General features: G+C 34.5%; 7 protein-coding genes and 1 non-coding gene across 13 annotated transcripts; 6 read left to right on the top strand and 2 right to left on the bottom strand.

The window, feature by feature from the left end:
• Positions 1-4,671: 4,671 nt before the first annotated feature.
• On the bottom strand, positions 4,672-7,588 carry LOC113706390 (sugar carrier protein C-like). Its single transcript, XM_027228295.2, has 4 exons — positions 7,339-7,588; positions 6,579-6,904; positions 5,473-6,096; positions 4,672-5,355 (listed from the first exon to the last, which is right to left on the bottom strand). Exons 1-4 carry the CDS (start codon positions 7,466-7,468, stop codon positions 4,858-4,860), a joined length of 1,578 nt encoding a protein of 525 aa, XP_027084096.1. The 5' UTR covers positions 7,469-7,588; the 3' UTR covers positions 4,672-4,857.
• Positions 7,589-18,414: 10,826 nt separating this feature from the next.
• Positions 18,415-19,776, top strand: LOC113705435 (ethylene-responsive transcription factor ERF027-like). The gene has a single exon (XM_027227289.2). It carries the CDS (start codon positions 18,722-18,724, stop codon positions 19,577-19,579), a length of 858 nt encoding a protein of 285 aa, XP_027083090.2. The 5' UTR covers positions 18,415-18,721; the 3' UTR covers positions 19,580-19,776.
• A 10,295-nt stretch (positions 19,777-30,071) lies between these two features.
• Positions 30,072-31,040, top strand: LOC113705597 (dehydration-responsive element-binding protein 1A-like). Its single transcript, XM_072062533.1, has one exon. It carries the CDS (start codon positions 30,182-30,184, stop codon positions 30,959-30,961), a length of 780 nt encoding a protein of 259 aa, XP_071918634.1. The 5' UTR covers positions 30,072-30,181; the 3' UTR covers positions 30,962-31,040.
• Positions 31,041-41,114: 10,074 nt separating this feature from the next.
• Positions 41,115-47,413, top strand: LOC113706536 (uncharacterized). The gene is made up of 3 exons (XM_027228459.2): positions 41,115-42,490; positions 45,603-45,720; positions 46,277-47,413. The coding sequence occupies exons 1-3, from the start codon at positions 41,720-41,722 to the stop codon at positions 46,849-46,851; spliced, it is 1,464 nt and encodes a 487-aa protein (XP_027084260.1). The 5' UTR covers positions 41,115-41,719; the 3' UTR covers positions 46,852-47,413.
• A 4,109-nt stretch (positions 47,414-51,522) lies between these two features.
• LOC113706532 (UDP-galactose/UDP-glucose transporter 2-like) lies at positions 51,523-55,417 on the top strand. 3 transcript variants are annotated; one of them, XM_027228455.2, is made up of 8 exons: positions 51,523-52,123; positions 52,796-52,824; positions 52,918-53,119; positions 53,410-53,652; positions 53,774-53,875; positions 54,233-54,340; positions 54,469-54,730; positions 55,101-55,417. In XM_027228455.2, the coding sequence occupies exons 1-7, from the start codon at positions 51,998-52,000 to the stop codon at positions 54,727-54,729; spliced, it is 1,071 nt and encodes a 356-aa protein (XP_027084256.1). In that variant the 5' UTR covers positions 51,523-51,997; the 3' UTR covers position 54,730; positions 55,101-55,417. The 3 variants fall into 3 exon arrangements, with proteins under 3 accessions (XP_027084256.1, XP_027084254.1, XP_071918382.1); XM_027228453.2 differs by lacking the exon at positions 55,101-55,417 and having other exon boundaries at positions 51,523-51,758; positions 51,944-52,123; positions 54,469-55,017; XM_072062281.1 differs by lacking the exon at positions 55,101-55,417 and having other exon boundaries at positions 54,469-55,017.
• Positions 55,418-59,099: 3,682 nt separating this feature from the next.
• On the top strand, positions 59,100-65,861 carry LOC113707306 (uncharacterized). 3 transcript variants are annotated; one of them, XR_011820541.1, is made up of 10 exons: positions 59,100-59,443; positions 59,948-60,102; positions 60,579-60,666; positions 61,185-61,416; positions 62,860-62,964; positions 63,776-63,873; positions 64,450-64,575; positions 64,866-64,955; positions 65,034-65,184; positions 65,483-65,703. XR_011820541.1 is itself a non-coding variant. In XM_072063535.1 (9 exons), exons 1-9 carry the CDS (start codon positions 59,387-59,389, stop codon positions 65,597-65,599), a joined length of 1,068 nt encoding a protein of 355 aa, XP_071919636.1. In that variant the 5' UTR covers positions 59,107-59,386; the 3' UTR covers positions 65,600-65,861. The 3 variants fall into 3 exon arrangements, 2 of the variants coding, with proteins under 2 accessions (XP_071919636.1, XP_027085375.1); XM_072063535.1 differs by lacking the exon at positions 65,034-65,184 and having other exon boundaries at positions 59,107-59,443; positions 65,483-65,861; XM_027229574.2 differs by lacking the exon at positions 65,034-65,184 and having other exon boundaries at positions 59,113-59,443; positions 62,860-62,931; positions 65,483-65,861.
• A 463-nt stretch (positions 65,862-66,324) lies between these two features.
• Positions 66,325-66,396, top strand: TRNAG-UCC (transfer RNA glycine (anticodon UCC)). Its single transcript has one exon. It is a non-coding gene; the product is annotated as a tRNA-Gly (tRNA).
• Positions 66,397-66,682: 286 nt separating this feature from the next.
• LOC113705241 (calcium-dependent protein kinase 26) lies at positions 66,683-70,323 on the bottom strand. 2 transcript variants are annotated; one of them, XM_027227026.2, is made up of 5 exons: positions 70,188-70,323; positions 68,816-69,655; positions 68,362-68,673; positions 67,504-67,884; positions 66,683-67,176 (listed from the first exon to the last, which is right to left on the bottom strand). In XM_027227026.2, the coding sequence occupies exons 2-5, from the start codon at positions 69,405-69,407 to the stop codon at positions 66,917-66,919; spliced, it is 1,545 nt and encodes a 514-aa protein (XP_027082827.1). In that variant the 5' UTR covers positions 69,408-69,655; positions 70,188-70,323; the 3' UTR covers positions 66,683-66,916. The 2 variants fall into 2 exon arrangements, with proteins under 2 accessions (XP_027082827.1, XP_027082828.1); XM_027227027.2 differs by having other exon boundaries at positions 68,362-68,658.
• Positions 70,324-70,735: the final 412 nt, after the last annotated feature.

Genomic DNA, 70,735 nt, shown 5'->3' with positions numbered 1-70,735 from the left:
AATACAACGACAAGGGTTGGTAGCAGGGGCGGAGCCAGAAAAAATTCTTAATGAGGGCAAAAGCAACACTAAAATTTTTTACCTACTCTTTTTTTAGTTTTTTAAGCCAAAAAAAATTCACCAACAAGTACAAATGATGCATATATTTCATGAAAAACATAAAAATATAAATTCAAAATTATTAATGTAATAATAATTTTATTTCAAAAATAAACTAAATTATTTACAATTGCTCATTGCAAGTTTTTATATTTTGATAACTAATTTGGTTGTGGAAGTAGGAATGGCTCTCGGTTGTGGAGGGAAAATGGGGGACCGGTGGAGGGAAGGGAAATTGGGAAGTGGGGACAAAGAAAGTGAATAATATAATTGGATGAATTGATCAAGAGAAAGAGTAGCTAGCTGCTTGGTTGTGGAAGGTAGTGACTCTCGGTTGTAAGGGAAAAATGAGGGCCCAGAGAGAAGGAAAATTGGGGAGTAGAGCCCAAAGAAAATGAATGATACGATTGATACTTACTTGTTGAAATGAAAAGGTTTTTTTAAGCTTATTTCAAATGGAATTTGTGTCCCACGTTTCTTTTTAGAATTTTAGTTTATGAACTAACTTAAAAAATCACGTAATTCTTTCACATCCTTTTTAAGAAAACTCTGGGAGCACACTTAAAATTATATTAAAATTATAGAAGTATTATAGGAATTTAAGAGGAGTAGCGGGGGCCCGTGCCCCCAGTGCCCCCACCCTAAATCCGCCCCTGGTTGGTAGTAGTACCATATATTGTCGTTGTTATTGTTTGTCTTTGCATATTTAGCTCTGTTCTTTGGTTCTAATTCTATGCGTTGCCTCTTGAGGCATATAGATCTCACGTGGCCACGACAAATCTCTTGCTGTATCGCCTGCTTAATCAGCTGAAAGTCTCGTACAGAACCACTGAATTCGTCAACAAAATCCCTTTTTCTTTTCTTTGTTAGTTTTGGTGATTTTGTCAAATGGTCTTTAAAAGTAACTGCCGGCATTATTTTCTTATGCCTGTAGTTTCAACCTTTTGCTCCGTGAGCATCTTTGGCTTGAAGCAGGCGGAACGAGGGATCTGTCTTTTAGGGTGGATAAGCCTAGTATTTACATGCCCATTGGCACAAAACCGAGGAAAATCTCAGGATTTGGTCCAAGATTGCTCTTTTAACAATCGGCAGATCAGTTGGAAATGACCAATTGGGTATAGTATTCATCAGTAATTTTCCATGATTTTTTTTTTTTGTCGACACAGGGATGTCCGGGTCAATCCTGACGGGGCCCGACTAATTCCCTGCGGCCCGGGTCCGGCGTTCCAACCCGGCCCGAACACGTTAAGTGCGCGGAGGAATCCAGCGGAGCGGAAACTCGAACTTGTGACCTCAAGATTCACTGGTGAGTGGCGCTGCCGCTGGACCATTCACGCGGGGGCACTACGGGAGGTTGAAACCTAGAAAGAGTGTACTAACCGGACAGGGCGTCACCACCTCATATCTTCCAATATTTCAGAATCAAGAAGCTTCAAATGATTTTCTGATGAAACGGCATTTGAGCCCCTAAAAATGTTTGAATTTTCCCATCTAAGTGTAGGCTTCATTTTAGTAAAGATTTCTTTCTATTAGGTGGATTAAGCCAAAAACTTATCCGGCTCCAATTCAATGATTAGCCAACCCTACTTATTCTTTGAACAGGAAATCCCCTAATTTCGCCACGGATAAGTTGATTTTCCACCCACTCCCCTCCGCAAAAAGAAAGCCATCATTCCGGCCCACAAGGATGTACTAAAACCGCCCAAGAACGTCTGACAATCAAACATCGGGCTGTGATTTTTCAATTAAAATTCAATTATCCAATAGTCCAAGAGTCTGTACTCACTGATAGCGCCCGCCCAAGTTTCTTGAATACACGTGTAGTAGAACCCACTTATGTCGTTGTCGAAGAAAGGTTAGCAGAATTAGGTTGTGTTTAGATTGGATTTAAATTTCAAATCCTCATTCCAAATCCTCTAATAAAGGGATAATTAATGGATGATTTGGATTTCAAATCCATCATTTAAGTAATTTTTTAAGTGTTAAAAACTTCAAATTTATTCAAAATACTATGTTACATGAAAGGGTACCAAACCGGCAGCCGTATATACCCAACTTATTCCTGGTGCAATCCTTTTCTTCGGATCTTTCTCCTCTAATCTATCCAATTTGTTTTTTTTTTTTTCTGGGTTAGAAATCAAAGAGGACACAATGATTGGCCATATTGTCCGCACCTCCTCTTCGACTCTGCTACTGTAACCGCCATGGGAACACCGCCAACTACCGCGATGATGTCGGCATGGCTGCTAGTTTACTAATGTCAGATCTTTCTTCTTTCTTTTTCAATAAAAACTAGTAATAGTTGACGCATGATTATAATATCTAAAAATATATTATACTTTAGCTACTAAAATTTTTTTATGAAATTTTGATCGTCAATATCACAATATAGTATTTTTATGTTATTTATTTTTTTAAACTAGTTATTTTTAAAAATTTTATTAAATGAAAAAAGACAGAAAACATTCTAATATAGTTGACATGTTCTTTAGGATTGAATTTGGAATCATGAACCAAACACTTTTTGATTTATAACTTGAACTCTAACATATCAAATATTGATAATATCATATTTTTTCAAAATTATTGTATATTCATGATTCTATACTGCATATAAAATTATAAACCTTAATCATCACAATTTTTATAAACGAAGAATATAATTAAGTTAGAAAAATAAACATAAATGTAATTTGAATTCTTTGTATTATGTTAATTCTATTTTTGTCAATAATGGAGTATAAATGATCCACTATATAAATTTTTTTGGCTTGTACATTCTGATAATTGAAATTTTATAGATAAAGATAGTTAAAGTTTTCTATTTTTCTTTTCTTTTATTCATGTTTTTAGCACAATCCAATGCAAAACAAAAGCAACAAGTCTACTTTTTCATATGAGCACAATATTTTTGGTTTTAGTATTAGTTTTCTTGATGATCATGGAATTGGAATGAGAATTGTGGCTAATGAACAATTTTAATATTAATTTTTTGTATATTGCAGTGTTTTATTTTTTAATTGCCAACTTTTAATCTATAACCAGTATCATTATTATCAATTATTGGAATGCACTAAATCTATCTAATTACAATTGTTACCATAAATGAAATTTACTTAATTTTAAATCTTTTCATTTCATAACTGCTTCCATTATTCACTAATACTACAATGCAATAAATATATGTAATCATTAGAAAAATAAGGGCATTGTGGACATCACAAAAAATAGTTTGGATATGATTTTCATGTTATCATTCTTCATTTTAAATTACTCTTATTATAATTCTTATTTTATTATTGGAGATGACCTCTGATTTGATGGATGGATTTGGTTTGTTCAAACCAATACAAATGGAGCATTACTATATTATTATCAATAACAATGTTCGTCTTCCCGAGAATATCAATAATTTGGATGTTATCTTTGGTATTTTTTGAATTGTATTCTAGTTTTTTAAGTCATTTGCTATTTACTTTATGTCATTTTATAAATAGTTTTCAATTTTTTTTTTCAGTTTTTTGTTTTGATTGGTTGCTATTAATAACAATAATGGTTTGTAAGGTGCTATTCCTGAATAATAATAATGGTTTGTATGGTGCTATTCTTGATTTTTTTTTTCAATTTAATACTGCTATATCAGTTATAAAAGTGTTATCATTTTTTGTATATTGAAATTCTATTGGGTGCAACATGAAAATTCTTCATATTGGTAAGAAAGTGCATAATTGTAAAGTTTACTCGTATAAAGATATACGGATCAATAAGGGTTCTCTTCTCCTTGCATGTTTCTCCATTTTCTAGAGAATATTTATTTTTTGAAATTGATTTTTTTTTTTTTTTGCAATTTTCATGCTTCAATTAAGAAATTTTGATACATATAATAATTGGAAATGGAGTCCAAGGGTAGGTAAATAGTTTTTAATGAGCAATTTTTAATTACAATTACCAATACTATTAAGATGTAATCAATTGGAGTGTTTTATTTCTTTTAATTAGTGCCACATTAAAATGCAATAATTCTAATTAAAAGACTTGAGGGTAATTTAGAGATAACAAAAACTAAGATAAAAAAGTGCTTACACTTACACTTCCAAATATCAAGATTGATACTTTTTATATAGTAATAATAATAATAATAATAATAATAATAATAATAATAATAATAATAATAATAATAATAATAATAATAATGATAATGATAATGATTAGTGAACAGACAAAGATAAATTACAAAGACAGAAATAACTACAAAATAAGAGACATTAAACTTTTCAACAGAGATCTATTTTTTTTTTTTTTTTATAGATTTTAGAGACTTTAAACTTTTCAACGGAAAAAGAGAAAGGGAAAGGCTTAAAAGTTGCAAGGATCTCACACTCATCTGGTTAAATTAGTGTACCAGCTATGCTTGGTTTTGGGGACATAACACAATAAAAGACATAGAAATAGCTGCTCCCATGGCTGCTAATCCTCGATCTTTGTTTTAGGGCTTCAAGTGTCAAAAGTATTACAAGGGAAAAAAAGTTGTCCCGTGCTAGATATTACCCAAAAAAAAAATAACCCAAAGCAAAGACCAACCTAACAAAAATTTCATTTCATCTATCAAAAAAATCACAGAAAATCGGAGAAGCTAGAACAAAACAAGATTCTAAAGTCCATCAAATTATTGGAAACAAAACCAAAGGAGAAACCCAATAATGAATAATGTACCACAATCAAACAATTAACCAAAGCAATATTGAACTCTCGCCTTCGTCAGCAATCTTGTTCCTTCTTAACAATCTCAATTCCAATTCGTCCAGAGCCAGGCTTTCTATCATCATCAATATTGTCAGGTGCAGGGACGAACTTCCTCCAGTATGGATGCCGACTCCAAACAATTGCCATCTCTTCAATGGGAACTCCTTTGGTTTCTGGGAAAAACTTATAGATGAAAATGGTCATTATCACCACAAAGAATGAGAAGAACAGGAACAATCCGAACTTGAGTTTGCACAGCATCACAGGGAAAATCTGAGCAACCACAAACGTGAAGATCATATTTACTGATACGTTGATACTTTGCCCTGCAGACCTTACTTCGAGAGGGAAAATCTCACTAGGCACCAACCAACCAAGAGGCCCCCAAGACCATGCAAAGCCAGCTACATAAACACAAATCATTGCTACCACCGCTAAAGCGTAACCCTTTGGCAAACTGCCCGGGTTTCCACTAACCCCAAATTTAGCTCCAATTGCAGCAGCAATCGCCAGCTGAAATATATAACCAGGAAAAAAAAGTCAAATTAAGTTTTTCTGACAAAAAAAAAAAAAAAACTTTTACGCTGACAGTACATTAAAGAAACGTTTTCTTTTTTTTTTTTTGGGTACCTGCATTATGAGCATTTGTGATCCACCCTCAAGGAAGAGTCCTCTCCTTCCAAATCTATCGACAATGGCTATTGAAACCAAGGTTGATAAACAATTTACTAAACCAGTTATAACGGCAGACATGAGCGAAGCAGTACTCCCAAAGCCAATAGTCTTAAACAGAACTGGTGCATAGAACATAATCACATTAATGCCAGTGAATTGCTGAAAAAATGGGATAAGCATCGCAAATGTTAACTGGGGTCTGTTCTTTTCCTTCATAATATTTGCCCACGGATGCTGCACTTTCTTGGATTCTTCACTGGCAATAACCAAGTCATCGAACTCCTCATCTACATCCCGAATTCCACGGATTTTCTGAAGCATGATTTTGGCTTCTTCGCGCTTGCCACGCTCGATCAATGAGTTGGGAGTATCAGGAAGGAGTAAGGATCCGACGATGAAAATAATGCCTGGTACAGCTGCACACCCCAAGCTTATACGCCATCCATACTTCAAATTTGCCATAAAATAGTTCAATAGATTGGCCCCAAGGATACCTATTGTGATTGACAATTGAAACACCATGTTCAGAGCTCCACGATATCTGTATGGAGCCATCTCAGAGAGGTACACTGGCACAGACTGTGGAAAAAGAGAAAAAAAGAATTTTATTCCAAAAAATCCTATGAAATGTTCATTTCCTTCCTTCAGGAGAACACCAGCATTACAACTGCAACTAGCGTGCTAGCGTGCTAGAGAGCCATTCTATCTTTTGTTATGAAAGGAAAAGAAGAAGGTAGTGCATTTAGCAACTAAAATGATGAGGATACACGCAAAGATTTCTTGTTTCTGGTTTCTGTACAATTTATCTAGTTGCACTATTTGGTAGAACGCTGAATTTCTAATCTGATCCAATTTCGTGAAAAGGTGCATGTTTGGTTTATGATCTGGTAGTATCAAAACTTGTAAGAATTAAGGTAAGAGTTTAAGTCAATTGTATACACATTTCCACTTTAGTACTCCGTAATTATCTGCCTTTTCAGCTGTGCTACTTCAACAGTCGTATCACATTGAAATGAATTAGTACGTGTGCGTGATTAGAAGAGATTATAAGAACATTATACCTGATTAGCAAATCCAATACCAAAACCAAGAAGGACCCTGCCAATAATGAGCATCAAGACATTTTGAGCAAGTCCATTGACAGCAGAACCAGCTAGGAAAAGCGTTCCACCAATCACCATGGAGACTCTTCGTCCACATGCACGAGTAACACTGGAAGCTACAAAAGATGCTAAGAGAGCAGCAAAATACAGCGAAGATGTAAACAATGTCAACGTTTCGCTGTTGTATGTACAGTACTGATTTGTTGAGGGACTCAGGCCTTGCTCCTTCCTCCAGACGTCCGGGAAGAATTTCTTTAAGAAAAGAGGCATCGATATAACCCCACCTGCCAAATCCAACCATCCCATATTCATGACCAAATTCTTGATGGTATAGATTAACGCAATGAAGGCATACATCATGAGAAATAATACACAGCTTATGGCACCATTAATTTAGTGTACCATTAATTAGTCATTAATTATGTTCATATGCTAGCTCATAATCTGCTCAAAAAGAAGTACTACCAATCGATTTCTGACAAGGTTTAATTCATCATGGCCGAAATACATGTGTTTACAACCGCATCCTATATGTATCATTACCAAATTTTGGCCACGTAAAGGAAAGGAAAGCATAGTATTTAGTAACAGATTTTAGGCCTGCAAGATCAAGACTGCATCCTATATGTGTCATTACCAAATTATGGGCACGAAAAGGAAAAACGTAGTATGTTGTAACAAAATTTAGGCATGTAAGATCAAGAATAGTATCCAACACCTGAAATGCCGATATCATAACCGAAGATTAAGCCTCCCATTGCTGCAACAATGCAAGTCACGAAGACTTTACATGTCATATTTCCAGGATAAGCCTTCCCCTTGGATGGGGCAATTCCTCCACCTGCCATTTTTGATTACTTTCTCTACAGTCCCGAGGAGAACAATAGGGTTTAGGAGGTGTTTTAGATGGAAAATGTGGAGCAGTAGTTAGTTATATAGTATCTCCTGCTTCCGGTCTTCCAAGATTTGCGCAGATAATTTGCCATTATCCTTAGAGTTATCCTTATCTGATCCTTATATTATCTTGGAACGTTAGAATTAAGGGTTAATTTCACATACCTCCCCTGAGGTTTTTAATAATTGCAGAAAACTCCCCTCAATTTTTAAAAATTACACTTATCTCCCCTATTTTCACTATTAAGTAACATTCTAAACCTAAAAGGCTATACTTTTTTCCAAAATTTCTCTAATGCCCTTGAGTTATAATTCATAACAAAATGTAAAGGAAAAAAAAGTTTACAGTCTCTATTTCATTTATATTTATTTTCTGCTACTATTACCTACTTATCAACATCCAACCACTAAATAAACACTTATCTTTGTTCTAATATTTCTCTTTTACCTAAAAATATCTGATGCAGACCATTGTATCAACTATAAATGTTACATCATATACCCAAAAAATTATCTACAATTTCATAACAATATCAGATTTTACTTAATATACTACAATATTCATCAATATCCCTAAATTTCAATTCCATGGCTGCCATCTTTTTAATACAAAATAATCCAAACCATCACTACTAATATCAATATCTAATATATTCGATTGGCACAGATTCAAAATCAATCAAATTAACTCTATAGGAATAATATCAATAATTGTAAATAAAAAATAGAAACACAATGCAGTTATAAATATATACCAAGAACACTTTTTTTCATGATAACCAAAACAGTATAATCTACATTTAGTTCCTATTCCATTTCTTATCTTTAATTTTTATTTTTTATCACTGTCACTATCTTCATCTCTATCTAATTTGATAATGAAATTAACACTCAATTTGTCATTTGACAATTTCAATTTGCTAATACCTATCAAAAATTGAAAACAAAAATGGGCACAAGGAAACTATTTACTAATAATGAAAAATCGAGGATTGGGAATAGATACCAAGATATATAAGTATTAGTAGTTTAATGTATATGGCGATTTCATTAGTAGCGAGAGTACACATGTGGTTGAAAATAATAAATAAATAAATTTAAAAAAAATAGATATATAAAAAAGAGAATAGATAGTTAAATAGAAAAGACTGTGGTTTGAATTATTGGTTAATAATAGATGAGAGAGTTTTAATATTTGATAGAGTTTTTCAATGAGTTGACAATTAATAAAGGGCATTGTTGTCTTTTTATCACAACAAGGGAAGCCTCTGTAATTATGTAAATCTCAAGGAAGCTGAGTGAATTGTCGAAAACCTCAGAGAGGTTTCTGAAATTATCCCTAGAATTAAAAGGATATTTGGAGTTACAGAAAGTGATCTGAACCAACTAAAAAATCTGTCTATTACTATTCTCATGGTTTTCTTATCTGCTGATGAGGTCAAACTTCAAGAATGGTAGTAGTTAGTTATATACCAAAGGGTATCTCCTACATCCACTCTTCCAAGATCTTCGCAGAAAATTTGTCATTATCCTTAGAGTTATCCTTTTTTGATCTTCAAGTTTGTGGTTTGAATACCAGATATTATTTTGGCAGGAACATTAGAATTAAGGGTTAATTTCACATATCTCCCCTGAGGTTTTTAACAATTGCAGAAAACTCCCCTCAATTTCTAAAAATTATACTTACCCCCTATTTTCAGTATTAAGTAACATTCTAGGTCCAAAAGGCTATACTTTTTTCCAAAATTCCTACAATGCCCTTGAATTATAATTCACAACAAAAATGTAAAGGAAAAAAAATGGTTTACAATCTCTATTTCATTTATATTTATTTTCTACCACTATTACCTACTTATCAACATCTAACCACTAAATAAACACTTATCTTTGTTTTAATATTTCTCTTTTACCTAAAAATTTCTGATGTAAACCATTGTATCAATTATAAATGCTATATCATATACCCAAAAACCTATTTACAATTTTATAACAATATCAGATTTTACTTAATATACTACAATATTCATCAATATCCCTAAATTTCAATTCCATGGCTGTCACCTTTTTAATACTCTCTCTGTCCCACTTTGATAGTCCTGTTTTTCTTTCCAATTATAGTCCCAAATTGTAGTCCACTTTTCAATTGAAAAAATATAGTTATTTTTTAATTTATCTAAAATACCCTTACTCAATGTAGGTTGTTATTAATATGAACTACCTTATTTAATATAGATTGTTAACCTACCCTATTTAATACATTTAGATTTAATGTAAAATAATATAAAATGGGGATTGATTCTTTCTTGACCATCAATTCGAGTTTCCATAAACCATCAATTCAAATTTTCATAAATAATTAATATAAAGTTGTACTCTATTTAATGTAAGCGTATTTTAGAAAAATAACAACCTAAATTTATTTTTCCAATAAAGTTAACTACCTTTTCTTAAACTGTATGAAAAAAACTAGAACTATCAAAATGGGACAAAGGGAGTACAAAATAATTCAAACCATCACTACTAATATCAATATCCAATATATTGCATTGGCACAGAAAACAAAATCAATCAAATTCTCTCTATAGGAATAATATTAATAATTGTAAATAAAAAATAGAAACACAATGCAGTTATAAATATATACCAAGAATACTTTTTTTCATGATAACCAAAACAGTATAACCTATATTTAGTTCCTATTCTATTTCTTATCTTTAATTTTTATTTTTTTATCACTATCACTATCTTCATCTCCATCTAATTTGATAATGAAATTAACACTCAATTTTTCATTTGACAATTTTAATTTGCTAATACCTATTAAAAATTGAAAACAAAAATGGACGCAAGGAAACTATTTACTAATAATGAAAAATCGATGATTGAGAATAGATACCAAGATATAAAGTATTGGTGGTTTAATGTGTATGGCAATTTTATTAGTAGCGAGAGTACACATTTGGTAGATAATAATAAATAAATAAGTTTAAAAGAAAAATAGATATATAAGGAAGATAATAGATAGTTAAATAGAAAGATTGTGATTTGAATTATTGGTTAATAATAGATGAGAGAGTTTTAATATTTGATAGAGTTTTTCAGTGAGTTATCAGTTAATAAATGGCATTATTATCTTTTTATCACAATAAGGGAGTCTCTATAATTATGTAAACCTCAAGGAAGCCGAGTGACATTATCGAATATCTCAAGGGAGGTTTCTGAAATTATCCCTATAATCAAAAGGATAGGATATTTGGGGTTACAGAAAGTGATCTGATCCAACTGAAAATCTATCTGTTAATATTCTCATGGTTTTCTGATCTGCTGATGAGGTCAAACTTCAAGCTTATGCACCGCAGTCAACGCTTTATCCGTAACAAAGAAAATCAACCCGTGATGTCTCAACATGTGATGAGTTGCAGAAATATATCAACTAGCAGGAATATAGTCTAGTTAGTGATGTGATAGACCCATGAATATTGACCTTTTACGGACGAATGGACCAATATTTTTTTGGCCCGCCGTTGATACCCCAAGGACAGAAATCTACATTCTTATTTCTTTTTTCTTACGCTTAATGATCACAATAATGATTTTCTACGTGTGTGTACATAATACAAAAACTATAATTGTTTATAAAATTGGTTACATTGTTTGACATTTTATTTGTTAGAGAGAAGTTCATGAAAATAAGTATGCACAGATGGGCAGTGCTATGGTGGTTATCTATTAATTATTGTGGTTACTAACGCAATTCAAAATTTCTAACAAAAATTCAAAATAAAAGATAATTTTTTCAAATAAGTTTGAGCCATTTTCTAAATTACATCATTGGGCATGGCTATATTAAGAGAAATTTGTAAATGAAAAAAAAATATATATATATATATATATATATATATATATATATATATATATATATATATATATACACGATCATAAGTTTCAATGTATAGAAAGATTTTAATGGAAGTAGACTATGCTTTCACTGAAGAGAAAAAATAGACCATTACCATACTCTCGCACCATACAAAATGTGTTTAACTCAGATGTTAAGACATGAAAACAGTCGAATTTTATTTATTTTCTTATGTAAAATTAATCTTCCAGATATGGAATTTATTTAGAATTTGCTATTACTTGACATTATTCAGATTATAAAAATTGTGCATGATGATGTCTCTCTCCTCAAATGCGTTAAGCGTATGGACGGCTATAATTACAACAGAAATATTTCCATTATGACTAGGTGGATCTAATTACCTTGACGTTCATGATATGTTAGGCTTGTGATTAGTGTCTAAAAAGACTATGTCTATAAACTATATCTATAATCTAATCTATCCTATTTTATTTCTATAACCTAATCCGTCTTATTCTACAAGGATGGGTATATCTATAACTTAATCTATCCATTTTTTTTACAGTAACGATAACATTTTTATAATTTAATCTGTCCTATTTTACAGGGAAATAATAACATTCCTATAACATAATCTATCATATTCTAGGGGGAGCCTAAAGAAACTATATCTATAACCTAATTTATCATATTCTACAGGGAGGGGGAGTTTAAACTAACTGTATTTATAACCTAATCTGTTCTTTTTTTATAGTAACGATAATATTTTTATAATCTAATCTGGCAGATAGGGGAGACTAAAGAGATTTTGTAAGGAGTTAACAAGTATACAGATCTAACTAGATCAAAGAAGTGTTACGACACTTCCTTTGGATTTTTTCACTGTAGGTGGGATTTGAACCCCCCACTTACAGATCAAAGAGGGATTTAGTCCCTTTTGGATGGCCACTGAGGTTTGGTTCATCGGTTAAACTTTGATTAGTTGGTTTATAATTTTACATAATGTGTAACTGAAAATGGGAATTCAAAAGATTAAGATTGGTAAAGAAACCGATTTATCAATGATTGATTCACGAAATCGGGGCCATGACTGGTGAGTTTGATCAAACATGTAATGCACATAAAAGGAAGTGGTAATGTGCCTGTCCATTTAAAGGCCAAAGTAGCATTATCGGCAAAAACATGTAGTGTATGGTGGAATGCTTTTCTCCCCTAATGTTCTTTCTGCTGCGGCAGAAGTCTTATCTTAAAAAGTAATTTTATATTTCATTGAAAAAATGACTAAGAAAGGTTAATGTTATTGAAAGACAAGGAAACCATTGGAGAGATGTGAAAACACCCGAAAATAATGAAAATAATCTCAGTAGCAAGTTGAAATTTCTAAAATGGCAAGCTAGAAACGCAAACGACCAAGAGTAATTTGAGTATGTCAATTTGACTGTGTCGTAGACAAAACTGAGAAATACCAAGTTGAAGATGGTAGATAAGTTCCTCGTCAACACAAATTCAGAAAATTTATTAGACTCTATTGATCGACTTGTGAATCAAGTGTACACAAATTAATATAATGAAGATAATTGGAGAAGTTTGAACTAGCTACAATGATTCTTGTATATCGCAACCTGAATAATTTTATTTAAGAATCAAAATTTTGACAAGAAGCACCAAGATTTAAAGGGTTTTTTGGATTCAAATCTCCCCATCTCCTAACCCCACTTCTTAAATTCCTCACCTTCTCTGCTAATTTTTTTTTTTTTTTTAAATCTTGACAAGAAGCTATAAGATATTAGGGCTATTCAAACTGAATTGGAAAACCGAAAATTTTGACCCAACTCGAAAATATTGGGTATCCAGTCCGCTTTCGAGAGAGGGACAAGTTATGGTTGGGATACTGATTTAGAAGGTTGGGTCATGGTTCACATAAAAAAAAAAAAAAGACTACCTTCACATATAAGGGCGAATTTGTAAATTTGTTTATTAAAACTAAAATTAATAGGAAAAACTCTAATCATCTTTCATCAAATTTTTTATATTTGAGATAATGTACTTTATTATTTTAGCTGATAAAATTTTGGTTTAGTGGCTAAGTTTGAAATCTCAGCACTTACACGTCCTAAGTTCAAATCCCACTTCTCTTCCTTCACAAAATTAAAATAAAGTGTACTGAAAAAAATTCTTTCTCTCCACTTTTTAAATCCCATACTCTCCTAAGTTAAAAAATTAAAATAAGGTGTATTGAAAAAAATTTCAACACTAAGGTTGTTAAGTTGTTAAATTTGTCAATTATATATTTTTTATTTTTTGTTGTAAATAAATATTATTTTAAAAACTTTTTTACTCTGAATATGTGAGGATTGATGATTAAGTGGTCATTATTGATGAATGATGTATTAATAATGAAGTTTTTATGTATTAATAATGAAGTTTTTTAGACTTTTAGTTAGTTTTTAATTATTTATTATTAATTTTTTAACTAGATGTTCGATCGTGCACCTGCAAGTTTTCTGAACTAGTAGTGTGTCAGGTACTCGACCATTGGAATAGTTACCCTATAGTTTCAAGGCAGCTATAGTTCGATTTTTGGTCGAACCGCTAGGACCGAATCGGGTCACACATTTGTTACGCCCAACCCGTGAACACCCGCGTGAGATATTGAGAGAATTTTCCGCAAAAGGAAAAAACACAGATTGAGAAAAAGAGCCATCGATAGAACTAAAGCCTTATTGTCAATCAAGGACGCTTTGGCCTTGCACTTGAATTCCTTGTCTGTCTTCTGACAATTCTATTTAATAGCCACTTTCTTCGAAAAATTAAAAGGGATAATTTCAGAAAACCTCCCTTTGAGGTTTTTAACAATTTCATTTAGCTCCACTTAGGTTTTAAAAATTACATATACCTCCCCTATCATTTAAAATGACAATACTACCCTTAAATATGTTAATGAAATTCTCTTATTTGATATGTTTATACTTAGAATGACTATTAAAATTATTTTTTATTCTTTTTCCTTCTTATTCCTTTTTTAAATTTTTGGCCAATAAAACTGTAGGACTACTACTATTATTTCTAGTTTCTATTGTAACCAAATGTTAAATTAGTGGTTTTTTTGATGAATTAACTTTATATGCAATCCAATGTTTTTTGCTGATCTTTGTTTTCTTTTTTTTTGTTTTGGTATTAAAATTAATAATAAGTCAAAAACAATGGCTCAAAACCACTACTAAATATTGATAATCCCACTACTCGAAAAATTCATAAACTCTAAATGAATTATTTTAATATTTTCTTTTCTATCTTATAAATTTAAATCCATAATAAAATGCCATCAAAAGTATTCTATCATAGTGATAAAATTATTATTATATAGTTGTTTATCAAATAGTAGGTATGGACATGAAAATTTTGGCAACGTTTCTTATAATTATACTAGATAATCTTATAATTGTATAGGAAAGTAAATTAAAAATCATTAGACAAGGGTATTTTTGGATATTCATTTAACAATTTTACCAAGTCAATATTATTTTAAAGTCTTGTTACTAAAACTATCAAATCAAGGGAGGTAGGTGTAATTTTTCAAATCTCAAAGAATCTTAGTGAAATTGTCAGAAATCTCAGGGGAGCTCATTAAAATTATCCCAAATTAAAAGCCAAAACAAAGCACGTTGTGTACAAACAAATACAATAAGACAACTGCATAAAATCAAACCTTTTCTAAATAGATATCTGTATATTAGCATGGTAAGTTGGTCCAACTCCAACTCTAACAAGTACTCATATTAGGGGTGGGCACGGGTCGGGTACCCGCCCCTAACATGATTTGGCTAACCCGACCCTAATATATCGGATCAGCCATTTTGCGACCCTAACCCGCTCCTAATATTTTCGGGTATCCGAATAGCGGGTACCCGAAAAAAAGGGGCGGGTCATAGGGTACCCGCCCCTAAAAAAAACTATTTTTCAATAAAAAAAATTATTTTCTACTTAATATCAACATGTTTTTCAATAAAAAAAAACATGCTTTTCCAATTAATATTGGTAGAGATATTGTAATTAAAGTCCATACATCACCATTTTCACACATTTCATCCAATAATCAAATCGATCTCATAAATTTAGTACATATTGGAATATCTAATGGACAAAACGAAGTTTCATAATAATTTTGAGTACATCACCATTTTCACATATTTTATACTTCTACAACACAACAAACATAAGGATAATAAGTATTTGGTAACTTCCCCAAGGATATTATGGTACAAGACCGCATCTCAAATAAGTCAATTGTGAAATCAAGTTCGGAAAAGAATTGAATAGAACTAATTATTTTTGAAAAAAATATAACCAAAATAATGTTAAAAATCTTCCCCAACTTCTTTACATCTTTGGAATAGACCTTATGGTATTAAGGTGATGAAAAAGAAAAATAAATTTCTTACACTAAATAAAAGAGACAAATTTAAGAGATATAATTGCAAATGAATGACACAAATATTTTAATTATCTAGCTAACAGAAAATTGAGACTCCAAACAAAAATCTTTGATTGAATTGATGCAAGATTTGCAGGAAAGATCGATGGAGGTAGAATAAAAATAAAAAAGATGAAAGGGATGAACAATTTTTATAACAGAGTTTCACAAATTTTTTTTTTCATTTTGTTCATGTTTCACCGAGAATATTCACTTTTTTCAAAAAAAATGAGAAGAGTAGATCATATAGGATTAGAATATGAGGCTGCGAGCCACTTCACTTGCACTTAGGATTAAAAATTACAAAATTATAAAATGATCCCTACTTTTTTAATATTTATAAAATATACCCTGCGGGTCGGGTACCCACGGGTTTTTATTTTTCTGATCCGTATCCGTACCCGATTTTTCGGGTACCCGACCCTCATCTGCCCCGCTAAGAAAAATCGGATCGGGTATCCTATTTTTCGGATCGGATCGGATCGGGTTCATCGGGTTTTCGGATCGGCGGATTTTTTTGCCCACCCCTAACTCATATGATGTTTCTCCCCATTCCTCAAAAAAAAAAAAAAAAAAAAAAAGAAGAAGAAGAGAGAGAGAGACATATATATATATACTTGTATCTCTATTCCTTAGTAGCCAGCCCATCATAATTCATATGACACTCAAGCCCTATGGCCTATTCCATTTTGGTGTAGTGAATGAAAAGATGAATATTTCGGCCGCAGCCGGGGAGTAGGTTTCACTTGGCCACGTCTGTTGATCTCTTTATTTCCTGTGTTTGGTGGGGTTGAGGAGCTATTGGTGCAGACATGGTGGCTGCCACTACTGTCTAGGGAAATCTTGATGATTTTATGAGCCCCCGGTTCTTGAAGGCAAGAAAACATGGAATCTTAGCAAAACAACAAATCACAAAATTATGCAATGCCCTCCTCTCGTTCCCATGTCGCGTCGTCTATCTATGATAACTTGGGAGAACGTACAAAGGAAACATGAAAAGTAGATCAAGATTTTAGCTAAGTTAACATGTTTACGGAGCTTGACCCGAGAGACAAACCAATGCGATTGAAATTCGGTACGATTCGATTCGATTATTGTATTTTTTATATTACTTGACGTAGAATTATGTTACATTATTGTATTTGAAATAAAAGTGATGCACGTGCATAAAATATTTAACATTTATTCAATACAATATTATGATCAAAATTTTGAACATGTACAATGATGAAATGAAATCGCCCAAAATACAATGGAGTCCTTGTCCGAGCTCACCGCAATGATCTTTTCCTCTTTTTTTTTTTCCCCCCTTTTCTTTTTGGGTTTCTGTCATGGTTTTGAATAGTAGAGAGGGACCCAATAAAGAAACATTTTTATTCAAAAACAGCTTTTGGCAGCCACAAGATCTAATATGAAGTCGTGACCTTTAATATACAAGGAAGGCTGGGTGTTTGCACGCCATCCATTCGTCTGCATATATCGGATATCTTACTCTTCCCACAATACCAAGAAATAGTACCGTACGTATTCGATCTTCTTGCAAACTATGTTTGATCAGGCAAGAAAATGGGTGACACGACACGATTTCCTAAATAAATATACATGTGTGTGTACAGTGTATTAGGGGAAGATAATTGTCTCTAATACGTATTCCTTTTGGCGTTCACTGTTGAGACTCATCTTAATACTGGAGTTAATAGTGTTCTATTGGACCAGAATCTCTTTTTTTTTTTTTTTTTTTTGAAGTAAGTGGATCGTAACCTAATTAATCCTTTGTTAATCAAAGGCTCCCAATTTAGGTAAGTTAACAATCAATATGGATGAAGCAAATATAGGTACCAACAACTTCGAAAACTGTTGTATTTATTAGTTGGTTATATCAAAGACAACAGCTTGAAATTTCCTTCTACACAATAAAGGAAAAAAATTCAACGTTTTAAAATATATTATTTGGTCCTGGTTTTTATCATCATTATTTGGAAACTAATTAATAGTACTTACTTTCAATTTTTAATGGATGAACAATTTTTAATGAATTGAATAAACTTAGGCTAGAAGTTTACACTAATTAAGTCAGGTGACGCAAGTGATGGAAAAGTTTTTTTTACTTAAAAAAAAAAGCAATTGGAAATTAAATCAAGAATGGATGAACAATTCAATCTGTTGAACTTGTTGTGGTCCAGGAAGTGGTACGCAACACAATTGGGAGGTCGATGAGTGGAGAGCTGACTTCTTTTAAGGTTTCTGAATCTGACTGGGGTATTTTGTTCGTGGATGTTGCTAGCTAGCTGCAATTGTCAACTTTTAATTGCCCATGATATGGATTATTGCAGCACAGCAGCAATAATTACTTTTACTGCCCTAAACACCAGAATATATTATGTAACACAAAAAACCCACATCATCTACAGTTCCAACTCCCACAGAGTCGATCACTAACAAGAGAAAAAAATCTACTACAACTCGTTATTGAGGAGTTGAAAAGCACTGATGAATGTATGGAAATACAATAGACTACAGCTAAATGCTAGCTTGTACCGCTAGTGCCCAGTTCCTGTGAGCGTGTGCCGTTTTTATTGGAAAGCTATTGCTACCTCAAACCTCCGAAGAAAAGCCTCAGAACCCTAAACAAAATGTACCAATCCAACCGCGCCTTCCCCACGCTTTCATTTCACCTTTTTGAAGTTTTTTTGTCACACATCCGATCATGTCTTTTGCCCTTATATATCAAACTTGATCATCCCACCCCTAACCCAAATAGTCCTTCTCCATGCCCCCCGATCCCACAAGTATACACGCACTCACACACTAATAGACTACATCTACACCTACACACACACACATATATATATATATATATATATTCTAATTATGGCTGACCATCCACATCTTCCCAACGTGCCCCCATTAGCCCAAGACAAACTTATCCAGCCTACCCAAGAAAAACCCTTCAACCCCATTTACTCCTCCTCCTCTACTCTTCCTCCCCCTCCTCCACCACCTCCAGCTCCACCACCAAGCGCTACTCCTATAATTCTACAACACGGCCCAAAATCGCCACATTTCTTATCGACCAAGAAAAATGAAGCTACGCGATCTTTAGCAAATGTTAGGCTTCAAGCACCGAGTACAAAGACAACAATGAGTTCTACATCTTCCAGCGGCTCGCCGAGCCGTCCCTCAGGTGGAAAGCACCCAATGTACCGTGGAATAAGGAGCCGGAGCGGCAAATGGGTATCGGAGATTCGCGAACCACGTAAAACTACACGTATTTGGCTAGGGACTTACCCTACACCGGAGATGGCGGCCGCGGCCTATGACGTGGCTGCAATTGCCTTAAAAGGTAGTGATATTGCACTAAACTTTCCTGATCGTGTTAGTTCCTACCCAGCCCCAGCCTCACCTTCTCCGTCTGATATACGCAGCGCGGCTGCTGGTGCTGCTGAGATGATGAAGGAGAAAACTGCAGGTGGTGGAGATGATGATGGAAAGTTTCCTCATGATCAAAACCAGCCTGGATCAAGTGATCATCAAGAATTAGCATTTGATCAAGATAGAGGCTTGGCTGGAGAAGATGAATTCATTGACGTAGAGGCACTGATTGATATGCCTAATTTGCTTGTGGACATGGCCGAAGGAATGCTAGTGAGCCCACCAAGAATACACTCTCCGCCATCTAGCGATTCGCCTGAACATTCTGATGTTGATAGCCTATGGAGCTATTTTTGAATAATCTGATCAAGCTTTCCAAAAACTTTTCTATTTGGTAGTGATAATCTAGGATTGAAGAAAACTACACCACGGGTGATTGTGAAAATGAACGTGATATATAGCTTCTAGTAATGCGTATAACAATCCGGGTAGTAAAAGACTCTTGCTTTTCCGTTATTCACATCATCAGGATGCATGATGTTTTTTAGTGGAAATTAATAAGGTTTGATCAAACAGCAGCAAACGTTTGATCCTAAACCCGAAAAACAAAAGGTGCAGAATGGGTTTTGAGAGTGAAAATGAAGTTATTAGTCATTTTTATACATTTGTGTTTAATAGTACAGTTGAATTCAATTGAATCAGCTGGCTCTTTTCCTTTTTTTTTTTTTTTTTTGTTGGGGCCCTCTTTTTCTTCTCTGAATCTCTGATACAGTTTCAGACACATTAACGTGTTGTGCAGCTTGGTTTCTTAATTGAAAGATAATACATATGTCCTGTAACACACGCCTGCAGTACAAGCAGTGTATGTGCAGGAACTCTCTCAGTCTGATCGTGTCCTGACTTCTCTGCATCAACCAACCAGACTGTAGTATAGTAAATTCTGTGGTCTAAGGGCCAGGATTCACTTTTTCCCTTTCCTTTCTCTTTACCCTTTTAGTTCCTTTTATGTAAGATCATGGTACCACGAATTTTAAGCAAGCTGAGAAACTGGCCAGGACCACCTTGTTTTGATCCTTTTCTTTTGCACTCCTTCTCAGATGTATACTAATTAGAAAATGATGATGTCATGTTGTGATCGAGCATCAGTCTTCAGTAGATCAGCAGCATATTTTCTTGCCAAACCGTTGGTTAAAGCATTATAAAATTTGAGATGTGCAAGTAAAGAAATATGACCATTTTTATGTAAGATATTGGAGTGAAGGAAAATGTCACCACCATGAAAGGGATATAATACTATTCACCTACTGTGGCAGCAGACATATTGGCCAAACCGCTTGATATGATCTAGTGATCTTTTAGCAGAAGTATGGGATATAGACGTTAGAACCAAGCGTCATGTTTTTGTAGAACATTTTTTGATGGGGATAGAATGCTTACATCCGACTCAGGTGGTGGGTTGGTCCGTACTTCAACTGTTGAAGGGGGTCGTGAGAGACAATAAGGAGCACAAAATCCCCACTAATGGTCGCTTTGCCTACCTAGAGTTGTTTTCGCCTTTTTGGTTATTGTGCATGTTTCACACAATTTTATCCAAAAGTACTTGCAAAATCTTACCTCCCACACCTTCGATTCGATTGGCCTTTCCCCCTTTTTTTTGGTTCATCGATGCAGACTCTACTTTGACAAATTCAATGGATTCTGAAACTGATTATTTCACTTTTGATCGAAACCCAATTCGGAAAGGAAACAAAAATGATTGGTAAATTTCTAGACAGTTAATGCTCCAACCTTTTAGATGATCGATATGGAGTCATCTTGTGGTATGCAGAAGAACACTTGCAGTGCATTAGGAACGTTTTGAGATTTTATCACGCGGAGGTAACCAAATTTTGATTTTTGATAGGCCAAACCAAATTTTGGCATCAATGCAATGAATTGATGGAGACAACAGAAACTACGACATTGCAAAAAAGCAGCCAAAACAGTGAAAAATGTATAGGGAGTGCAAAATACAAATGCTTGCGCAGCCAACGTGTTTGGAAGTTTCAAGCCTCCAATTCATCTGGTCATCAGTTTGTTTTGGAGGCAAATAAGAAGATGCTTAAGGCCATAACTGGTCTGGGTTCTTTCCTGGTTGTATTTTGAGCATTTGTAAAATCAGACAGCAGTATTTTGAAACTGATTAAACTATGATTTGTAGGCACCTTTCTATCTCTCTTGCATATACATAACGCATCACAAAAAGTGATACAATAATAATATTAGCTCAAATAATTTTGTCTAAATAATCTAGCTCCTGTTCAAACACACTCGATCGATAATATCTCGTTTTTTTCCCCAGGGACGAATAGGCATTATTGTTCTTGCTAACAGAGAAGACTTTTTGATGTACTAAATTCAAGTGTCTTTGACTCTGTTGCGAACACCGCATATGTTTAGTGTCCTAACGCCAATTATTTTAAGAACATATTCCTAAATTCGGTATAGAATTAAATTCAACTACCGTTGAACAAATTTCCCCCCTCCCTAGCTGGTCTATATGAAGAACAGAAGCTAGGGATCGAATAAAATCGTTGACAGTTAGTTAGGTATTCGGTGGTTCCTAATTTTTAATAGCTGAAATAATGGTCAATAAAGCAAGTCATCAAAAACATACTGCTCGTTACAAATTGAATTTTTAATAGACAAAAGGAATCTTTACAGAACTCCATTATTAACTTTAGGGTTTTTTTTTTTTCCATCTTCTTAATCACTGGATGGTAATAAACATGTTCTTCTGCAATATACTAATAACTTTACAGAACAATATAACAACATGTTATAAATGTTAATGCCTTCTGCATTTTGTGCTTGCCTCAATATGGATTTCAAAAAATTAAAGAAGTTAACAAGCAACATAAGCCGCAGCTCCCTTTCTTCAGTTTTTTTCCCTTCATGTTATAGAACCATTTACATGCAGCAATGAACTTTTAGATGGGTACGCAAGAGATTTTGAGAAAAGTTCGTAACTGGAAGAACTTAAATGTCTTCCATTAAAAAAAAAAAAGAAAAAAAAAGTAGATCATTGGTGTGTCCAGTAATTTATCAATATTTACATCTATTTAGTTTGCTACTTAATTATGCCTTTGGAAGGACATTTTTCCTTTCTCTTTTTTTTTTTTCTTTTCTCAGCTGATATATCATTGAAATTGGAAATTAGTTGAGCTATATATGTTTCGCCATCATCTTCAACTATATATGTGAACCATATAAAAATGCATGCCTAGGCTGAAACAAGAACGCTCGTTAAATAAAGCAAACATCCTTTTTATTTCAGTGGAAAAGAAGATCTGATTTGAAGAAATGGCACATGAAAAAGTAGCCGTAAATCGATCGACGGTCGACCCTAAAAAGTCATTTTCATTTTTTTAACACTTGTTTCCAGTCAAACGGGACATCAATGTTAAAAATCAAGCTCTTTTAGTCAAGATGGAAACGTTTTGATTCGTGAAATCGAAAAAACAAAGGGTGTCTGCCGTCTGGTGGGGCTTTGTCTGATACAGAATCTCATAGTAGCAATCGAAGCCGAAATCTTCTTCTCTTTGAATGATTAAAGCTAGTTTGACCATCAAAATCCACATCATTGGCCGACATAACCCTCCTTAATTTGCACTCCTCTTCTCCCTTAACAACATAGATTATAGGTTTCTCCTTCACATTACTGCTGGGGTGATTTCTTCCTTTGTGTCCAAAATACTGTAAATTACGTGTATTTATTGTGTGGGGCATCTTGTTTTAGTGTAAACGTAGTACATATGCTTTTACGCACTGGTCATAGACATCGTGCTGCTTTTGGCCTCCAAGCCCAGCCATGATAGCAACCGGTTTCTAAGATTAAAGAGTACTTCCTTGGCGCATCCAATTGCTTTTAATGTACATTTCTTTCTTTTTTTCTCTGAGAAAAAGATCATCATGGTCGTGAAGAGATTTTTCCAGAGCTTCAAAAGAAAGAAAGTACTGTATTGAATTTTTAGTGAGGCTATTCAATGAAAACTATGATGCATGAAGGAAAGAATCTTAAATAATGCTCGCACATGAAAACCCATGTAAGATTCCCACTCCTAAAAACGCATACAAGCACAGAAAGCTAGTTTTTGGGAACAAGAATATTATTGTATTATACGCTCTAAAACTTGTGCACTTAAAACATATACTAGCTACTAATATAATATGCCACTCTTGGATCTGGTATTTATATAAGGATTATTTTTCTCTACACTGACAGTGTATACACGTTCACCATTAGATATGCATGACACATAATCCGAATTTGAATGTTAAACTCAAATTTTGCACATGTGTCGTATATTCAACCGCGATAGTATATATACACCGTCAGTGTACATAAAATTTACTCTTTACATAAACCGTATCCAAATCAGAATCTTAGCCTTAAGATTAAAAAAAACATAAGCCAACTAATGATATCTATCTTTGAAGATTATTATTATATGTCCGTAGGGCATTTGTGTTGCAAGTCATGAGACAAAAGTTCTTGAATTATAAATTAATGCCTCGAATCTGGATCCCAAAAAGGAAAAAAGACTGTACAAATCCAATGAGTATATTAATTTCTCTTTACAAGACATATTCCAATTTGGGAAGCTGGCGGCATTAATTTATATAAGCTGAACTACCCAGTTGACGAAAAAAATTAATCCATATAGGTTTGAAAGGTAATGAGGACGTAATATTAGTATTTAAAATTCGTAGCTTAGGGCCATGTATAGGTAGTGGAATAGATAGATGCATTTAACTTGGGTGGTTTAGCACTCAAATTACAGAAGATTTGTCAAGGCACGGCGCCGAGGGACCAAGCATCCAATGCGGTTGACACTTCCAATAAAATAAGATATGCTACCGCTTTGTTTTGGTCTTTATAATACTAGAAATGGTCACTATTCCCCTTTTTTTTTTCATAGTTGTCAATCATATGGGCTTATATGTAAAACAGGAGGTTTTTGGCACAACACAACAGTACTCTTATGATGGTCGACCAAAGATGTCTCCCAAGTTAGCCAAATCATTATATGTTCTTATGGTTTGGTGGCTATAATTGTTATCCCTTTTACTTTAATTTTACCTTTTTGGGATGTTCGTCATTTCCACAAGTCATTCTTTTGAATTAGTTTTCTGAAATGCATTGAAACAATTGCTTTTTTGGGGGGAGCAAGTCCTAGCTGTACTCGTGGTTGATGAGGATTTGGACTTTCAAGAAGAATATGATACATGTGGATGCTGTATTTCTTACTTTTCTATGCTCTTTTACTTTATTCTCAAGTAAAAGAAAATGGCAAAAAAACGAACGGATGATCATCCTAATGGTTGGATTTTATTTTATTTTTTTTTTGGGGGGTTCTCATGCACTAGTTAAGTTGACTGCCACTTGCTAATGAATCACCTTGGTATTTATTTAGCTGAATTCGACTCCACGAAAATTGAAGTCAATTCGAATTTAAATGTTTGACTTGTGACTGCGTCCAACCTCAGATTCACATACATGGTCCTATTTGACTAATGCCTAAGGGCCTGTTCTCGTTTGCTTATAGGTCTTAAGGAGTCATAGTTAAAAGGTAATTATGGATAAAGTTAATTTTATATGTACTGATATATGTATACTATTATCGTTGGATGCATAATACATGTGCAAGATCTCGATTTCAAATTCAAATTCAGATTATGTATCATGCATCCATTAGTAAAAATATATACATTATCGATGTATAAAACGAAATTAATTGACATGTGAAATTGAAAACCAGAGTCAAAAGCAAAAGCAAACTTAAACAACAAACAATAATTTCATCTCTGTTTCCTATAATTAAAAGAGGGGGGGGGTGGTGGAAGAAGAAGCTAAATATAAAAGTCAAAAGCTAACTTAATAATCACTTATATCAAAAGCAAAAGCGGTAACGACAATCTAAGCTATCAAAAACAGGCTTTAAGCTTAATTATTGACGTGTGAAGTGTAACAGTTTGTAAAATTAAAAGTACCCTTAAAAAGGAGTATTATCAACCGGCCGATTGTCGTTTAGCAACACATGCGGTTCATAACTGAGGTGAGTAATCTGCCAAAAAAAAAAAAGCTTTCAGAAACATTTAAAAAAAAAATTTTGCATTTACGAAACATTTTGCTTTGGTTCAAAATACAACTTTTGAAAGGCAAGTATCAAGTCCCCTTTTTTAAAAAAAAAAAAAAAATTTTATATCAAACACTGATTCTTGGTGTAATAAGTAGACAAAATTGTGTTTGAGGTTCATCAATCATCATGCTGGCTAGGGGCAACTAACGCTCATCTGTGAAACAGCCCTAATACGTAGTTGAATGTTGGGGTTCCAGAGCGAGTAGTAGGCCATCTCCACGCGAGAGCAAACCCATGGAACCGTGTAGGTTGAGACGTCCCCATCGGCCTGATCATATTTACAAGCCCAAACAGGCTGCGATTAATATGCAGCCCTTGGGCTTTGTTAACACATTCAGGTGAAATACGAAGTGTTCAAAGTTGATCTGAAGGCTTTCGTTCAAGTCTCACTCGATAATTCACGTATAGGAGTTCCTTATCTGATACCAGAAAGCCCAAACAAGTATGCATAAAATTCATGTTCTGTGCATCAGAAATTATTGCTTCAATTCAACGGCTACAAGTTGCCGCGGAGTTTCATTTAGTCGTCTTAGTTAGCCTACCAATATAAATTGGCTCAATTGGTAGGTACGGGTCACTTCCTCACAAAAGATAGTATGTTCGACTCGTATTGTTGATATAATAGTTGTATTGGTAGGTGATCTATAAACCCCCCCCCCCCTTTAAACAATCTATGATTTCGGAGGTATATATGACCGGTGATAATGATCGAAATTGAATCCATCCAAATTGTTTTCTATCCCAGAAAAAAAAAATCCTTAGTTGGCCCAATCATGTGAAAAAACAAGTACAAGAAGATAATTATTATTCTGGCAACAGAGAAGTAATGGGCTGATTTATCCTCCCCGTGGTGTAGGACACCAACAGTTGTGCCCAAAACTCATGGATTCGGTGTATAAAAGGCCCAACTAGTTGAGGATAACTTTGGACCGTTGCAAAGAGTTGCGTGAGGAAGAACCGAGAAGAAAGAAATATGGGAAACTTTTACTGCAACTATGCGGTAGAATATTTTCTGAAACTCATAACACGTTATGTCGTATTATTATTTCTTACACATGGATATAAAGAGCTCCTAACAATCTATAGATCAATGGCAAAATTGTCTTGCTTAAATACAAATTTCGTCCTAGTATTTCCGTATCCCATGATCCCATCCACATTCACTAAGTGAAATATACATGAATTCTCATCACCCAGTGAAATAAGTTGTTACTTTCAGTTCATAGCTTGTTGATTCTGCCGTTTCTTGAAATATCTCTTCCATCCAAAATCAATTTATCGAAGATGTCGATTGGCCCCAAAAAAAAAAAAAATGAAAGGATCAATCAGATTATAGTCATCAATACACGAGAGTATACACCTGTATGATTATGTACAAATTACCGTTTTTTGTAGTCTTTTATATTTCAACACCATCAATACATAGATACGAATGAAATAATAATGGCATACTCAATCTAGACTAAAGTCATTCTCAAAACAAATGCAATTGTGAATTTGCATATTCATACTATTTCTTTTTATTCAAAACCATATTTCGGTGGTCCTTCGCATAATGGAAAATTAAATGAGATTGCTAAAACAAAGCTAGTCGGGCTCAGATACTTCAATTTGTATTTTCTGTTATCTTTTTCAAGCTAGTTCCATTCACTAGCCTGGTGCTGATAACTTTGGATATACTTTAGTCGGGAGACGGGGTAAGAACGGTCATCAGAAGGACCGTCCCTGAATAGTTAACGGTCAGGATTTGGTCCAAAAAAATTGTACGGTACAAATCACTTCTTGTATTTCATTTTTAACAACGTGTGTGAGGTTCACAAAAATTTGTTCTAAAATTACACGTTGTGCAAACAAAATTACTCAGTGTGCAAACAAAATTACGCAATGTGCAAAATGCACAAAAACGCTAGAAACAATTGCAAATGCAACCGTTCCTGCCCGTGATCCACTTTAGTCGGGATGATTGGAATAACCTAAAAGTTCATAGGCGTTCAAGTAATAAATTTTTAGGACTAGAATACAATTTGAGCCTAAGTTCGAGGATTCATACGTAATATTTCTTTCCTGGATGATTCGTCCACTATCCAAGCAACCGTTACCTTGACTAAAAGGCCACATTTTTCACGTGTTTCTTCTGCGAGCCAAAATAAAAATAAAATTCTTTTTTGGGTTTGGCAGAAGAAACGGAACTTTAATTAGAACTTTTTCTGCCGGTTACGTCATCCTGAGAGCCAAACAATTCGTCATCCTGCAGGTTACGTCATCCTGACAGCCAAACAATTCGTCGGACAAGGGGCATGCAACCGTTTGTGCCGGTTGTATTCATTTTTCACAGCGCGTAACTTTTATTGCACACGATGTAATTTACTTTGCACACGACGTAATTTTACAACACTTTTTTGTGGGTCTCACACATAGCGTAAAAATCGAGTCACATGCTATAATATGAGCCGTATAAATTTTTGAGGCCATACCGTGACCGTGATCCTTTAGAAACGGTTGTCGTTTCCCAATTCGTCAGTCTTCTTAAACAGTCTAATATTAATGTAACAGGAATCCAGTTGTCGCTTGTCAGCATCACCACTAATTCACATTTGTCAAGGACCTTCGGTTTGGCATACTTTTTCATTCTCGTTTGTGTGAGAACTTGAAATATGTGTAATTTTCTACAAATATTTATTATGTTCTAAAACATATTGTCTCATAAATAAATAGTTAAGAGTAAAACTTTTAAGCGAACTAAAACAATTCCATTCAAAATCATAGAAAATAAATTGTGATTTAGCTTCTCCAAATTGGATTAAGCCAAATGATGAACAAAAAAGAAATCTGGACCTGACATTTGAGTCGCATCTATACAAAAGGATTATTATGTTAAAAATGAGGTACGTCCACTGATTCACCAAAAGAAACAAGTAATATACACGTCTTTTGAATTGAATACCTTATACGTAACATGTTAAATCCTTCCCAAATTAGTGTCTATTTTTGTGTTAGTATAAAATTTATTTAAGACTAATAAATTTGAGTACATGCCATACTTGTAAAACAAAAATCAAATTTGTTACACACATCGAAAGGAAGTGGTACTTTGTTTGCAATTAAATTTTGAAATATAAACTAGAAATTTTTTTTAAAGTGTAAATAAAAAATTTTAAATTCGAGAGTTTTTACTTAACTTATCTCTCCTTCCAATAACTCTGGACTTACAGCCCAAAGAGGGAGGGATTTAATCCCTTTCGGCCACTGAGCCAAAGCCCAGTGAGTTTAGCCGACCTTAAGCTTGCAAACTTTTTCTATGGTAAAATTAACTGTACCAAATTCGTCTAAGCCCTCATGCCACATATGCACAACTCTTCCGCCGCGGCGGGGGTTGGGGGCCAGCAAAAGAAAGGGAGCTTTCATCAAAAACTTTCGCCGCTGCCAACTGGTTACGTCATCTGAAAAGCCAAACACTACGCCATTAATGAAGAATTTCATTTTTTTTTAAGAGATGAACTTATATGGTCTAATAATAGTATCCAATTGTCACTAGCACGTCATGTTTGTTAAGGAACTTGCTTTCCGCTTACTTTATCATTCTCATTTGTATAAGAACTTGAAATATGTACTTCTCTACAAGTATTATATTCTAGAAATGGAACAAATTCATTCAAAATCATGCGACATAATTTTCAATTTAAGGCAAATAATGAAAAAAAGAAAAGGCTGGACAACATTTGAGACGCAAATAATGGAAAAAGGAGTAATATACAAGTTGTTTGAACTGAATATATCGCATCGTGTCACACGGTAAATGCTTCCGTGTCCCTCTAAAACAGTGTCTGTTTTTGAGTCAGTGCAAAATTTATTAATTTAAATAATTCTTGGCAATTAAAAATTTAAAATATCAAATAACTTAACCGACTTTAAGCTTGTAATAAAATTGTTGATAGAAAAATTGAGCAAACCAATAGTTTATCAAGTCTCGTGCCATAAGCCACGCATTGGAGTCATACCAAAAAAAAAATTAATAATAATAATAAATCTCGTGCCATAGATGCACAACTTTCACGAAAAAAATTCTCACATCAATCATGCAAATTATCGTACCTACGACAATGTTAGTGGCTGACATCAAGAAAAATGTTGAATGGTAGATTGATGTTGGCCAGGCAGCAGCAGCTGCCGCAGCCTTCCCATCCCAAATCGTGGTCTGGATGAGTAACACCCGTGTGGCCCCCACCACCAAGCGCCGACTTCTGGCTGCAGTCAACCAAAAAGTAAGTGAAAAATTATGAAATGGTCTCCTCAATCTAAGACCCGAAAAAAAAAAAAAAAAAGCATCCCTACCCTACCTCTTTACTTATTTAAGTCCTGCAGCACTGCATTCATTCATCCCCTTGTCAACTAGTAAGAGTCAAATCGTGGCCCACATCCCTATAAAATAAAAAAGGAGTATCCATCTTTCTTTCTTTCATACTGTTTGACTCTCCAACTTTTGAAGCATGGCTAGTGCCACGTCACACTAAATCCCACGTGTTTACGTTTTATACCCGGCATCAATACTATACTACTGTCATAATAACGTGTTCGTGTCTATATCGTAGCCACGTTGTTGTACCCCAAAAATACCCATGCTATAAAAACACTTCTCTTCCCCAGTTTCCTCTTATAGCAAGCAAACACGAGAACTAAAAAGAGTAAAAGGGCTTTCCTCCGATAACGAAAACAACTATTGTGAGTTAGCTAAACAACCGAAAGCCTTAGGTTTCAAGAACTCAGATATCTGCCAAACATGGATGCCTCCAGCTCGTGCTCTGATCCACACCCATTTGGTTCGTTGTCCGATGTTTCTCCCACGACAGCCCAAAGAGCCATCAATTCCGACGAGGAGATTATTTTGTCGTCGAGCAGGCCGAAGAAGCGAGCTGGGAGGAAGAAGTTCAAGGAGACGAGACACCCGGTTTACAGAGGCATAAGGAGGAGAAGATGGAATTCCAACAAGTGGGTTTGCGAGCTACGCGAGCCCAACAAGCAATCGAGAATATGGCTAGGAACGTATCCTACTGCGGAGATGGCGGCTCGAGCTTACGATGTTGCTGCATTGGCGTTAAGGGGTCATTTGGCTTGCTTGAACTTTGCTGACTCCGTCTGGCGTTTGCCCGTCCCGGAGTCCAGGGATGCCAAGGACATCCGTAAAGCTGCAGCTGAGGCGGCGGAAATGTTCAGGTCCCAAGAAGAATGTGATAATACCAATTCTGAGGCTTCTGCTAGCGGAAGCGGGAGCGAGTCTGGAGATCATCATCATGATCGAGTAGGAGAAGAAATCGGGGATATCACACACGACAACAATGAAGTAAGCAGCTTTGATCATGGGGAGGCGTTGCAGAAGAATGGTGAGGAAAGTACGAGTTCGATGTTTATGGACGATGAAGCTCTGTTTGACGTGCATGGGTTGATGGCACACATGGCAGAAGGGCTTTTGCTGTCTCCACCTCATTGCTTAGGAGATGGTTATAGTTTTGATGACGTGGAAAATGATGCTGAAGTGCCATTGTGGAGTTATACATTTTAATTTGAGTCGTAATCTAAAGTCTAAACCCACCCCCCAAAAAAAAACCTAGTACTATTGGCTATTGCTTCTTGGCGTCAAAGGTCTCAAAGGCGGCCCACCAGCTAGCTTCCTGTATAATGTAGAGTGAGTGATTCGAACATTTGACCTGTTTTACTATTGGTCAAGGAATTGTGGGAATTATTGAGACATCCCACGGTTCATCTATGAAGAAAAAGGAAATAAGACCATATAGGAGAATAGCTTCATTAACATATATATATATATATATATATATATATGTATATGTATATATATATATATGTATATGTATATATATCTCTTAGTCTTAGGTACCCCTGTTTTTTGAGTAAAAAAGAGTTTCCTTTTCAGCATATACCAAAATTGCCATATCCGTTAAGAATCCAACTACAATTTGAAAGCATACAAGAAGAGGTAGCTAATTGTATATATATATATATATTGGTCATCCAAGAAAAATGTTGTATGTCAGAGCTTTCCATCAACAGAAGCTTCTGTAGTAAATATGTACTTTGACCATGTTTCACATTCTTTTTGTTTAAAGACGGAATGAAGACAGTGCTTCAAGTTTGATGCGGGCAATTATCCACTTAATACATATGAGGTAAATTATGCTTCAATTTTTATTATTGGTCAAAAGTTGACGCGTCTTTTAATTTTAACACAGTTAAACGTTTTAGGAAAACATACCAAAAAAAAAAAAAGGAAGAAGAAGTTTTAGGAAGAAACTGCTTTATTAAACTTTACGGGCCAATTTGAGAAATTATAAAGATTTTGTGGACTATTTCAACAATTTTCTGAATCTATTATTAATTACAATAATAATATCGTGCAGAAAACAGCTGGGGGGCCGGCTGACAACGGCAACCCGCGTGAGTTGAGTGTTGAGTGTATTGGTATCGTATGGGCTGAGCTAAGCGAGCTTGGCTTTATTCTAACTAGTCTTGCCTTTGACTTTCTTTCTCTAGGATCTAGTCAGACACTGTTGGTCCATTAAATTCTCACGGGACCCAAACTCCTAGTTGCCCATGTCAAAGCCCAACAATACTATTGGCTCACGGCTCTGGACTAGTGCTTTGTCTTTTGTTGGAGCCTCTCTTAACGGGATTTGCAGAAGCCAGTGATGGCAACAGAGCTGGTTTGAAATTAGGGATGCAATTGAGTCAATCCTCGAGCTCGACTCGACATATAAGAATGATATTCAAGCTCGATTCACATAAGATCGAGTCAACGCGAGCCTTATCGAGTTAAAATTAGAAAATTTTATTTTCTTGACAATTTTTGAGCAAAAGAATATTATTGTCCTTTAATAAAATTTATACGACCTGAAACATTTAATAAATTTAACAATTCTTTTGGATATAAGAGTAATTTTATAATAATAATATATTAAAGAAAAAAATTAAAAAGCTCGACAAGACTCGACAAGCTTTCAAATATCGCTTCTAAATATTCGAACTCGACTTATTTGACTTATCGAGGCATTCGAACTCGACTCGAACTCGATTAACCCGAGTCCGAGTCAAGATTTTGACCCAACTGTCCGTGAGGAACTCAGTTCAATTACAATTCTATTTGGAATCCGCTGCCCCCATTCTCCGCTTCCCCTTTCCCTGACCCCACAGGGGAAGAAACCACAGCACACCGCAAGAACTTTTCACAATAGGAAAATAGGAAATGCTGCTGCTACTTCAAATCTTTAAAGGGTTGTATGAGTACAACAATGCACACAAGTAATAACGAAAGATTTACGTTGCCTAGGTGTTTCCAACAAAGCAAGTATAATTTTTTCAGTAAAATGCCTGTTACATGTTTCAATGAAACAGACCAAGGATATATGGAAACTTATACTACAATAACTTTATCAGATTGTCATGGGCTGAAGCTTGATTTAATTAACTAAGATTACATTTAGCTAAGATTACCTTAAGATTATATATATAGTAATAACTTATTAATTACAGTTAATTACGAAGATTACAATTGGTACAATTGTCATGAGCTGCACTAGCTTGATTTGATTATTATGTTTTGATGTATAATGATTAGAGTATATAAGTTACATGTATAATTTTTTATATTAAATTTAATTTATACAGGAGACAGGACAGGGGTATCCTCCCCTGCAGCCCACCCTACTTAAATGGGAGGAGGGGGAGAGGAGGAGAAAAATTCCCCCACCCTGCTCTATCAGCCTCCGAAGGGTAGGTGCTCGCGGACAACTGCCCTGTTATCATCTCTATTCTGTACTTGATCTTGAGTCACGAGGGCACCTGTGATTTGCAATTGGAGGGTGTTATTAATGACATATAATTTGGATCATATCAATACAGTTCAATTTCAATCGTTCATTTTGAAATTTAAAAATTTTTAAAATGACTAATCTAGATTGGACCAAACTAATGTGACTCCATCAAGACTAGGGCTGCAAACGAATCGAGCCGCTCGCGTCAAACTTGAGCTCGAGCTCGAATTCAGAATATTAAGCTCGTTAGCTCGCGAGCTTGGGTATATATATATATATTTTTTTTAATTTTTATTTTTATTTAATAATAAAATTACGTATATTATATATATTTTTTATTTTCATAGTAAAATTACGTATATGTCCTTAATATTTTATTATTTATTAAGAAAAAAATATTATTTTATTTATTTATTTTTTAAATAAAATATTTATTTTTTATTTTTTTTCGAGCTCGAGCTCGGCTCGACTTGATTCGAGTCGAGCTTGAGCTCGAAATTTGCCGGCTCGTCGAACTCGAACTCGAGTTTGGTAAAATTTAGTCGAGACTCGACTCGATTAGCTCAAAACTCGACTCGACTCGACTCGTTTGCAGCCCTAATCAAGACCATAAATAATATTGTGTGATTGCAGATGCAACAACCGCACATGTCCCACAAGTGTGTCACGCCACTCTATCTCAATTTAGTGGATTTACCCTCTCCGATTATCCTTGATTCTTTCTGAAGAAATAACAAGACGAGAGTTCAAGATCTTTCTAAATTTGTTTTTGATATCGCTTTATGAATTCCCTGTTTTAGACTTTTAGCTCGTTAGGACTGTCAATTTTCTCTCTAGTTTCTTTACAACATTATGCGTGGAAAGCTAACTAGAGGACTAGACTCTAAACACTTTCCAATACTTTACATGTGTTGCAGCAGAAATAATCAGTTTTTTTTTTTTTTTTTTTTTGTTATTCCCCACCCCAGAAGAAAAACTAAGAAAAAGGGTAATAGATAAAAACTATAATATTTTTCTTTTTTTCCAGACACAGGGGATATCCGAACTTTCGACCCGACTAATCCCCCTATAGCCCGAAAGGGGAGGGCCTACCCCCTCGAACATGGAAGCCCCAAGCAAGACTTGAAATCTGATAAGCGTGGCCTGAAGAGAAGCTCGCTCCCGAATGAACTAACCAAGGGAGGGCTGATAAAAACTATACTAAGCCCCGGCAAGCTAGGAACAATTGCAAACGCGACGGCGCGTCTACAAGGTACCAGCAAGAAAGGCGGTCTTTATTGTTGAGCTCCATGAGACCAAATCTAAAGCAATAGAATTCAACTCCTTGAGATGGACTCGAAAGGAGCTGCTCTGCAAAGCAAGCAACTCATTTAATCCCCTGGGACTATTACTAGTGATGGGCAGTTATCCTCTGAGTGTCCTTACAAGCAATGAGACGAGTCCCTTGACTTGAATCATTATTAACTTTGGAAGTATTGTATATAAAGAACTTTATATAAAGTGGGAATGCTGCTTGGATTGCTTTCGTCCTCCTACTCGTGTGCAAATCACGTGCTCGTGCAAATCCCATTGCAAATATGTGTTGTTTCGTTTTTGCTCCTCCGTCTTTCATGCACCACCTATCTTCTCTCTTTTTTATTTTTTTCCCGCCTCAGCTCAAATTGGTCACTATCCATTATTTCCTTCTTTTTTTTTATACTCATGCTGTTTTTTTCCCGCTTCTTCTTTATTTTTTTAATTATATTATTATTATATATTATATACCTATCTTCTATTTAGTCTATATATTTTTTATATATATTAATTTTATACTCTTTTTTTATATATTATTTCACTTTCCAGTATTTGCTTCCTTTTTTATATACTACCTATGCTGCTTTTTTGCTCTCCTCCTTTAAAATAAACATTTAGTCCATTTTTAAAATTTTATTTTTCCTTTATCCCGTATTTAATCTTACTTATTCTATTCTTATTACTACCTCACTATCTTTTTTTTTCCTTCTGCATTATAATTTTCATTTAATTTTCCTTTTTCCATTTCCATATAGTGTATTTTCTTATATGAACTATCTTATCTAAATTTTCATGAAATTATTATTAATCCTATCTTATCTATTGCATGATACTTTTACTTGTTTTTTCATTTTTCCATTTTTTTATTTCCTTGTATTATCTATCTTATCTATATTGTAATTGAATTCTTCTTATTCATGTCTTATCTATATTGTTATTCTGTTATTATTAATCATAATAATAACAGCACTTATTATTATACTGCTAATACTAATGCTAGATTAGTCGACTAAAAAAAACAAAACATTAATAATCGAGCCATTATAAGCAGACGCCTTCCCCTTCTCTCTATTGGTAGGCAGATTCACCTCTCAGCATACGCAGCCTGCAATCCATTAATTTTGGGCGTCTCCATGCACAATTTGCACGTCTTTAGACATGCTTTCCCGGGTTCTCATGCATGCAAGAGCAGCAAGGTAATCATTTGAATTTCTTTCCCTTTCATTTCAACCTGCTTTCCTATTTTTTTTGCTTCATTTTGTGCATTGCTTCCGCTTCTTCTGAGTTGAGCTTTCCCTTTCCGCTGTTTCTTATGCGTCTTTCTTCAGTCAGCTTTCTTGCTGTTTTACTGTTGCTCCCTATTACATCTGCTGTAAGTGTTGCTCCGATTTCGCTATCCCTATTCTTGTAATAGTCTTTATTCTTTTTCCCTTTACCTTATTCCCCCCCTCCCATACCTTTCTACTTATTTTTCGACTTATCATGCTTACTGATTTATTCTTCTTGACTATGCTATTATTATTCATCTTGCATTTTTAGTTGCTTTACGCTTCTGTTTGTTCTATCGTTTTCATTTTCATTCCGTTTTTGTCTCTTATTGTTTTAGCTTCACTTTTTACTTTCACTTCTACCCAGTTTTTTTTGTTGCCTCTGTTCCTTTTTTGTCGGTTTTCCTACTTAAACATTTCCTCTGTTATATATGTTTCGTATGTTGTCTTGATCATTTTCGTTTTCATGCTATTATTGTTTCTGCACTTTGTAGCTTTCTGACATTTTTTGCTATTTTTCTTGTCCCTTTTGATTTGCTCCAGGTTCTGCTTGCTGCGTATTGCTACTTATTTTCCTACTTCAGCAAAAATGCACTTAACCTTTTTTTATTGTGCTTGAGCCGTTATGTTCACTGATCCATTGAACTCTGTTCTTCTCCTTTTAGAAGCATTACCTTGGACTCAGCCACTACCTAATCTGTTAGATACTCCAGAGCATGTTATCCTAAAAATTTAGCTTTACTCGTGCTTAAACAGTTCTAAATTTTAGCATTATTCTTGTTTTATTTGCCAGCTTTGTATGCTTACCTTTTTTCATGAAACACAGAGCAGAAAATGCAGTGTCAGAGAGTAGCATCCGCAATGAAACTAGATTTCATACAAGACATCGCTGATGGTCTATCATTCTATGAGATCTTCACTCAGCAAAACTAACACAATTTTGTGAGCCTCAGTTTATCTCCTGATTTATTTTTTCGTTCATTACTTTCTTTCCCACTAAAACTTTTTTTTTCCGCTGAACAACAAAAAGTCCCCAAATTTGTATCCTTCTTCATACATGGTGACAAAACTCCTCTGATCACCCTAAGAACTGGAAACAACACAATCACTCTTGAAATGTGTCGGAGACAGTTTACAACTAATTGGAACACGTTTAAGTTTGAGCATCAGCTACAATTTGGCGACGCTTTAGTATTTATCCCTGAAACACAGTCCTGCTATACTGTCCTAATCTTCGACAAACGTGGAGTGGAAAAACTATTTCCTTGGTACAATAAGTTCTGCATCTTCTCTGATACACCAGGTGGTAGAACTTAGACAACTTCTCTTACATTTATTCTGCGAGAAACGTTGTCCTTCTTATATGTTCAGTAAACATATGAATGCCGGCTTTTCTTGTCCTTTCTTTTTTCCATACCAAATTTACCTTTACAGTTTATCTAAAACGGAGTGCAAAATTATTTCACCCATCCAGGACCGTGCTTGTTTTTTGTAAAAAACCTTTAAATAAATTTACAATTTCGAGTATCACCGTTTCATTATTCTCATATCATATGCACCTTTATGAGGTTTTTTCACAGAGCCAAAATACCAGTTTTATCTTTAAACTCATGTCTTTATTAAGAACAGTATGCTCATTATGACTATGGTACAATTGAAAATTATTGTACCGTAAACCGGGAAACTATCAAACAAAAGAATACGTTAAGAAAATTGATGGCCGGTAAAAATATTGTACATTTGTGTTAACATAATTCATGCGTTGATGAAATTGCAATCAGCTACATTTGTGTAAATATATTAATTGTAATTAATGTTCTTTAATTTTATTAATTACAGCAATTTTTTTTGCCTACAAACAGTTATATGTTCACTCTAATTGCTTGCAATTTTTTAAAAAACTGTTACACTAAGTGTCTGCCAAATAATTTTGCTATATTCTACCTTAATCAGCTCCTTTCTAATTAATCTCCCTAACACCGCATGCTTTATATACATCATACTGCAAATACCAATTATAGTACTTTATTAAATTCATGCTTTGTGATGCTCATTGTGGGCATTACATTAATTCTTCACTGTGCGCAAGCACGGTATATTTCTGCTAGTACCAATAATGTTAGATAGATAGTAAACGTGGAACATTCCCATGGTTTAACCGGTCGTCTTAATGATTAATTTCCATCTAATTTGGGAACATAAACGAAAACATGTTTGGTAATGCTCAACATTTACACTTCAGACAAATTCTGAAACATCTCATGAATTTTAAAGAGAGTAGGCAACTAATTTACTTTACGACATTTGAAAAGATCTAATCTGTATATCGTACTCCAGTGGAATCTTGACAAATGCTACGTTGGGAGGCTAAGTGTTTAGTTATGCCACGGTATTGGATTAACTTTTTATGCACTGACAGTATCGTAATTTTTTTTACACTAACAATTTTTGATGCACATCACATATGCATCATTTGAATTCATATTATATAGCATGATTTAAGCTATACAAAAAAATTATACATTACAATGTATAAAAAATTATTCATATTTATTTTCATTTTTCAACTCTCACAAGTCACCGGTCACAATAACCACATCTAAGCATGTCAATTAGTAGGGTTTGAATTAAATCCCTTTAATTCAGATTCAAATTCATTAAATTTAGTTAGACTCATAACAAAATTGGGACTTACATCCTTGTGGATTTGAAAAAGTAAATCCATATCCATACTCTCATAGATTTGAAAAGGCAAACCCTTATCCAAACCCTCTTGGATTCAGATATCCAATAGGTATCCGTGGATATTTTTATGAACATACAATAAAGCGCTAAAGTAAAAATATATTAAAAAATATAGAATTCAAAAATAACATAAATATCATCCAATTTTTGTTCTCAAATAATAAAATTAACATTCAAGAAGTTGAATGTAATAAAAAGATGGGATTAGGTGATATTTCTTAGGTTAAAAGTATATTGTTTATTTTAACAGTCATGAAATCTTATTATATTTGATCCAATGGCCATAGAATATTCGATTATTTTGTCCGACCAATTGACATGCCTTTTTTTTTTTATATATAGAAAAGATCATTTCATTTGATAAATATGCAATAATAATAGAAAATACATCAAACAAACATGACACAAATATATATAGATTTGAAATCTAAGAAATCAATACAAATAAAGATAGCATTGATGTTTCTACACATGTTCCATTCGGATGAATCATTGTAACCTAATACATTTGTGCATGTCTTCCGATAGTTAGGTCTGGTTAAAACTGGTTAAAGTTCAAAAAGAAATTTAGATATGATAATAATGGAGAAATTGCATATCTGAGAAATTGAATTCTAAATCTACAAAATCTCAAATTTCACAAAAAAGGATAAAAACTAAAATAACTCTCACAAGGAAAAATTTAAGAAAAAATAAAACTCTCACTAGGACAATTTAACAGTGAAGAAACTCTCACCATGAGATTTTAAAAGAGAAGAATCTATCACTAAGAAACTTTAAGAGAGAATTTATTCAAATAAGAGAAACTAAAAATTAGAAAGAATGCTCCCTTTTATGAAGAAAGATTGATTTGATATCTCTCCCATGCAAAAGATGAAGGGCATTTTGATTAGAGAGTTTTAGGGAGGAGGAGTAGGAAAGAGATTTAGAAAGAAGAAGTTCAAGTGACCATTGTCATGCTTAACCATATCCTTCTGGTGCTACCGTGCTAGTAACATCTTAAGATGATTTAGACAAACATTTGCCACTAATTACACAGAAATTTGGGAATTTTAATTTTTTTTGTTTTAATTCCCTTATGTTTGCAATCTTTTATAACCTTTCGCTCTATTTTGGGGCAGGGTACCTAATCCCTTTCGACAAGCAACGTATATGTAGCAACTCTAATCCCCCCCCCCCTCTCCGGGGGCTCTTCTGTTTATTAACGCTTTCGGCCACGGGCTGTCCTTTTCAATTTTTACCATATTTAATCAATGTAATAATGTTTTATCAAAAAAAAAAAAATTTTTATGTAAAATTACATGCCGATTTTGTATCTATGGATTATTGAATTATCTCACATTATTTTTCTCAAACCATTCAATCACATCTAGTAGCCAAGGACTAAACAACTTAAAACATTTGGCCTTATGCACATTGCTACAATGCATGCAACCCAAGAAATAATTCTTTAAACATCGAAATACTTGTGCAAAAGTTAGGTAATTAATATGTTCTGCAATATTACGTGTATTTTTTACAATGGTTATATAGACAAACAACCATGTATATATAGCAATTTATTTAGACTCAATGGCTGGAAGGATATATGCAATATTATATAGTGCAAGTGAATTTCAAATAGGCGTATAGCAATTTTATTTTATTTTTTATTAACTAAATTTTGATGATACTATTCTATTTGATTATTTTCGTGAGTTGAGCTTAAGAAAAAGTTGAATCAACACCAAACCACATTTCAACACTTTCTCATATCCTCAAGCAAAATTGCTTTTAACATAATACTCCTATAAATCAGTAGAAGAGTATTATTGTATAACAAGAAGGGATGCTTTCAACTTGAGAAAAAAAAAAAAAAAGTATTTGAAAGTAACCAGGAAATCCCATCAATCGTACAGGTGGTCCATATTTTGGCTTATTGATTTGTTGCGATCGGGAACTCATAAAAATCTTTTTTCTAACGAGTTCACCAACACAAAATACAAGGACGATTTTTACTATTTTAGCATCTATTTGATTCAATGAAAGGAGGACTAAAAAACTTGTGGTCTAACTGCAATAATGACAAAAATTAAGACACCTTAAATGCAAAGCCATGATTAGTGCTGACCAGTTTCAGAGATTGAAATCGTGAAGGTAGTGATGTCATTAAATGTATATTCACTCCTAGGCATGCATTAACTCCCTGAATTAAATGTAAAATTAAAAGATTAAAAAAAAGGTTTTCCTGGCGAATATATTATCTTATGTTGCACTTATATGTTTTTCTTAATTAACATTACTTTTTTTTCAAAATTTGAACACTTGAAATTCGTTTTAATATAGACCAAAAAAATAAAAACTATACTGGGCATGCAAAAAAAAGAAGCGCGTGACTAAAACCTGTAGATTTGCAGCACATATTTTTTTCGATAAACAAGGTCAACTGGAGGTCATTAGTGAGTCTAACACTAACACTAACAGCCGAGATTTGCAAACAAACAAATAAACAAATCTTACACGTACGTACAATAAATTAATCAAAGACGATGCAACTTCAAACTGACCCAAACTTGAATAGAAAACATTAAACTAATCAAACTTGAGATTCAAAAAACCATCACTACAATCCAAGAAGCTTCTTCTTCTGCTGCTCCACTCCCTTCTATACTTTTGTCTTTCTCTTCCTCCAGCAACTTTGCTCCGCAGATTTGCTCATATTTTTATCAATCCATCCACCTAGCCGCTCCTTCCTCTCTCTCTCTCTGGATTCTCAGTGTCGATCCTTCCACTCTGATTCAATTTCTTTTTTTTTTTTCTGCAATTTTCCACCTTGAGATCTTCACCTCTCGAAGCTCCCTCTCACCTTCAATTACTTCTCCCCCAGGCTTCTCTAGCATCCTTTCCTCTCTAGCTATAAATACAGTAGTAACCCCCCCAAGCATCAAACTTACTACTTTCTTGGCTCTTACTCGGAACTTATTTCAACTGTTGCCAATGTGCAATACATTTATCACTTTCATTTACTTCCTTCACCTGCCTTTGCATTCAGCATTTGAACTCAAATGCTCTCTCTTTCAGTTCTGATCCTTTCCCAGCTTCTCCATTAACTAAGCTCCGATCATCATTTCTCTGCCTTTTCTTCACTATACCTTCGGTTAAATTTCCTGTCTCCCCCGTGAATCTGCAGCTCATTCTTAATTAGCTAAAATGGAGCTGAGTTTAGCAAAGCCGCAAACGTTAAGAAAGCCATTGATGCTAAAGGATTATCTTCTTGATGATCTGAGCTCGTGTTCCTCGAGTGGTTTTCGAACATATCCACGCAGACAATGCTGCACTTCCGTTGGATTTCTCCTCGAAATCAACCTCAAGAACAAGCCACCTAAGCACATCAAAAGACCACCTCTTAAAAATCCCTCAAAACCATTACCATCAGCTTTTCAAAGAGCAATTAACGCCGTCAAGAGCCTCCCATTTGCGGCCATCAAGTCTTCATCTTCCACTTCTTCTAACAAGCTCAGATTAACTCTTTTACCCAGAAGTCTCTCAAGAAAGCTTCTCAAACGGAGCTTCTGGAAGAGAAATGATCGGAAAGAGATCCCACGGTTGGAACCCATTAGCCAGCTCATTGTCCAGAATACATCTCCGCCGTCGGATTTCACCGCCAGCACCGCCACCGGCGATCGCTATAGTTCTAGTAGCGAGAGTAACAGTTGGTGGGACTGTGATTTTACTGCCTCAGATGATTCCACCGCCAGCGGTAACTCTTCTGAGGTTAAAATTTTAAATGAGATCCACCACGATGTCGTTTTGATAGAGAATACTTTCAGAAATAAAAATTACTCCTACTACCTTAGCAAGCGTTTACCAAACGACAAAGTGGTCGGCAGCAAAAGAGCAGCAGTAAAAGTCGGTGGTGATGATTCCATAGCCGCAACTTCCAGCAGCAGTGATAGCTGCACCAGCTCTAATGTCATCAAGGTCAGTCTTTTGCTAGTGGTCCAATTAAATTTTATTTTTATCTGCAAAAGAAATAAAATTCTACTAAGACCCCGTTTGGACAGTCATTTTTCTCGGCAAAAAATTACGTCAATTTTTTGTGATCGTATTTTTTTATTATCTTTTTTTCTCATATATATACATATATATATATATATATATATATATATATATATATATATATATATATATATATATATACATCAAATCGCTATAGCATTTTCATTTTTATGATGGTGCAGTTCGTTCTTGATTTGTTTACTTCTCCCTCCATGTACATCCTCCCATGTCATTGTTTTTTAATTGCTTTTGTATGTTGTTGAGCCACCTTTGACTGTGATTGTAATAAAACGTCTAGAATACAATCATCTTTACCATCCATTCCATTATTGATGCCTAATAATTGTACTTGACTTTGCCTTTCTAAAGCCGTGACAGAATTGGGAACACAAACCAAAATGGTAGTTGATGATTTGCATTTCTCTAGTCTGTTCGTATCATTGCATGATCAGTTTACCCGAAAGGAAAAGTTTAGTAGGTAAAGCATCTCCATCATTTGAGTTTGTTTGGATAAGAGTTTATTTGGATGATTTATTTGAGATATTTACTGTAGCATTTTTTATGATGTGATGTATGTGAGATAAAAAGGTGATTGGAAAGATAAAAAGGTGATTGGAATTTGTGAGAATAAATTTTACAAACCAAATTCTCTCTATCCAAACAAACTCAGTTTTCGAAGTAGTATTTACTTGTTCATACCATTGTACCTTTGTGCGTATGTTATATGGTAATTGGACAAAAGATGGAGATGAATGATAATTTGAGTTACTAAGCGGGACGTTTTGAATTTATAGGTATCGTTTTCGTTTGTTAAAAAAAAAAAAGTGGAAGATTTTGAATTTAGAATCTCTCATCTTACCTTACTTTTACTGTCTAATTCAATTCTCCTCTTCCAAGCTATTGAATTATTAATTATTAGTAGGGTATTCAAAATTTTGAAAATTTGAACTGGTTAAAATAAATGTTGAGGGCTTTTCGAGGAGAATAAATTTTCACAGCGGTAAGGATGGAGCCAAACAGCTGGACCTACCGGGTTTTCTGAGGATGCACACGTGCGGAAAAGTATTGGGTACTGCATCTCGAGACTGCGAAACTTAAATGCCATTTAGTGATCCGACGGCGATCATTCCGCCAAGTGTCGTCTACTGGCAAGATGTGCGGTGTTCGAATTCCTTTAAGAAACTTAGGACACGGGTGTGCGAAGTAGCAGATTGCTCCTCCTTGGTTCTATTTTCCTAAATTACCCTTGTCCGATATTACTAATAGGATTCACCTATAAATTAAGTAAAGAATACTGCTAATTCTGGGCGCATTAGTATCAGGTATTTTCGTTCAATTAACTTAAAAATTGGAACTAGGACAAAATATAAGGTATATTCAATTCCATTTTTCTTCTTACTTTTTCCCCTTCCCCTTTTGTTTAGCAAAGTGACTTGAAAACATTGTTGATTGTCCTAAAACCTAATAAGCCACTATGTTAATACGATTGAGTTAATTGAAACATTATTAAAATGTGCAAATTTGTAGAATCAAAATAAAATACTTCTTTTGTACCAAATAAATTATTTGTTCTAATTACTTGTATCTTTTATGCTTATCTTTTGTTGTCAAAACACAGCATTGGGCTCTTGATCACGGGCACAAAACTGTTATATTGTATATTAATCTTTGACGGTATAAAAATAGTTTATTATTTGTTTGAATAGTTAACTATCTTTAGATTTAAATGGTTTCTCTCCCTCTCTCCTTTTTTTTTTTGTAGACGAACAACCAATCTTCAAGAACTTGACAAATAGTTTGTTAAGCTAACATAAAAGAGAGACAGATTAGATGATATTAAAAAAATTATAAATAAGAGGTGTAAAATTTAAGTTTTCTCACTTACACTCGAAAAAAAAAATGCGCTAAAGACCGCCTATCAAAAATTAAAGAAAGGAAGGTAAACCTAAGAAGATTATTAAAGTTGGCACTAGGCAGGCAGGTGTCTCACACCTTGTCAAATTAGTAAGGGGGTTGACTTCTGACCTTCCAAGAACTGGTCTTGGGATTAACGTTTTACTTCTCGTGGGCCTTTAAATTTTGTGCCCATTTGCTTACAAAAGAAACATCCTAGTAATTGTTTGACCCAACAAACAATTAATCCATTTTGGACAGAAAATTCTTAATATAATGATTTTTTTTTTCGGTCTAGACGGATATCATGAAATCACCCAAACTAATCTCTCAGGTTGGGTAGAGCTCGTCCCAAAGATGTTCAACAACAATAATAAGTGAGAGTTGAACTTGGGACCTTACGAAAAAGACAGGCGACCAGTTCCAACCGAACCGAGCTACTCACGGGAGCTAATATAATGATAAATCGTTGGAAAATGGGGTATTAACTATTAAGCGGTCCTACTTAGTACTTATCCATCAACATCACATTTGTTATCCATCATTTCTCTTTTTCTGAATGGTTTCGGAATCTTTATCCTTTTCTGAGAGAGTATTTATTTTGTAAGGACCTGCCAAAGTTCAATGCATAGGACATTCCAATGAATGAATACGTATTTCATGCTTTTGTGGCATTTATTATGAGACCAAAACATGAATATAAATGCTACTACTACTGCTAATAATTTCTGCAGGTTCATGTGTTCTCTCTAATTGCCATAAGCTTGATTGAATGTTGGAGAAAACTTTTTGAGGGCTGACTATGGCCTGGAAATCTTTTTACTAGAAAGGGATGATACAGGGAAAGAGGGAAAGTTCCCATGAACCTTCGGAATCAACTTGACCTCTTGTTTCTTTTTCTCCTTATGTTTGCGCTGCATTAAGCAGCCCAGATGAACTACTCGATCAAGGGGCTTTGTAGCCCACTGTGACTTATGTAGAGATGGGTTTTTTAGCCCCAAAGAAAGGAAAGAAGAGTTAATTGACTTTCTTTTTTTTTTTTTTTTTTTGCTTTTTGGGTTCTCCAAATTATTATTATTATTTAAGAAATGTTTTGTACTTTGGTATTCTAACTTGAGTTTAAATCGTGAAATATGAACAGAAGTGGCCAAGTGAAGATGAGAGGGAACAGTTCAGTCCAGTGTCCGTGTTAGACTGCCCATTTGATGAGGATGATGAGGTTTCCTCACCTTTTCAACATAGACTTGCACGTATGGAAGGTGACATCTCTCTCGCTCCCACAGCAACTAAATAATCATGCCTTTCATTTTGAGGAGGGCAAAATATCTATTTTTTTTTTCACCTTAAAAATCTATTTGAGATATTCTTTTTTTTTTTTTTTTTTGGTTGAGGAAGAGATATTCAAGTTTGTTTTCATCGTTGCTCTCCTACCTTTTTTGTCCTCTGGATAACTATGCCATAGTCTAATGGACTGGAAAGGGTCTCATAAAGGCCAATGAATCAACTCTGAAAAGTCCGACACATACATTCTTTTTTTTCAATCCTAGCTATAAATTGTACGATATGTACAAGATAGATAATAGTTTGGACTTGCCCAAAATTTAAAGGAAAAAAAATGCCCTGATTTGCATTTACTAACTAAATGACTTGATTTGATTTCTTCTGAAACTGATAGTTGAGTGTTGGGAACAACATGGTGAACTTTCTGTTATAGATAGTACAATTGGTCGCCCAAACTCAAAATCAAATATTAGGCAAATTTTGTGAATTGAAAGTGTCACTAATTAAGAGAATGTGTCAACTTTTGGTTAGCAGGAACTAAGAAAAGGCTAATGAAGAAGATCAACAGATTTGAAAGGCTCACTCAGCTGGAACCTGTGAACCTGCAAAAAAGAATTGCATTATCAGAGTCTGATCAAGAATCAAATGAAAGCCCTCAGCGTCATTCATCAGAATCTGTCTTCATATTGGACAGCGAAGAGGAGGAGAATCAAGCATCGGATAAACCATTCAAATTGCTTCAGCTGGTGAAGGCCACAATCCCATCAATCAGCCAACATTTCAAGGCTGATCATGACAACCTACTCTTGGATTTCTTTAAGGAAGGAATGGAAGAGGACAGTAGCAGCCACGAACATGCTAAGGTGCTAACTAGAAGGGTGAAACTTGATGATGAGCTGCTAAAGGTCGCGAATAGCTGGATTATGGGGCAACCACGCGAACTGTTTCTGGAATGTGATGTGCAAAAGAACAGGGAAGCTTATATTCGCGACATGGAAAGAGGATGGACGTGGAGGAAGCTGAATGAGGAGAAACAGGAGGTGGCCTTGGAGTTGGAAGTTGAGGTTTTTGCTTCTCTGATGATTGAGCTGTTGAACGATCTTTTATGATCCTATAGCTAGAAAGCCAGCCGGCCAGTTTTAATTAGTTGCTGTTTATTGGAGATTGGAGAATTGTCCAGAATATGCAGACGGTGGTAAGAGGAAACTGGTCCAGGGTGTTTTTCATCATTCGGCTGCCATCACAGGAAGGCTAGACGTTTGGCCGAGCATCGAACTTTTTTAATCTTCATAGGAGAAACATCCGCGTTTTCCACTTTAATAAATTTTGGTCTTACTTTTGGGGAATGTCTAGGCGTAGAATGGTGAAGCTTTGAGATTTTAGGTGTAGCACTAATGATTATCCATCTTTTTTCTCAAGGTTTCACCATTCAAGTTCCTTTAACCCAGGTTATTGAACTTGTAGAAGCCCAGACCATTCGAGTTCCTTTTCTCAGTCTTTAGATTTTTATTTTTTTTTTATACTTTAGTCTAGCTATAGACTTTTTAGTTTAGAGTTTAGACAGTTAATATACCCCAATTAACTTCTGAACTGCAGAAGGCTATGGGCAAATATAGGTATTTGAGATCAACTACCATCATTTCCACAAGGTAGAATGATCATTTCGTGTAAGATTCTTACCTAAGAAACTAAGTGGAAGAACAGAAAAGAGATTCGGCAAAAAAAAAAAAAAAAAAAAAAGAGGCAGCGATTCAATTGAGTTATTTGAGCAAAATGACAAAGAAAGTAAAATGTGCCATTTGATGTTTCAATGTTGGTTCGTGGGTCAATGCTTCAACCTTTAAAATCTAAGACGCCTAACACAGTTCCCAGCGCTTAACAGGACAATATCCTGTTAAGAAAAATCTTTATTCGTGTCCTGTATACCAAACTCTTGAAGAATAACTGGTTTCTATTTTGGTTACATTGAAGAATGCTACTCAATATGGAGTCCTATAAATGAAAGTCAAGATAAATGTACCATTTGGCCATACAATTTTAGTTTTAGGTGGTCCATCATCAAAAGAATTGTTGCCAAATGTGAAGTTTGTCTCAGTGCCTAGCCTGCCTTGTGCTTGATCTTTGTTTCGACAAAGGCATGTTCACGAAAACGATTTCGTGCATCTCCAAACTCGCAGTCCTTCATGCCAGTAAAACATACTACAAACAACTGTTTATACTATATCCATTTACAAATAAATGGCATAGTACTTCGCCAAATACTATGGGAGTGTTTTTCAAATACAATAAAAATTTTTAAAAAAATACTTTAAAAGGTAATTTAAAAATTAGTTTAAATTTTTTTAAAATTTTAAAAAATATCTCAAAATATATTCTAGAAACTCTTCTATTCTTAAATATCCCAAAATATTTTCTGAAAATATTCCAAAATATAATCTAAAACTCTGCTACAGCAATATTTTTTAAAAACATCCAAAAAACAGCTAATCCAAACGGAGCGTATATGATTAGGTAGCAAAATTATTGAGAGAATAAAATTGTCGTTGAAAATCTGCGTGTCCAAAGATGCTGTGAGTTCACCATTGAAAACCTCATAAACACAGAAAGTCAAAAGGGTTTGCTAATAAATTATCATGAAGAGGCTAACGTTTGTTAAGTCACCTTAAAATCTAAACTTGCATGCCAGTAGTAATTTGCAGTGGATGAAAACAACTAAAGGGGACAACTGAAAAGTCATTGTTTATGTACAGCAAGTCTATACTAAATTTGGATTGGGCTTAACACTTGCTGGATGCATGCTAGGTATGATATCAAATAATGTCATAGCTGCTAAGTAGTTTGGGAGAATCTCCATATTCAGTGACAGAACCAAAGATTCGTTGCAACCTCAGATGATGTTTGCCGAAAGTGTTTGATGAACTGGGACTTGATTCAACAATAAGCAATGACCAAGTTATATTCCGAGTTATCAAGTGTTCAGCATTCAACGCCACTACCAGTGGGGTTCAAAGTTGATTTGAAGAAAGACTTGGTTTAGGGTTTTGACAAGGTACAATTTGGACGTAGAAATCACTATTCACGAGTACTTAATAGTTCGAGGACGTAAAAAGAAGTTAAATCCTTCTAATTATTCATACAACATGGAGACGTAGATATTTGGCTTTCTTTTCTTAGAGAAAAGCCCGAGTCAAATTAAACCAAATCATGATCTGTATCACACAGAATAGGATCTGTTTTTGTTTTGTGATATATGTAGCCAAAATTAGAGAAAATGAATAACTACATGTTAAGAAAAAATAAATGTTATGGTTTATTATGTAGCATACGCAAGTATAGAAAATGTATGGTCTTCGATTCAATTTCTCTTTTCCTCTTTCCATTTTTAAATTTCATTCATCCCCTACTCAAAAAATAAGTATACAAGAAATAGAAGTTAAATTGAAGATTTTATCTTTGGACATAAAAGAAGATATATTATGGACAGTAAAGTGTATTTTCCCATTTTATAGGGTAAAACTCGCAAACTCACGGTGTTTAATAATTAATGAAGTTTTTAGGGATTAGAGGGGAAGGGTTTGTAAGTAAGAGATTATAAATTTAAAACTTCTCACTTATAAAAAAAAAAAATTTTTAGAGACTTATAGCATAGTTATTAAACCTGGCCCGACCGGTGGTCGAACCGATCAACCCGATGAACCGGCCATTGGGCCTGGCTGGGTTTTCGATTGGATCGTTTCAGCATGTAGACCGTTGACTAGTCAACAACCCGGTGGTTGGACTGGATTAAACCGGAAACCCAGTCGATTTTGTGGGAAAAAATTTGTTGGCTTTGCCAGGAAGCAAATTCAAACTCTAGCTAAAGCTATGATATGCTTACCACCAGGCTACTTCTCCATATGTTAATAAAATAGCTTTCTTATAATATATAAATGTTTTTTCAATTCTATCTTTTTTTAAACAAATTTATTTGAAATCTTTTAATAAAAATTTATGACCCCAAACTTTATAAGTTATAAAATGGATTTCAAAAATAACATATTACATAATTCATTTTAAAGATATATATTATTTTTAATAATTTTTTGCAGTTAAAATTTGTAAATAAGCTAGATAATTACACTAAATATAGATAAAATTTTACACTTGAAATTTGGTGGATTACTAAATAAATTTATGTTTTATTGATTCTTATATGAATTAATTATTCTATAACAAATTAAACTAAATGAACATTTGCTATAACATTGTTTATTACAATTTATATCATTATTTTATATCAAAAATTATAAAACATAATATTTAAATATATTTAGTGACCCACTAGTTGAACTAATGACCCATTGACTCACCTCTTTCGCCGGGTTTCCTCCCGAGCCGGGTTTAATAACTATGACTTATAGTCCTTTACATCTCAAAAATTAAAACTTTTTTGACAATTTTTTGGGGGTTCTTCTGCCTATACCGGAGAGCGCAAGATAAAAAGCGTGTTTAGTGTCATTCTTTTCATGAAAGGACAAATTTCTTCTAAGCAAATGTTGCAACTCAAGAGGTGGGTGATAATTTTATAATTTTTATAAAGGAATCAAGGTTGAATGGTTAGAGAATAATCTTTCGACAAAATAGAGAATTGCATCCAAATTGTCAATGCCAAGTTGTAGGAATTAAAATTTAATTGACTTGTAGGAATTAAAATTTAATTGACTAAATGAGACCAATCAAGCATGGCTTCTGAAAAAGAAGGCCATTGACCACGAAACGGCCGCCCTTGCTCAGACTCTAATAATTCTTGCAAGTTACTGAGATATTCAATGGATTTTCCTTAACTGACGCCAATAAGCCACTTTCTTAGGGAATTAATTGGCGTCACTTAACTAGCTACCTTAGGTTATACGCGTAAACGTATTCAAACAAAGGAATTGCACTAATCATCCCTAAAGTTTAGGGATGGTCCTAAATTGGCCCTCCCTTTTTTACTATTCCAGTTTCCAATTCTTACTAAAATCTTCATCTACGAAGTGCTAACAAACAAACAATATGCACTTCAATTGTGATTAATGTGAAGCACGGCTAGGGTTAAGAGGGCAAACTAGTTTTGCCCCTCTAGCACCCAAATATTGGTTTGTCAAGGATTGTGAAATCCTACCCTAAATTAGAATACGAGAGGTATGGAAAATAATTGAAATCTAGACATTATATTACAATATATTTGATATTTAATTCATATATTTTGTCATTTGAATGGCTAGAGTTGGGTTTCTACTTCTTCTTCTTCTTTTTTTTTCTAATTCTAATGTTGCTAGAATATCCACTTGGATTTAATGCAACAACATTTGTTGACAATTAAATTTTGTGGTTCATGTGCTAGAATTCAAAATTAAGCACTTTTCGTCACTTATTCCAATTAAAAACTCATATGCATTTTTATCTTTTCTTGAATTTAGATCTCCTTTATGCATTTGGTGTTCACACCATGTATTAAAATGATATTTGTCTATTCTAGTAAGAAAGACGTGTCACTTTTTATTATATTATATAATTATAAAATATAAGAGAGCAACATCAAAAGTGAGGTAAATAATCAATTATCCTATGTATTCCTAGTAACTAGAGAGTAGGTATCATATTGTTACTCATGAGGTTTCTTGAACTTAAATTAAAATACAAAGTTGATTGTTTTGTACATCCTCATTAAAAAGGTGGACCAAATGGCGACCACCCAAAATTTTAGGGACTATAAATACAATTCCCTCCTCAATATTTGTAGAAGTGCCCTTCACATCTGCCCCAAAAAACGAACTTACTCTCTTCCTCAGAGTCCCTCCTCCTTTCAAGGTTCATTGAGTTTCCAAGTCTGAAACAGAGAACCAACAGAATTCCAAACAATTTGGAAAGGGAGAAGACAAAGGAAACGAAACACCCCCATATTGCCTTTTCTCTACCTTTCTCCTTTTGAATATTCAAATTTTAACAATTTACCATCAACAGATAGAAAAGGAACCAAAGAAACAAACAGATTGTAAGAGAAGTTTACTCTAGTTCTGATACTTTTCTTGTTCTTGTTACACTTTTTTTCTTCCTTTTTGCGTCATAGTATCTTTCTCTCCCCTCCTTTCTTATTTTGTGGGTTCTATTAGAAGTTAGAACTGCCTATAAGGCCATGCAATGCAACAAGAATTGATGTAAGTTTGAGTTTTTTGTTAGTCTTTGTTGGTAGAGGGAGGATAGAACAGTACAGAACAAGAAACAGAGGAAAATATGAAGAACGAAGATCAAGCAAGGTCTCTTTTTGGGATTTCTTTATCTGATCGTCCCAGATGGCAGCAATTCGTTATTTGCTCGTCTGGTTTCTTCTTTGGTTATCTTGTTAATGGCATTTGTGAGGTGGGTTTTTTTTCCTTTTCCTTTTTGCTTGAGGCCTTATACTTTTCTCAATATTCTTTTTTTTTTTTTTGGTCTTTTAAAATTAACTTGTTTGTGTTCTGTGATTGATGATCAATTTCATGCTGGGATTTGGTTGTTTATGTTGGAGGATGTTAAAGTGTTGGATTCCAATGCACAATATAGTCAATGATTAGAAAAAATAACTTAGTTGCATGTGTGTGTGAGTAACTTTTTTGACTATCACATTGATGGCTTAAGTCGGTATTGATAATGTTGTCTGTTCTGTTTGGTGGTGTCAGTTTCATGATTACATGCGATAGAAAATTCAATGTGAATACGGGAATTTCCTGGAAGGTTTAGGACTGATTGATTATAGATTGACGACTTTATTCTTATTCTTTGGGCCGTCCAAGAGGCTAAAAGGAATGTGTTGGGTTCCACAACTTCTAGCGATTACAATTTTGACATGAGTTATGGTGATTTCAAATTTCAATTCAAGCACTCCTGTAGTATAACAGACTTGATTGTTGCCGAATCTATCTGTCAACTTTATCATGTGTTGATCGGGCCTATTAAGGTTATTCTTTTTTTCTGAGCAACATGAGATAAAATTATGAAATATTGGAGTTTCAAGATTTATTAATGACAAATGAGTTGATCTTCTGTTTGCAGGAGTATGTATATAACCGGCTCAGTTTCAGGTTTGTAGTTGTCAAGGTCCTTATCATTGCCACTTTTTCTGTTTGAGATTATTGCTATGCCTGAATTTTTTTTTGTTTGGTAATCTTTTCCAGCTATGGATGGTATTTTACCTTTGTACAAGGTTTTGTGTATTTGGCACTGATACACCTACAGGGTTTCACTATTAAGCAAATGGTGAATCCATGGGGAACTTATGTAAAGCTTTCTGGTGTTCTTATGGGTTCTCATGGATTGACAAAGGGTTCGTTGGCTTACCTTAACTATCCTGCACAAATCATGTTTAAATCCACAAAGGTATGAGCCATCTCTTGTCATTTAGTTCTTGACATCATTCTGCATAATTTTAGCAGTAGATGAGCAAGTCTATTTGCATAGTCTTTGGTATTGTTTTTCAGCTTATTTTCAGTTCAACAGATGATATTTTACAAGATAGGATCACGACATTACTAACTTTGACCTCTTCTATCCGATGTATGCTTGTAAATATGCTTTTGGCTATTTGAACTATCTCTTTTAGGGTGCTTCCGATACTCTCTAGAGAGTTTGAAATTGTTTAATTACGTGCTTATTTGTTGTTGGATCAGGTACTGCCTGTGATGGTGATGGGAGCCTTTATTCCTGGCTTGAGAAGAAAATACCCTCTCCACGAATATGTCTCTGCCATTCTTCTAGTCATTGGCTTGATTCTCTTCACATTGGCAGATGCCAACACTTCTCCAAATTTCAGCATGATTGGGGTTGCGATGATTAGTGGAGCTCTAATTATGGATTCATTCTTGGGTAACTTGCAGGAAGCAATCTTTACCATGAATCCTGAAACAACTCAGGTGCTCATCACTTCTGATAGAGTGTTTGTCAATGCTGTTCCATGATTGAAAAGATATGATGACAACAAAGCGTAAATCACTTTTTCTTGAAAGCTTTACATATGATTTCTGATTCTCGCAGATGGAGATGCTATTTTGCTCAACAGTGGTTGGGTTGCCTTTCCTGCTTGGACCAATGATAGTAACAGGCGAGCTGTTCAAGGCGTGGAGTTCTTGTTATGAGGTACACAATACCATATCATTCCATTGCACTGAATCTTCTTATAGAACAGTGTGTTGTAAGAAAAGAACAAACAAATTTTGGAACTGAATTAGCATGTGGAGATCAAAATATATCCACTTCAAACTCCCAGCAAGAATGGATTTTTTTGGCTAATGTGTACTACTATCTTTCGGTTGCGAAAGGAGGTAATGTGCACTCCTTAAACACATGCTACATTTCTCATAAACAGACTAATTAGTTCGCTTTGGATGTCTAGGAATTTGTTTAGCCATCCATCATATCATATATGCTTCATTCCACTTTACTACTAGCTGTTATATAGTTCTAACAGGATTACATTGGTCACAATATTTGCAGCATCCTTACGTGTACGGGGTGTTGGTCTTTGAAGCAATGGCCACATTTATAGGTCAAGTCTCTGTTCTATCACTCATTGCTTTGTTTGGGGCTGCCACTACAGCTATGGTAATTGCACTGTCCCTGACCTAGTCCTCCTGATATTTAAACATTCATTTGTTTTGGTATGGAGGATTCTGTTGTTTCCTATTGTATATTGAAGCTGCGTATTAACCAGCAGTTTTGCTGTCAAACAGATAACAACAGCAAGGAAGGCAGTTACGTTGCTGCTGTCATACTTGATTTTCACGAAACCTCTTACTGAACAGCATTGTTCTGGTTTACTACTCATAGCCATGGGAATTCTAATCAAACTTCTGCCTGAAAATAAACCTCCTACTCGAGTTTTGATTCCCAGCACCAATACAAAGCAGGGCAAGTCTCTTTTGAAAGAAGTGAAGAAGCCATCAGATAATAAAGGAGACGAAGAAGATCAAGGGAAAAGCCCGTTAATCTGAGGTTTACAAATTGTAGCCTGTTCATATGCAGTTGCTTTCTTGCTTTTTTGGCTTCCTTGTACCTTCAAAGACTTTTAGATGGTAGCTGGTGATTTCTCAATCCCACTGCAGCAGCCTTTTCGCTTTTTTCATTTTATCATTTTCACATCCCATACGACTCCTTGCTTAAGTTTTGGACTAGCTTTACTTGTAACACTATTTGCATAAGTTAAAATTAGTTTATATATAGCTTCAAATGCTGAGGAATCGTGATGGAATGAAATGTCACTCTGAAGTTTGGTTGACAAATTCATGGTGAACTAGTCTTGAGTTTCCAATCTTAGGAAGATCGAACGGGAAAATGCATCTCTTTTTTTTTTCGTGTCGCGCAGGAAGTGGACCCGCAGATTATTCCTCACCCTTCACAACTTGTTGACAGCAAGGTTTGAACCAGGACTTAAGATTCCATTTTCAGCAACCTCTACGATTATCATGAATGTTCGTGATTGGATTGTTTCACCTCCGCTTCCAATAGCACAGGGGTAGCAAAAGAACCTAATGATGTTTATCATGTTGTGGCTCAATTGGTAAGGATTTTGTTCTTCTATTAGAAGCATACGACTTCAGCTTTTGCTATGTTTGTAGGTAATTCATAAGAATCATTATTGTAAGTCGCCCTTTGCTACCCGTTAAAGCAACGTTATTCTTGTTTGGATCGTCAATTATTTACAAAATTTTATTTATTTATATTATTAACATATTTTTCAATCACTTTTTTATCTTATATAATATACGTCATATCAATAATAAGATCCTATATTATTTCTTTTTTTTTTGCAAAAAATATCCCGAATAATCTACTGTACAAACACACTATACAATTATTTGCATGACCTTGGAATGGGATGAATCTCCTCTCTTTCTCAAAATATCCAATGATGATGTATGGCTGCATATTCAACTGAGTTGAGTGCACTTCAATGGCCCATGGTATCATCAATCACGTGATGAACACTCGCAAAAGTGGTAAAGGTCTGATATTCTTATTCTTAGATAAGATGATATAACGCTTCAGGATCATCAGGGTGAACCATCTTAACCTAAATCTTTGTGGCATGTGATGCCTAATTTCCTTTCACCAGATAACAGAAACGAATAGGGTGAGAGATGGCAGGGCCATATTCTTTTATCTCTTCATGAATAATTAAGAAAATTAAAAACCTACCAAAGCCACTTTGATAAGCAATCAATTTACTTTATCAATACATATTATATACACTGCCAATATATACACTATCACAATTGGATGAATGATACATGAGCAAAGGAGATTTGGAAAAGGATATTTTTATGATGTGCTCTTGCCCAAGTTTCGGGAGACTTGGAAAAGGATCATGGCTATGTTTGGATAGCATATTTTTTCAAAAAAAAAATTTCACTTGTATCATAAACACATTTCTTAATTCATCTTTTTATATTTTCAACCACCTTTTTATCTCATACACATCAAGTCATAAAAAAAATGTTACAGTAATTATTCCAAATAATTTTTTGGAATAATGCTCTATCCACAAAGCAAAAATCATGTCTAACACGCGTTAACCAAACAACAAAAATTAGGCCATATGAGCAGACAAATCAAAAGCCCATAAGCTTAATGGACACTGACCTTCACAAAGAGGCTCGGCCGCAAGCCTAAGATAGAAATTTTAGTGGTCCCCATTACTTCAAGATACAGGACTTTTGTCATACGTGGGCCATGCCTGATAAAATTACAGCCCTTCGTTGTCGGATCTCTGCTATCAGTTGTCAAGGACACATTATCATGATTTCCCATTTAAATACATTAATTCATATTTTGTTGTATAATTCATTAAAGTTTCAACTCATCTTTAATGAGATTTCTCCCTGTCTCCCTCTTGGTTTCTTAAAAGAAATAACAATTTACTACTCAAATTTTTTAAAAAATATGAATTAGTTATACGAGGAATAGAGAAGCAGGTTATTGTTACAATAAGCCAATTAAAATTCATCTTGAAATCTTTACTTTAAATAGAAAAGTAAATATAAGTCTATTGCCAACTGGATACCGAATCAATATTTTTTGGGGTCGGATGCCCATCGGACACTGGTTAAAATATATTTGAAGTATTACATTTTTGAAAATGTAAAATTAATTATAAAATGTAAATAAATAAAAGAAGAGTACGTAGGATTAAATAGAGAAAATATATAAATGTAAGAGAGAATAATACATATATACATAGTAGATTAGATGAATTTTAGATGTGTTAACATATGCTCATTAGAAAATCCCATATATATTTTTTAGATAATAGGCAATGTTAAGTGGTGTTTGTAAATGAGTTTCTCTAACAGTCCCATTAAGCACTCGTTAAAATTATTATAGAAAAATTGATGGCTTGGATGGCATGGGTAAGTGAGTGTAAATGAAAGATTTTAGTTCAAAATCACTCACTTATATTAGAAATAAAATTACTATTTATTATCTTCTCTTACATTTATATATTTTCCCTGATTAATCATTGTTTTCCAAATTTTTAACACCTGAAATATATTTTAACAAGAACACTCGTTAAATAGACTTTATTTAGATAGCTTGTTATATGAAAACTTTTTTTTGTTTATATTATAAATACGTTATTTCGATCATCCTTTTTTTATGCCATATAATTCAAATTAAAAAAATTGTAGACTATTGTTTCAAAAAGAATTCTAAATTATCTTCTATCTAAACATATTTGTCTAACTAGTTTTGTACCCATTTGTTGAATGGGAGTTGTTTAAAAATAATAAATTATTTAGTGTAGTTCATAAAAATATTTGCATAAAATACAAACTTATTGTATGATCTATTATAACCTTTCTTAAATACATTACTATGTGCACATTGTTATTCAAAAATAGTTTTATAATGTAAATTTAAACATATATTTCAGTGATTAATAATTCAAAAATGCAAAAAAAAAAAAAAAAAAACATTCGACGATGTGATAACATTCAAAAACTTGAAAATAGGCAAGATCAAATCTTGGCTAATCTTCCGTAAACAAAAGCATGGCCAACCCGTTACCAAAACATCAATTTTAGTACTTAACATAAATAGCTTAAAGGTTAATGTGAAAAGAAAAGAAACCGAATGAAGTATTAATAAAAGATCAGAATTTAGAATCAATCAAGTCATAGAAACACATTGACCTTCTAAATCTGTTCACAGCTAATAAAAGCAAAACGAAAACATAAGATGTATTGTGCTCTTAAGTAAAAAACATAAAAAATCTAAATAGTCTGATGTATATTACATGATGTAAACTACTGTATAACAATGAACTTGATGCATTGCCATTTATGTAATCAGTGACACCTTCTTGTTCTTTAGAACCTTTCTACCAAAGTCTAAAAAAAACATTGAAAACTGGACAAAATTTTTTTAACCCAAGAAACCTAGAAAATAAAAAATATATATACGTTGTTGAAGACAATTAATAAATTGTCAAAGGCAATTAAAAAATCGTGTGAAAACACATAGTTTAAAAGGCCACTTTTAAACCATTAACCAAAAAGCAATACGTGTTCTACTTGAATTGAAGAGTGAATCCATAAATTGAAATAACAAATTAATTACAAAAACCTTACCAAAAATAAAAACCAAACTGTAACTTTTGAAGACTTACTTAGAAAATTCAAATTCAATGACTTAGCTACGAAGAAGGTGTAGGAAATTGCAGACCACATACAGCGAGCATAAAAGTCCAAATGCGGTCCTTGCATTGAAGGGAATAAAAACGATGTTCCAAATCCGATCCTTGCATTGAAGTTAAAAAAAAAATTCAAAAAAATTGGTAGAAAAGTGAAAACATTTTCATTGCTTGATAAAGTGATGAATAATAGATCGAGAACCATAAATATGAGTAAAAATGTAGAGTCTCTGTGATAGCGATAATCTAATATTTGAATTGATATTTCGAACTTTTGAGTTGAAGATGAGAGAGAGTTAAAAACATAATTCAAAATTATTTATACTAATCTCCAGGAAATTTAGGCTTGACGATTAGGGTTAAGGAAAAAAAGGTGAAAAAATAGAAGAGATAATTATGGAAGGATTATCTAGAATTGTAAAGGTAAAAGAAAAAAAAGGGATGGAATAGCATAGATTATTAGGGAGTTAATTCATAAAGCACGTTGTATCTACTTGCCCAATCGTTAAGCCTCGTAGGAAAGAGATAAAATAAAAGGATAAGCCTCCTAGGAAAGAGATAAAATAAAAGGATAAGAATGATAGCACAACTTTTATTATATATATATACATGATTTGAGAGACATTAATATGTTCGGGAGTCTGATTCTTTATGAAATTTGTAACAAGGGATGTCAGCGTGAAATACTCTCCATGATTCATCTGAAAAATTAAATCTAACGGCGAAAATTGAATATTCGTACCCCACCCGATTTCAACGGCTAAGATTGCCACCTCCCTCCTCTGGTCCTCTTCATTGAAAAATCTCCCATCCTGTCCTCTTTGTCTAACGCCCCCCACTACAGCACTCATACTAATAGAAAAAAAGCCCTAATTTTCAAAATTCCCAAAATTTCCTCTCCGAATTTAGTCGTTTTATAAACCAGTCGACATTAATTCAGTAATTTTCTATCGCCAATAATGAGAGGAACGAAACGTTTCGCCGCCTCCGACTTGAATCCATTACCCAATGATTCAGTAAGTTGTATTGGAGTTTTTTTTTTTTTTTTTTCCTTTTTCCCCTCCTTTTCTTTTATGTTTTGAAGTACATTTTTTCGAATAACCACGGCATTTTTAGTTCAGCTTACGTGCAATTTTATACAGGAATATATGTTGGAAGCATTGATTACAGTGGAATTCCTTTTTAGCTTTTTTGATTTTATTGAAATTGTTGATTATGCTTCTAATTGCACATATTTGTGGACATAAGCTGTGAAAAAGTGACTTTTTTGAAGGATTTTTCAGTCAGAGGCTTACTAATATAATGTAAACTTCTGAGAAAATTGAGTATTTGTTTTTCAAGTAAAATAATTTGCTTAAAAGGAAGGAAAAATATATAGCTGTTGTTGGATTTATGGAACTATTTTCTTGCAATTGAGCAGAAAATGAACTTTATTTTGTTTCTGAAAACTGAGAAAGATTGTTTTTTTTTTTTTTTATACGTGATTGATGCTTTTTTATTTTTGTGAATATTGGATGTAGATTCTGAGTAAAAGAATACTGGCTGGGTCATCCCTTGATACTCAAAGGGCTGAGCCATCTCAACGGCAAATAATGACAGCTAGTCCACCACTGGATATGCAGAGAGCAGAATCATCTAGACAGCATGTGAGAGCACTCAACAAGCAATTCGCGAGGTCTTCTTTCTCTAGATAAACTTTCACTTTAAGTTGCTTGTAGTTATATATACATTGAGAGTCCAATTTCAAATTCTGGAAATACTACTTCTGCAGGCAGTAAATGCCGGCTATATTTTTCTCCTGAGGGAAGCAGTTTTTTGTTTTTATTCCTTTTTATTCTTCTTCCCAGCATTCTAGATATTTGAAGTCTCTATGGTAGTGGTAGCAAGAGTTAAATTATTTGTTCACAACAGCCTTGTGTCACCATACATGCCTTTTGGTATTGTTGATTATGGGAAAAATTCTGAACCGGAGCAGCTGTAGTTGTGCTGGTGGAGATTAAACCACATGACCAACATTGTGCTTTATTCTTATTGGTACTTAAATTTGGAGCACCTGGTCTTCTGGCAATCCATACACCGTTGTCTACATTTATTTTTATGCATACTTGCTTCCGGTGCCATGTGAAAGTTAGGTTGATTTTTTCTGTGCAGTTGGATCCAGACACAATTAGAGAAGCACCCAGATGAACTTTGGGAAGATGGAGTTCAGGACTATCTGAATCATGCTAAAACCATTATGGTAATAGTCACCACGTCCATTCAATGAAGTTGAAATTCTTCATCATTGTTCATGATACATGAAGTTGTTCTTGATGTCAACTCATTGCTAGGAAGGTTTTCCACTGTATTTATGCGTCAATGAATTCAATATTTACACAGAAACAAGTTTTAAACAGAGCTTTATTTTATTCTACTAGTCGATAAAATCGAGCAGTAGTTTTGGCATCAGGATTTTATGGTTTATAGGTCTCTTTAGAGTTGGCTATTCACAGTTTCCATCTTTAACACAGATGTTTGCCATGATAGGCCTATACCTAGTTGTATTTGGTCAAATCAGCTGTCTACTTGTGGAATTGAGAATCACTTTATATTCTTAGAATCGCTGCAAATCACTGTGATTTGTTATAAAGGCTGTTTTGATGGTCCATATTACTCTGTTAAATAGGAAAATGAAGTCTTACTGTAGAAACTTCCAAGTCTAGATAGTTTTTCTTTCATATTTTAGCTGTTAACTTCTCCAATACCTATTGATTGCAGGAGAAATTCGATGATGTTGTCAGCTGGCTGAAAGCGAATGCTGCAAAAAATGAAAACAACTCTATCACTGGTTTGGATACCATTCAGAAAAAACCTGTATCTGAAAGCAAAGAACAAGCCAATAACTTTTTATTTGGAAAACCTGGGATCCCTCCAGCTAGTACAACTGCAAGCTTTGGAACATCTTGGGGTTCTGGACCAGTCTTTAACAGTAGCAGTCCTTTTTCTTTTGGTAGGCAGTTCTTTGGAGCATCTTTGACGGATAATAATCATATAAAGGGAGAACTATGTATATCATCATTGACGAATGCTTTTGCTGAGCTCACAGATTAATAAATTTTAATATTTGTTTCTTGTTTGAAAATTCAGGTGGTCCTTTTGGCAGTAAAATTTTGATGTTGATTTATTTTAGTTTTGGAACAACTAGTATTAGTTGTTGTGTATAACAAGCAAATTGAAACTAAGAGGGAACAACATAGTGGAGTTGTAGGTAGGTCAAAGGTGAGTGGATAAGAACTGTTATTTGGTTTGAGAACAGTTAGTTTAAAAGGAAATTAAAATGATTTGGAAGTTAATTAGTCATCTCTTCTTACTCTTCTGGGGTGAAACTCTGGAAGTGATAGCACCAGTGGAAATGAACAGTGGTTACAATAGTTATTAACCATGTCACTGAAGACAAGATTTGAATTGTTAATGGACAAAGACACCTCAGAAATTAGATATTGCTGTTGATTGTGTTGTCTGTCTTGTGGGATTCAGTTCTGTAAATTAGGATACTTCAGGTGAAATTTGATCAAAGTTTGATGTTTGGAAATTTGATCAAAGTTTGATCTGTATGGACAGCCAGTCCAAGGAAGTTGCTGCATGGGGGTAGAGTTGGCCTAGGGCCTAATCGACCGCTTGATTTGCACCCAGATCGAGCTGGTTGGTCGTAAAGAATGCTTCAGACTTATCATAGCCAAGTGATATTGAAGAGTTGATCTAGAGTGAACTGAGAGAGAAGAAGAACTTCTTGTTTATGTTTTTTGGAAGAAAATTTCAAACACAAATAATGCATTGATATTTACGAATGCTATCTTTGCCCGGATGCACCTTTAGATTTGCATTTCTCATCCATTAAATATGATTGTATTTATGGAATGAATGAGAGCCATGACTGATAATAGCTATATGACCATTTAATAACTTGCTTAAGATTGAAAATCCACTTCCCCTTGTTTTGGAATTTGAGAAGAAGAAATTCAACCTGGATCGCCAAGTACTGTAATTTTAACTCATTTGAACTTTTATCTTTTATAATCTTAATCGGCATCAAAATTCCTCTCCTTCCATTGTAGTTATATGTTTCATATACAAGTATCAAGCGTTTTTCTGTTGTGAGAGAATTTGTTGCAATTTTCTCATTCTATTTTGATGAAAACTTGTCTTAGTAGTAAATATTAGCTTCAATGGGTCAATTTGAAAGCATTAGTTCCTGAGTGGAACCACTCTTAATTATAAATCTATTGGCAAACAATCTGATTGTTGTTCCAACACCTTCTTGCTTTGTTTTTGTAATTTTAAGAAACACAGTATGATGATTTTGCATACTTTTAGCTGCTTTCCTGCTATTGAACTAAATTTATGTTTAAGTAACTATACTTTGAAATGATGTTTTTTCCCCTTTTTTTTCCAGGAATTCAAGGTTCTGTTGGAAACAAATATTCAGTTTCCATGAACAACGATGCTTCAAATGACACAGTTGAGGGTACACATAGGATGTACTTTCCTTCAGTTAATAGTAATTAATCTCAGTGTTAAAATCATGTGGTGTCACTCTTTCTTCTTGTGCTTTTTGGCACTTAATATTTAAAATGGTGATATGTTGTTTGTCTAAAACGTGTCCGAGTTTCACTTGGTCCTATTATTTTCTGGGGGTTCTTCTGGACGTTACATATTTCTCTAGGTCTAAGTTTTAACCTTAGTATGTTGAAGGTTGATTTTCATGCTTTAGCAAATTGTTCATGGAGTTTTTGTGCTTTTAAATAATCTTCATAATAATTATGTTACTGATATCGACCATGAGTTGCGATGGGTGTTTTCTTGTCTGGTTACTCAATTGTTTGAGTTTGAATCATAATATATTGAACATCATTGACTATGCTAACAAGGTGGAACGTTTATGGATGATGAAATGCTGTTTCATGCATTTAGGTGGGAAAATTTCTGATATCATGTAACTTGTTTGTTAATCTTTGAGGGTTACACTGTTGTTTTGGAAATTTTTTCCCATCCTTTGTCTTATTGGGTTGTGACATGGGTTTTCTTCTTTTCATTCAATGACCATGGGCCCATAGTTCCTTGATATCAAGTCAGTTTTAATGCTGCCTGTAGCTTTTCTGGATTTTCTAGTACTTCTTTTAAATGCATTTTTAGTAAAATGAGGTGTCAAGTATCACAGTATTTGGAATCCCATATCTCACCTGTGAAAACTTCCTCAGATACAAGACTATTGTCCTGTTATTATTTTGTCAGAGAACGAGATTTTTTCAACTTGACTTTCACTGAAGTATGTATTGTTTGTTTCTTTTTATTGTTTCATTGGATTACAGAAGAGGATGTGGAGCAGCCTAGCAGTCCATCTGTGAAGAAGACTGAAGAGGAAGGAATCATTGTGGTTCATGAAGTTAATTGTAAAGTATATGTCAAGGTAATGAACTTTCTGCTGGAAAACAGTTAACGAAAAGGGAATTTGAACAAATTTTGAGTAGATGCAGACATATCCTCTATCTTTAGCACTGAGTCACTGCATTTCATGGACATTTTTCATAACAGAACTGATTTATTCTTTTGACTGTTGAGTTGTTGTTTTTTGTTAAATATGTTAGCAACAGTGATGCTGCCAATTTCGTACATGTTACTGCACTTGAGCTGTTGCATTAAAGGACTTGTGTTCTATACACTATTTTTTGACGTGTTACTATGAAAGAAAAACTAATTCTTGATAGCCATGTAACTTGAGTTTTTGCATCTAGGCTATTCATGCTCTTTTCATACCTGATCTAAGTTCCTCTTTCATAGAATTTAGTCCTGGTACAAAGGTTCTCATATTGATGAGCATCTTTTGCTGCACATGTCAGGGGACTGAAGTATGTCACATATTTCAGTTTATCTTTTGGTGCTTGTTCTATGCCATTCAATTACATGCCAGAATTTAGGCTGTATAGTAGTATATTACATCTGTTGCATACTCAACCTGGTAGTTTTACTATTTCTTTATGTCCAGTCCAGTGACCCAACTGACAAAGATGCATGGAAGGATAAGGGCTCGGGGCAACTTTCTATCAAATGTAAAGAGGGTGTTGATAAGGGTACCAGAGAATCCAAGCCAATTATTGTTGTACGAAATGAAGTAGGTCCTCTTATCCTACACTTTATGCTACAGCTATGATCCTGACCAGACTGAAAATCAGTTTTGTTTTGTGGAAGAAATCTTAAGATATACTGACAGGCCAACGTGCTAAGCATTAGGTTTAATTAGGTTGAGATCCATTATAGTGTTTATAGCATTTTTATAAGCTCTTTAAAATGGTTAGGACATTCTATAATTGCATCTTGATATGACAGATATGGTGTTACTCTTTGAACTGATTGAGCTTAGATCTCAAGATTCTGCATCTATAATCGTTTCCTTGGCTTCAGGTTGGGAAGGTGTTGCTCAATGCATCATTATATACTGGCATCAAGACCAATTTGCAGAGGCGCTCTATTATTGCTATATTTCATACTTTGGTAATGCTTCCTTATGCATTATAGTTTTTCCTTTGCAAAATAGTCGCTTCAATTGCTTTTGTCCCATCTACTTTGTAGGTTGGAATTGCAGCCCTATCATAAATTGCAGTCTGTTATCTTCAGGATTGTTGACATAACTGGCTTTGTCTCGGAAACCATGGAATTGACCTTATATAAGTAATATGTATCACCATGGATCCATTTCTCTGTCTTCTGTGCAGGCTGGCAGGTGCATCAAAGAACATGTGATTGTTCTGGCTGTAGCTTTTTGACGCATTTGATTGTTTGTTGCATCCTTGCTATGGCATATTTATCCCATTAATTCACCAGTTATCCCATTTCGCCTTGGGGATAAAAGAAAAGGAAATTGAAGTTCTTTGCCCTCTAGGTTTATGTCTGTTACAATATTTACTAAAAAGTGTGCACCATTTCATTACTGATACTAATCTATGATGATTCAGTAGCTCTGCTTGGATATGCAAGGTGTCTTTCATGTGAAACTCTAATCAGTGAATTGATGTCTGTAGGCTGATGGTGACAACAAAGAGACCGTTGTTGCACAGACGTTCTTGATAAGAACTAAGACCGACGAGGAACGCGATCAATTGGCTGAGGTTATTAAAGAGTATGCTCCTGCAGCATGAAGGTTGAGTTGGAAACTGCATAGATGGATCATCTTGTTGTACAAACTATCTGAGCGTTTACGAGTCGTGCTTGGATATTCTTTCTCTATTTATTTGTTTTCCAAGATTTGTGGCCGGGGAATGGCATCAAAATTTAGCCGATCGCTTTTATCGGAAATTTAGGTACAGAAAGCTTTATCTGTAATTTGAGGAAAATTCCAATGTATAACAGTAGTGTTATATAGAGGAGAAACAATACATGCCCCGTTCCGTTTAACAATAATTTATTGGAGTATCGTTTGAAAACCAGTGTTTGAAATACGATACTACAGTAAAACACAATCTTAATACATTATCAACGATATATAATTCATACAATCTCAAAGGTAATTTATCAAAAAAGAAATTGAAAAAATATGATCAATGCTGCAACATTTTCTTTACCTAAATAATACGGACCCTAAATTATTTGCGTCTTTGATAGTAGTATCCTCTGTTAACGGTAATTTAATTTTATTGAAGACAAACACTTTTCCTCGCCTTTCCGACGAAAAAGGTAGGCTTTTAAGAGCCAAATTCTTTTCCTATGTGTCTGTAGTTATCGGAAAACTTACCAATGTTGATTTGCGGAAACATTTGAAAGGTTTCTGGATATTGCTCAGTCACCCTTAGCTGAACGAGTGGGAAGCAGGTCATCCGATAATCTATATTTATCTAGAACTAAAAAGCAATGGTCAGCATCCAAGGCGTTTGTAGTCCAACGGTTAGGATAATTGCCTTCCAAGCAATAGACCCGGGTTCGACTCCCGGCAGACGCATTCCCATTTCCGTTTCTTTTTTGGCAAATTCCCTTCAATTTATGCGAGTTTTACCATTTTCCCTTCTCCCACCGACGTGATGGTTTCGTTAGACTAGAATGGTTTCTGCTCGTTCAACGTTGATTGACAATAGCGGCCAGCTCGAGATTGGACACAAAGTTCGAATCTCACGTTCCAGATTAATTGCTTAAATAGTTTGAGCCATGATTTTTAAACAGGTGGGCGCCTAAAATGGTTTTTCTTTTGCGGTTTCAACTAGTCAACCTGCACTAGTAGGATTTCGGTGTTTGAATGGGAGCAATCCTAGAATTCCTCTTCTTTTTCCATTGCTTGCAATATTTTGACCTTTTACATTGCTACACAATCAAAATACAAATCATCAGGCTAACCGATTTATATTCGCAAAGCTGAGAACCAAGAAAGGGTCATTACACAGGGAGAAATTCTGCAAATGCAGATTGAGTCCATTTAACGCAGAGCTGACTTTCTTTTAAGTGACTCCCCTCCAGCCTTGAAGACTCTAGCATACCAGCGATGATCTCAATGCGGCTGCACTTGGAAGATGTGTGCACGATGCCCAGCGGATGACTGATTCACTGGCCATGAGATCCAGCTGATCAAGTTCACCAAGACCGATTGTGTGATTCCTTTTGCTTGAAATCTTTGATCCATTAGCCACTCCTCCCCTTCGAAATTCTGTTCTGTGTTCCATTTCACTCAACTTGTGTCTGATGGGCTGTGAAGGATCCGGAGAGAAGGATAGTTGTACCAAACCTGAACCTGCATGTTCAATGAAACCATACTCTTTTCAAGTCGACAGGTAGAAAATGCAGTTGTCAGCCCCATCTAAAAAGCTACATGAATATTCCCCTTTAAATGCCAATGTCAATGACTCAGGAATTGTTATACAAGTCTTTAAAAAAGAATAATCTTCTAAATACAGCCTTCGAAACATCCAAACATATTCGTTTTATCTATTGCATGCTTCAAGAGAAATTAAGGTTATTAGCAGCAGCAACTGGTGACTTTTTGGCACATTTACATAAATGAGGAGGGTTGGTTCATTCTTTGTTAACCATATCATGACACTAGTGAAAACACAAATACCTTCATCTATCATGGATGCTTTTGCCTTCAAGCTTGAATTAATGCTCCCATCAATCACGCTGCTCGGACTAAAGAAGGTAAAACTTGGCATCGAGGAAAGTGGGGATGAGAAACCATCAAAAGAATAGCCTCCTGATGTTGAACAAGGTGACTGGTCGATCAGGAAAGATGAAAAGGACGATCTGCAGGTGAATGCTGGAGAATTTTCCACTTTACTACAATCAATGGCAGGTGATTCGTCACCAAAGCTGTAGTCCTGGTTCCTAACAATGGATGGAGTTGAGAAAGAATAATTATCCACTTCCAATAGTGAAAAACTGGCAGTATCCGTCATGTTTAGTTCTTCAGGTTCCTCTGGCAGATCATTAATCCAGGAATGAGCTGCAAAAGATGGTATCATTACCGCCAAATCCCGAAAATAGTCATCTTGCCTAGCGCCCAAAACTTGGCATTTTTATAGGTTTAACTGTTTCAGCTCTAAGCACAACCATATTCAGAAGTATGGAATCAGTTATAAGAAGGCTATTGAACAGAACTTCGATTGATATTTTAAGATGGCCACAGAACAAAATGACAAAAGATTGTAACTAACTAATTCATCATGATCTAGCTTATATAATCTGGATGTGTTTGGTGACTCATTCAGATGCAATACTCAGTTCATCCTGTACTTTTTGTCCCAATTTCCACTTCTTAAAAGAAGTCATCAACATCCATGCAGCCAGGCAACATAGATTTATCTAGTGAATATGACTAAGAGCAACCTAGGAAAATTGAGTCATTGCAAACAACTTGATTAAGATACAGACAAATGAAACCAAATCTTGATACAAATGAAGACTTATAAATTTACCACACCTAGAACATCTGCAGCAGTGAACCTTTTGGAAGGGTCGAGACAGAGCATCCCAACGATCAAGTCCTTGGCAGCTTCAGATATTCGATGCCAAGTAAAAGGATGAAATTGCAAATCTGCTGCTCTAACAGCATCAAAAATTTCTGACTTGGTCTTACCCCAAAAAGGAGGCATTCCACTAAGCAGGATGTAAAGAATAACGCCAGCACTCCACACATCAGCTGCCTGGTTATAACCTCCTGCTAATACTTCAGGAGCTATATAAAATGGACTGCCAACTGTTCCATGCAATTTCTGCCCTGTTAATAGACATACTTAAGTTCATAAAGTAGTCAAGATGTAGAGAAAACCTCCTGTCAGAAAAAGTAAGACTTTGCCTCCACATTCCCACATTATCACATCTGTGGAGAATAGATTACTAAACTACAGAAGCAAAGACAAGAACATAAAACTTACTAGGTCTAATATATGTGGCAAGACCAAAGTCTGCTAACTTGATCGGTGATAACAATGATTTTGAGACTAAAAGAATGTTTTCTGGTTTCAAATCTCTATGGATGATACCATTTTCATGGCAGAATGTAACCACTTGCATCAATTGCTTAAAGAGAGTACGTGCTTCATGCTCAGAGAATCTCCCATGTTTCTCAATCTGATGGAACAGCTCCCCACCAGCACAAAGCTCCATTAGAAGATGCACATAATCCTCCTCCTCATAAACAGCCTTGAGATCCACAACATTTGGATGCCCAGATAATTTTGTCATGATTTCTATCTCAAGCTTGACACTGCGAACATCATCTTGTGTCACCAATCTCTCTTTCGCAATGGACTTGCAAGCCAAAACTTCACCTGTCAACTTATCTGAGCATGCCCTAATTATGCCAAATTTGCCCCATCCCAGTTGATCTCCAAGAACATACCGATCAGTAAAATTTGAGGCGTGGTTAGTATCCAAAATCGGTTCTGTCAAGTTCACGGCCCCATAACAGTTGCAGCTTCTAGTGACTGATTTCCTACTAGTATTATCACTCTCTATTAATTCCATAAGAGGCTCAATTTTTCCAAATGGACTCGCCAATCAAATAATGCACCAGCTTTTGCAAAATCATATCCTCCCATGCTCCAAGCGGATCCTTAAAACATTGGGATCTGGGAAGCTCCGGTCCTTTGTGGGTGTCATATCATTCCAAAGACATTTACAAAAAAGTCCCATCCATTTAAAGACCTAAGGTAGCTTCACATAAATCAGAGATTACACAAAAAGACTTGAACTTTATCTTCCCCTCAAAACACCTGTGGATAATTAAAAAGAATTAAGTACAAATTTTCTCTTTTCAATTGTCGTGAATGTTTCAAGTTCTACATAAACATGCTTGTTCATCCCTCCTTTCATCTCTTCATTTTCTTATCATTTTCCTGGCCGGGTAAAGGGAGGATTTGGGAACAAACCTTTCCTCCAGATAGACTAGCAGATCAACAATAGAATTCAAACACAGGCAACAAGTCCAGAAAACAAGAAATCCCATAAAATTCACACAGGTGTTTAGTAGTATCAAAGACAACTGAGTGAACTTTCATGCAAAACTCGAGACTTTTACTCATCCCAAGCAAATCCCATCGTGATCCACAAAAGCGTTAACTACAAAAACACAATTCCAGCGAAAAAAGAAGAGTTCAAAGTCCTTAAACATAAACAGAAGTCCAAAATTCAGCTAGATTTATGCGGAAGCATTACTAATCCAGAAAACAAAAACCGCCCCACATTATCAGTTGACTTGAAGTATAATAATCAACTTGTACATGAAGAAATAGTAAAAGAAGGAACCTGCTCAGAGATGCAGCGGGGAAGAAGAAGAAGAAGAAGAAGAAGACCGTTGTAATGTAGGCTTGTATCAGCAAAGGCTTCTAAAAGTCCACACCTTGTCTTTGATTTTTCTAATTCTTTTCCCCTCTTCTTTTCCAGGTTAAATCCCAGTTCAAATGCTCTATTACGCTCACTGGTAACTGGGACAGCCGGTCACTTCACCAGGAAACCCCCTTTTATGCACAAATTCTCAAAAAAAATCTCATTAAATAGTTAAAAGATTCATTATTATTATACCACCACTCATCTCTTTTCTTATCCTTTTCTAATAACAGTTAGTAGTTTTCCGCAGATAATGCCCATATGCAAACCTATTTGTTACCTGCAACTTCATGGATATACAACCATAGCCCTATTAATATCTTGTAGAAATATACATTTATTCACCAATGAGCAAAATGACAACTTTTGTTAAAGTATAATTAGCTTCAATAGAGCCATCAATTGCCATCACATGCAACTACTAACACATATAGACATACCTGCTGTTTAATTATACTACTGTTAAT

The sequence above is a fragment of the Coffea arabica genome, chromosome 8c, assembly GCF_036785885.1.
Source record: "Coffea arabica cultivar ET-39 chromosome 8c, Coffea Arabica ET-39 HiFi, whole genome shotgun sequence".
NCBI lineage: Eukaryota > Viridiplantae > Streptophyta > Magnoliopsida > Gentianales > Rubiaceae > Coffea > Coffea arabica.
This window is presented reverse-complemented; position numbering and strand designations above follow the sequence as displayed.

Excerpts from the sequence above, each read along its gene's own strand:
- LOC113706390 (XM_027228295.2), bottom strand. The coding sequence starts at position 7,468 with ATGGCAGGTGGAGGAATTGCCCCATCCAAGGGGAAGGCTTATCCTGGA. Across the intron at positions 6,097-6,578 it reads GTATTGGATTTGCTAATCAG|TCTGTGCCAGTGTACCTCTC; the intron begins GTATAATGTTCT and ends CTTTTTCCACAG. Across the intron at positions 5,356-5,472 it reads CACAAATGCTCATAATGCAG|CTGGCGATTGCTGCTGCAAT; the intron begins GTACCCAAAAAA and ends TATATATTTCAG.
- LOC113705435 (XM_027227289.2), top strand. The coding sequence starts at position 18,722 with ATGGCTGACCATCCACATCTTCCCAACGTGCCCCCATTAGCCCAAGAC.
- LOC113705597 (XM_072062533.1), top strand. The coding sequence starts at position 30,182 with ATGGATGCCTCCAGCTCGTGCTCTGATCCACACCCATTTGGTTCGTTG.
- LOC113706536 (XM_027228459.2), top strand. The coding sequence starts at position 41,720 with ATGGAGCTGAGTTTAGCAAAGCCGCAAACGTTAAGAAAGCCATTGATG. Across the intron at positions 42,491-45,602 it reads CCAGCTCTAATGTCATCAAG|AAGTGGCCAAGTGAAGATGA; the intron begins GTCAGTCTTTTG and ends AAATATGAACAG. Across the intron at positions 45,721-46,276 it reads TAGACTTGCACGTATGGAAG|GAACTAAGAAAAGGCTAATG; the intron begins GTGACATCTCTC and ends TTTGGTTAGCAG.
- LOC113706532 (XM_027228455.2), top strand. The coding sequence starts at position 51,998 with ATGAAGAACGAAGATCAAGCAAGGTCTCTTTTTGGGATTTCTTTATCT. Across the intron at positions 53,653-53,773 it reads TGAATCCTGAAACAACTCAG|ATGGAGATGCTATTTTGCTC; the intron begins GTGCTCATCACT and ends TGATTCTCGCAG. Across the intron at positions 53,876-54,232 it reads CGTGGAGTTCTTGTTATGAG|CATCCTTACGTGTACGGGGT; the intron begins GTACACAATACC and ends CAATATTTGCAG.
- LOC113707306 (XM_072063535.1), top strand. The coding sequence starts at position 59,387 with ATGAGAGGAACGAAACGTTTCGCCGCCTCCGACTTGAATCCATTACCC. Across the intron at positions 62,965-63,775 it reads GTACTTTCCTTCAGTTAATA|AAGAGGATGTGGAGCAGCCT; the intron begins GTAATTAATCTC and ends ATTGGATTACAG. Across the intron at positions 64,576-64,865 it reads TTATTGTTGTACGAAATGAA|GTTGGGAAGGTGTTGCTCAA; the intron begins GTAGGTCCTCTT and ends CCTTGGCTTCAG.
- LOC113705241 (XM_027227026.2), bottom strand. The coding sequence starts at position 69,407 with ATGGAATTAATAGAGAGTGATAATACTAGTAGGAAATCAGTCACTAGA. Across the intron at positions 68,674-68,815 it reads TGCCACATATATTAGACCTA|TATGTCTATTAACAGGGCAG; the intron begins GTAAGTTTTATG and ends TATGAACTTAAG. Across the intron at positions 67,177-67,503 it reads AGCATCCATGATAGATGAAG|GTTCAGGTTTGGTACAACTA; the intron begins GTATTTGTGTTT and ends TTGAACATGCAG.